A 71,448-nucleotide genomic window follows, 5' to 3' on the forward strand; every position below is an offset into this window, starting at 1 on the left:
TCCCCCTCCGCGGCAGCATCGTACAATCGTCTGCTTACCTCTTGCCAGGCAGGAATTTGCAAAGTGCCATCAGGTGGAAAGTCTGGCACCTTGTCACGGATCCATTCTAACAGAGTCACTAGCTGCAGACCTGTCACAGCTCGTTGTTGAGCTGCAAGCAGCCATCACAATACGTCCAGGCTGCGCTGTTGATCTCGGGATAACTTCCCTCCCATCGTGCCCGACTGCTCACCTTTTTTGTAGGTGATGAGTGCACAAAGTTTCCACGGATCCTGGTTCAGTTGGGCTACGCCACCGGTTCGGGGCTCTGTGAGCCTCACGTTGTCAAAGAAGAGGTTGCTGTAGAATCTCCCTTTGCTGCTGCATCAAATAGCGTCTTTCCTGCTTCTTCCCAAAGCTGAGTGCGAAATGCTGTTGTGGCATCCGCAGCATGTCCCTGCTTGCGCAGCCAGGCAAGGAAAAGTTTCACAGCTGCTTCCTCATACTTTACCCCTCTCCTTTCTAGTATTTCCATTATTATACTGGATATCAATATGGAACCCATATCGTCCCCAGCTGCTCACCTGTAGAGGTGATGAGGTCCGGACCAAACAGCTCTCTGTACCGTTGCTTTCTTGAGTTCAGCTGGGCGTCGTCACTAACCGCTCTATCGTCCGCGGCTTATTGACCATCACGTCAGGGTCACCGCTTGTGGCAACTGAGGCATGGGCTTTGCAAGGATGGTGAAGCAAAGATCTTTATTGTTAGTCAGTTACAGCTTTATACTCTGTACACATGCTGCTAAAAGCTTTATTATTGGTCAAACTCTACTACCCACGCACCCAGTTGCTGTTCACTATAGGCTACTCTCTGCTGTTCACCCTGTTTCCTTATCTTCCAGAGGTGAGATCACATTCCTCCTTTGTCTCTGTTTCATCCGGGTTTCATCTCATACTCCCTCAAAGTTATTTACTTCTTTGCTGTAGGATCACAGCTGCACATTGTCAGGGTCAAACCCACTGTCTCTGTCCTCTATAGGCACTGTGTATATTTGACACTTCAAATAACTCATAGGTCTATGCAAAGTGTAATGACAGCTTAAACAAGCATCTAGCTCTTCTAAACCAAATTACTACTAAATGTCAGTTCTACATTTCAATAACAGAGGTGATCAACTTGCATCCAAATTGAACTTTTGAGTCTGTGAAAGCTTCAGTTTAAGATTTTAGTTTGGATTAATTAAAAAATGGAGGATTCAAGCTACTTCATATCTAGACACGTTGGTTGCTTTTGTATTTAATAAAAATAGCTTCCCCAGTTAGAAAATAGGTGCAGGGAGGGGGCAGGTGGCTTTCCTCAATACTATAGGAATAATTTTCTAGAGAAGCCCCTCAATAGGAATAGTGATGACAAGAAGTTTAACTGATTTCAAGAGGCGGCTACTCCTTACATTTTATTAAACTGGGGACGCCCATAGTGGAGGGCTGGCTTCTATAATCTATAAAGTCATTTTTCCTAGGTTAAAAATATTTCACCCTCTACAAAGGTAAATATAAAAACCTACAGAAACCACTGATTTCAGCAGGATTTGGATGAGTCACCAGAAGATACCTGACTGAATGCTACTATGTCACTTACTTTTTTCTCTCATCTAACTCCCTCCGTATATTCAAGATCACCTTCCTTGATGCTTGAGTCATTTATCCACTGCACCGTGAACATGTATTTAATTAGAAACAAAAGCCCACCATTTCTTTTATTCTTATTAAATGAAGTATAGAGGCTATTCTTCAACACAGATAATGAATTATCCCATTTTGGATACACATCAGCTCTATCTGAGCTTTTCACTTGCTTTCTTCTATTATACTATGACAGACACCATAGCACTTATGTTACAGAAAGTTTTTTGTTTGCAAACTTCCATAACTTCAACTTGCTTTGTTCTATTCACTCAGGAGCAATGGAAGAGTAACTGAAGGTTTTCATCCTCTCTTTCCCACAAGGGAAAGTCTGGCCTCACCCTTGATGTCTGGACAACAACAGTTTAGGAGATTTTAGACTGACTACTGATGAGCAACTTGCCATGGGTGCCACCCAGAACATGAGAGTCCATTCTCAAGTGGGAAAGCAGGAAGAAAATCTGAAATTACTCTCTTTTTTTATTTCTAGCCGAATGCCCAGAGATGAGCGCAGAAGGAAACAAGCCAAGTGAAATCCTGGACTTCCTGAAGGAAGTGAGGATTTTGGCAGGTACAACACTTTGGAAAGGATTTCATACACCATCATTTGGAAATTCATATTTGAACACCCAGGCAAGCTACTGCTGCAAGGTCTTAACCATCTTTGCTCTTACCAAAAATAAAATTGCACCTTTTTAAAATAATAAAAAATGCTAAATACTACCCCCTTTTTAATGTTGTTTCATTATTGCTTTTTTTTGCTCGCAGACAACATTTTTCTTTTAATCTATTTTGGAAATGTATTTTTCTTACTGTGACTCTGCTTTCACTGAATGGCATCTTTCTGTGTACATACTCAGCATATATATACACACTGGCTTGGACAAGACTGTTTCCTTTAGTGCTTTCTAAAAACTCATAGATCTTGTGCAGAATATGCTTTCAGTCCAAAATACTGTTATAGAATGGAATTCCCTTGCTTTTTTCCCCCCATTTCTTTCATTTCCCTTTTCTAACTGTCCTTCTATATCTTTGGACATTTTTATGAGCACAGAATTCTCAGTGACTTTAACAGGAGTCTGGCATGAATAGGGGTAAAAAGATAAGAGCCAAAACAGCTTTCTAACCTTTTTCTACCTTTTATTGTAGCTTGTAGGTATTGGATATTCATTGGATGTTGTTATGTGAGCTTTTAAGATTACTAGCCATTAGCTGTCACTTCAGATATTTCATAGTGTTTCTTTTCCTCTCAGAAATCTAATTTTTCCTGTCTGTTGAGCTTCCTGTCCTGCTATTTGTATAGGTTTGCTTAACTATTTATCTTTTTCTTGCAATTAGTGGGTTTAGGAAAAAAATAATCTGTTTTCCAATAATAATAATTCCAATAATATTCATTGTCAAATGAGATCTGCAGTAATTCTCTCTCTTTCACTTTATACAAACACATATGCGCGCGCACACACACACACATATATATGTAAAAACAGCTTCTTTGGCAAAGCAGCAGCAGGACCTATGGCAATCAGTAAGAGTAGTTCCACCCAGTGTCTAATGAAAAGGTAGAAAAAAACCCACAACCCAGACCTAAACAGATGTTTGTCTTAATGTCTTAGCAATTCTGAGCTGTCCGTGCTAATTTCTTTGTGATATGGAGGAATATAACAATTCAATTCACATCAATAATTTATTTTATTTCTGAAATTTAATACACTCATTTTTAAAAGTAAATTTAAAAAGATTTTAAAAAGAGAGATGTTAAATCGCATCTTTCTATTTCAGTTCATTTATCACTGTCATAGAGAGGAAGGTTTACCTCTCTCACTATGAAGAAGCAAATTGTTACCAATTCCTATTTTAGACCTTGAAACTGTGATAAGATATCCCAATTGTACAACGGAACCTAAATAAACTCTCTGATTACTTTCAGAACATGCTGTATGACTAGTCTGACTTCTTGTGGTAAACATGGGAATATTCATTTGTTTATTGGCATAATGAAACTATCAAGCAAGTAGATGAAATATCCAAAAGACAGCAACAGCAGCGTCCTTGCCGAGTTCTACAAATAAATAGGCTATCAGCAGTAGATATATTAAAATTGGGATTGGTGACTGATATATGTATGAAACAAATGCAATCATTTCCCCATACAGAACACAACAATCACATATTTTAGGTTACCAAGATTTTTAAAAGATCGATAATCTTGCATGATCAGAGTAGATGAAATGTTGACTTCTAAATAAAACATGCAGATTTACACATTTCTTAAGAATCTTTCAGGGTAAACTAGATCCTGAGATCTTTATCTTCTGTTAAAGAGGACACTTAAAATTATTTTAAAGCAAATATTAAAGACATGGCATGAACAGAGAAGGAAGGATGAAAGCTAAGCATATCTAAATCTTTAACCATTTCACAAAACATATATTCTGACAGTACATTTGTGCAGGACTCTACACAGTGAAAAGAACATAGGTTCCCTTAGATTTTCATTTTATAAGATCCATGCCATTCAGATGTGTTTGAAAACACAGGCAAAATAGGACCACTGAGAAACAATTATGACACCATGTTTTTCCAAACAAACATTGGAAGAACTGAAGCTCTGTTAAACAGCATGTTCATTCTTAAAACTAAAAGCTTCCCTTTTTGGTCTCAGGTGCTCAAGAGAACTGATTGCAACAGAGAGCGTTAGAGAAAATATATCATGCTGGACACAACAGCTTGAGAGGTGAGGCTGCTGCCACTCCATGTCCCTAGGTCCAAACAGTAGCAAGGCTGAAAATGCATTCCCAGCAGGGACACGCACAGAGCACACATATGCACCACATATATACATACATACACAGCTGGCCACACAGATCACTGACAGACGCTCAGAGCACTCGCATGAACAGAGACAGCACCAACAGCCTCATTCTACTCATAGCTGGCCCCTGGATCCCAGTCTCCCCAGCTGCCGGCATCTGGATATATGAGCCCCCGAGGCCACAGCCTTGCTCCAATTGCTGGTACAGACCATTGTGTGTGCACGCATGTGCACACACACACACATACACAAAGCTGGCCAGGACTTCCCAGGTCCCAATAGCCGACCCTTCCCAATGCTCTTACCCTTAGAGATACACAGGCTCTCTCACACCCAGACCTGGACCTTAGAGACTCACTCACCCACTTGCTCCCAGTCCACCTACTCCCCAACTAATCCGGCTTGATCTTCACTAGTGATCACACTCACTCACACAGCTGCACTTGCTCCAGTTGCTGGCACCACAGATACACGGGCCTTCCGACTCATGGTCTGACTCCAGTTGCTGCACCCACACCCCCATACACCACCCACACCCCACCCAGAATAGCGAGCCCTCAGCCAGAAAAGAGTTAGAAAGGCATTTAATAAGAAGATAGGACAGACTGTGCTGATCAGGCACAGGGCATAGCCAGACAAGTGTACTGACCAGCAAACTATTTACACACAACTGGCCCTTTTTATCCCCTTACCCCTCTATTTGTCCACACTTGTTCCTCCCCAAAATCACCTAAACCACTCCCTTGTCCTGCCTTTGGTTCCTCCCCTAAACATCCCATAGTAAGTCCTGTGCAATCCCATCCCAAACTGCTTTTCCCCTGCATCTCATAAAAAGTCCCACCCCTAGGCAGCAACCTCCCTGAGTCTTGAAAAGGTGATCTGGGGAGCTGCTCCCGATGACTCATCTCGTCATGATGGGTTTCATGCCTGGACAATGGGTCTGATGGCTCTGCTGGGACAGCCCTGGGATGGCCCGGAGAAGGTGTTCATTGCTCAGGAGTCCTTGATTTGGGTTCCTGTTCAGTATTTTGTGCCCCTGTGCTCCTCTGGACTTGTGCAGATGGGCCTTTGATTGACTGATGGCCCCTGTGATGGGACTGGGAGTAGCCCGGCAGGGTATTATTTGGGCTCCCCCTCTTGCCATTGCCTCTCTGAGCTCCTTTGTGAGTGTGCAGATGAGCTTTGATCGCATAACTTAACAGAGAGCATCCAAATACAATTGAATATAATTTTTAAATCATGATGCTGTATGTCATATATACTCATATTTCTGGGTGCTTTTTCTAAAATAATCTATGCTGTATAAACATACTCAAGAGATTTAAATATTTTGGTCACTCAGAATAATCTACCTATATTTTAGAACCATGATGGTTACTACATTAGTGAGGGTTGTTTGACTGCATATGCGCAATATGCACTTGCTTTAAAAGGTACACTTTGGTTAAAAATTAAGTAAATTAAATTTTATAGCAGAGCATATTAAAAAACCCCTTAGCTATTCACATTACCTCATCTAAATTACTTGAAATGCAAACCATTCACGTATGCAGAGTTTCAAAGGAAACTGAACTAAATGCTGTGCAAGTTCTAGAAATTATACAGATGTAGGCTTTTATCCTAGAAAGGCTTAATGGTTTTTTGTTTCTTTAATATCTGGGAGAAGTTAAAGTTGTAAAGACACCTTCCATGCTATTAAAGTGCAATACTACAGCTGAATTTTCAATCTGCATAGACAGTGCCTCCTGACTGAAAAAAAGAAACTTCTCTTATAAACTCAGATAGTTAACAAGAATGACATATCTATAAAGTAAATAACTTTTTTCACAACTCTTTCCTTAAAGAATCTTTCCTTAAATAAATGCAGAAAAAAGACTATCTGGTTCAGACATTGCTCTGTCTAAGGGAGTTGCCATAATGAAATATTCAGTGAGAATTTGGGAGAGAAAGGAAGGTGAAGAGGCAAAATGGTAGCAGGTAACAAACTTAAAGATTGCTGTGGAAGAGTTTCAGGAAAATGGATCCAGACAAAAACTCAATTACTTAATGAAAACAATCCTGTTTCACTGTTAAAGCTGATATAATGCTGTAATTGCTGCATGAACCTTTGTCCTAGCGTATAAAGAAACTAGCTTTTAGTTGCAGGGTCGGCTGTATCCTTGGGGCCAGCTATTGTTTAGGCTTTGTAGTTCTTGTATGTAGATACTAACCATCTAAGGAAGTGTTTACCTTAGTCAAGGAATGTGTGAAGTGATAAGAGAGGGTCTGCAGCAGAAAAACCAGGCCGAGCTGGTTCTGCGGTTTGTGAAGAAGTGCCAAGTAAGGGATATGTGCAAGAACTTAGAGGATCCTGGGGCAAACAACGGGATGAAGAGGGGTGAAGAGGAAGTAACGACCACCAGACCGTCAAGCCGACCACCTAGAGGCATAACTGCGCAGGTGTAAAAGGACATTATAATATTAATGAAGGTCCCAGGAAGACTCATACATATGCAGATAATTCCTGGAAATGTAATGAATACGTATAGCTATGTGACATAAAATGGGACCTGCAAAATAGTTCGGGATGCACGTTAGGCGGAGCGATCCCCCGTGCATCCGGTGCCGCAATAAATAATGCCTGCTTCTTAATACTACATTGGTGTTAAGGAGTTTTATTCCCGATTTTCGGTGACAAAGCTTCTGGTGACCCATTGGAATAAGTCCCTAACCTATAAATCACCTTGTATTGCATCCTCAGGTGGTAATCTAAAACCCTACGAAACTTCCAGTGAATGTTTCTTCCTTTTTTAGTTCAGAAAAAGAGTGGCCAAAAGAAACTCTCCCCTTTATTATAGGTCTGAAAATATCAGAAATAGCTATATGTAATGAAATGACAAAGGATGGCCTTCGAGCGGTTAGCTCTTGCTAACCTGCGGGCCCTGGAAGGCAGTGGGCCCTGGGCCCTGGGCTCTCCCGAGTTTTGACCTCTCTGATGGCTTGTGGGCACGGCCTGAGGCCGCAGCCCAGCCCAGTTCCGATCTGTGCTGGGCGTCGGCCGCGGCAGGCCCCGGGAGCCGCCTCCTCCCCGGGGCCGCGGCGAAGGACTCGGAGCGGGGGCGCTGCTGTTTTGCACGTCTGCGGGAAGCGGCGGGGCGTCGCTGGACAGCCCCGGAGCGCAGCGCAGCGTCCATGTTCTGGAGACGGCGCAGATGTGTGCCCAGCGTCGGGGCCGGGAAGACCCGTCGTAGCGGCCCCTTCCTCGCAGAGGGCGATCCCGGAAGCGAGTTCAGCGAGCGTTCTCCCCGCCCACCTTGGACCCACCCGGGTCTCTGAGGCGTGGGTCACCCCGGCGGCGGGGCGGGGGGCGAGGGTAACCCTTACCTGCGGGAGCGGTGAGAGACGGGATCCCCGCGCGGGAGGGGGCAGGGCGGATGGGGGATCTCTCCGCCGCCTCACGCCGCAGCCGGTCTCCCCCGACGAGATGCTCCTTGTTTTGGTCCGCCCGACCAATCGGACTCAGCGGCTGGATTCTACGGAAGCCGGGATGGGCCCTTCGTGGCGGCAGCAGGACTCTTCCCTGCCGACCGTAACGCATTGCGCAGGGTGCACCACCACCACCACCACCTGGTCCTCCTGCGGCTTTAACGTCTCTGACATGCAAACACCATTGCAGTTTCAGACGGGCTTCTGCTCCGAGCAGCAGCAGCAACACGGCCAAGACAAGCAGAGTCTTCTCCAGCAGCAGCAGCAGCAGCAGAACCAGCAGAACCCATGCCTCCAGTGCAACAACTGCTCCTACTATGGAGCCGCTGCGGTAGCAGCGGGGGATAACCTGCCCTCGCTGCTCCGCACTTCTTCGCCCCTCTCGGGCGCCTTCAGGACTCGGTTCTCGCCGCTCTCCATCTCCGCCTCCTCCCGGCAGAGTAGCCAGTTGAATATCAGCGAGCTCACCCCCTCTAGCCATGCCGGCTCGTCCAGAGAGCCCCACCAGTACCCCCAGTACCATCAGTGTCATAGCCTGCAGCAGCAACAAGCAGCCAATCCCAGCAGCAGTGTCAGCAGCGGCAGCACCCACCATCACCGCTACCAGCAGCGTCGGGAGAGCAATCCCTTCGCCGAAATAGCCATGAGCAGCTGCAGGTACAACGGCGGCATCATGCGGCCGCTCAGCAACCTGAGCTCGTCCCGCAGGAACCTGCACGAGCCTGACTCCGAGTCTCAGCCGCTCCAGCCGCCGCTCGCCAGCCCCATAGCCGCTGCCCCGGAGATCGTGGTCTCCAAACCCAAACACAACTCCAATAACCTGGCGCTCTACGGCTCCGGCGGCACGAACAACGGCGGGGGCAAGTCCAGCAAGAAGAACCAGAACATCGGCTACAAGCTGGGGCACCGCCGGGCGCTCTTCGAGAAGCGCAAGCGCCTCAGCGACTACGCGCTCATCTTCGGCATGTTCGGCATCGTAGTCATGGTGATCGAGACAGAGCTGTCCTGGGGCGCCTACACGAAGGTACCTGCTACGCCGTCGGACCGCCTTCGTCTCGCTCTCGGCGTCGTAGACGCAGCCCGACCCACGCCCCCAGCCCCCCCCCCCCCTCCCCCGTGCCCCTGCCGCGGGCTCCGTGCCCGCCTCGGCCCGCGGGCGAGGCCGACTCGCGGGAAGGCGGCTCTGCAGCCAGCTGTACTCTCCTGTCAGCCGAGCCGTTCAAATCCGTGCGGTCTAGCCGCCCCACGCCGCCGTCCTCGAGGAAAGGCGGCTGCCGCCCGGCCCCGACGTCTCTTCATTTCTCTTAGAGCCCAGAGCGGTGGGACTGTTCGGCCCTCGCCCGGCCCTGCCGTGAGGCGTCCCTCGCCCTGAACCCCCGGCACCGCCGTGTGGGGCCCACTGGTCCTCCGCCGTGACACGAGATGCTCCCCCCGCGGTTACGCAACCGTAAGGCGAGGCGACCCTCCCCTCCCCTACCAGTGCGGGCTCTGCTGCTCGCAGTGGGGCTGGGGAGCCCCGGCGGGGCGGGAGCGGTCCCGTGCGTGTGGGTCTCTGACGGACAGTGGTGTCTTTCTGTTGCAGGAGTCTCTGTATTCCCTCGCTCTAAAATGCCTTATTAGCCTCTCCACGATTATCCTGCTTGGGCTCATTATTGTATACCATGCAAGGGAAATTCAGGTAATGTTTCGCTTTATGAATTGCTGAGTGTTTACATATCTGTGGTCACAGAGTCAGTTTTTCTAAAGGCTTTATTGTGGTAAGTACTTTGCACTTCCCGCTGATTCAGAAAACAAAAAAAATCACTTAGTGCTTCCTGAAGTTCAGTGAATGTATTTCATCCTTAGAGAGAAATAAGATAGGCTGCTACATGGACACATTCGTGCTAGGAAGCATTGCCTGTTAGGGACTGTTACCTGCGATTATGCTAGTAGGAGCACTTAGTTCTGAGGTTATAGCACACTTTCTCTATGACATACCTGCTGTTTTCTGTAGCAGATGTAGGGCAACAGTCTTTTGTTTCCCAGTGACTAAATGTCATGCTGTGCATTTTCTCTGGATAGAAGGACTAATTATTAGGAAAGAGACATCAGTAGCTTCTAGGAATGTAATCTTCACTGTGCTGTTTCAGATATTAGCATACGCTAGAAGAATATTTAAAAAGAGGGGGAAACCTTATGTTGGATTTGTTTTATTTAATGGCAAAGAAATGACATCCACTAGGAAATGTGACAGAGGAAAGCTGTCAAGACAGGTAGGGGTAAAGGTAGGGGGAATTTAACGATCAAAGCTATAGAGTAAGTCTAAAAATACTGTCACATGTCCTGGCCCGGGTACTTAGTTCCCATTTCAGTTGTCGTTTTTTTCTTTTTTTTAAATCAAGAAATTACAATTTTACATTTCAGTTAAATTGAGACATAAGAGAGAGTTTTCAGAGTTCTGGAGTGAAAAATACCTTATTTCTAGATACATTACTGGTTTTGCTATGTCTGATTAGAGATACCTTGGGCTACAGGCAGAAATGACAGTTTTCAAGGGCAAGAATGTCTTTTTCAGCAGTACCAATTAACAAAAAAGAGAAATTAAGAACTGTATAGTACCCTTCTTTTATGCTGTAGTTCTAATATGAAAGAGCAACATAGTCTCCTACTTAGGCTACTGTTAAAGAAGTATTGTGTTGCTGAAGACTCTTTGACAAATGGGATCCTGTCCTGCAGTCCTTACATATGAAAAACACTATTTCTGGCTCAGAATCTGGTTTCTTTGCATTAATATCAAAGATGGGCAGCTGTTTAACATTATTGTACTCAATAAACAAGTGTCTGGTGTCAGAGTATCACTATAAACTATTGGAATACTGATGAAGAGGTTTCTTTACCTGTGTAAAAATAAATAAATAAATAAATGTAGTTGCTGCAATGTAGGAGCCTTGTTCTCCAGTGTACCTTGCTATAAGTGGTGCTTGAGGCACTAAGAACAAAGCTGAAAAAACCAAGCTCTGTATTTCAATTGTTCTATGTATTTTCAAGAAACTTTAAATAGAAAACAATACACAAGATAACCAAATAGTCATAGGTTTCTGTATGCATAACCTTACAGTAGGTAGTTACTCCAACATCTGCATATATATTTTTTAGCTAATTAGATACACATTTTCATTCTTTCAGAGATTTGTTATGGATCAGAAAAATCAATCTTTAAAAAAATTCAGTTGTATTTCTGATATTTTTTTTAATTGATCATTTAAAGAACTCCTTCATGTATGAGACTACATGGAAGGAGTTGTGCAATCATGTGACTTAATCAAGGTTGATGTAGTTTTCAACACTGCCTGACAGTATAGAATACAAGCATACCTGTTTGTAAAACAGTAATAGTCTATGGTTCTGTCTGAGAGACACTGTAGGCTGCAGTACTCACGTCAGAGCCTGGAGTAAGCTGCAGCTCCAAGGGGCTCTGCCATTAATCTTGAACATTAAAGGGAAGTTTTATTTTCAAGGACACTATTGGAAGGAAAGGCCATTGTACCACCCTTAGCTGTTAGATATCTGATAGATTTTTAATTTAGGCACGGTATGTTTATATATGCACACTTGACTTTTTAAAAAAATAAGATTAAAAACACACAGAGAAATATTTACATACCTCTACGGTGCTAAATTTACGTTACACCTTAAATCTGAAAGCAAGAAGTATCTTTAAAATACTTTAGCTTAGAAATGTACAGAACCTACTCCAAGTGAAAGAATATACTGCATAAGCCAAATAATGTAACAATTTTAAAATAATTTTTAAAACTTTAATTCAGGCAAATATCTTGCTATGTGCAGTGGAATATTTCTTGAATCAGGTCTGTAGAATCATGTCCATAGATGGTTGATTGTGTCCTGGAGCACCAGCTGTTTGCTGATCTTGTTCAAATTTGATCATTCCTTTCTTATTCTTCTCTGAAAGGTACTTCGACTTTATCAGTAAGTATAGTGTAAATTTTCAGGAATTCATCAAGACAATACATTTTGTTGTACAGAACAGAATGGCAATGTATTTTGCTTGCAGCGTGGCACGTTTCATAGTCTGATAGAAGTGAACTTACCTGAAAGAAAAGCAGATTTTCCTGCAAAACATGAACTAAAATACATTGGGAAATAAGATGAAAGTTTATCAATTAGTAGTGCTTGCATGTTTAATATTTAGAAGTATCTGGTGACATAAAATGTCTTCTAACCAAAATCAGCTGCTGGGTGTTTTTGGTTTTTGGTTTTTTTTCTTTTCTTTTCCAGTAGTCTGTGCCCTTGATTTCTTGGTAGGAAGTCTGAACAGCCATGCTGCAAGCAACTCTATGGTAGTGCCTCACAGTATAGCAGGTGACTAGGTGACTGTAGTCTCTCCATTTAAATGACCTTGCCTATGTGTTCTGTTTCAAAAACAGTCAGCTTGTCAGTTAAACCAAGCTGTGACTTTGCTTGTCTCAGACCTGCTGAACATCTTATTTTAAGGGAGATTTAAAAAGACTTATAGGGATTCTTCACAATAATATTATATGGATGTGAGATGAATGGGCTTTGTTTTGGGGTTTTTTTCCCCTTTTTTTTTCTTTTGTTTATAAGCAGTAGAGGAATAGGAGCACCTTCAGTGTATAAGGGGTGTGTGGGGTGTGTGTGTGTGTGTGTGTGTGTGTCCTCTGCCTTCTTTTCAGAACCGAAGAGAGCTCCACATATTGCGTGTTATGCGGGGAGCCTTTGGCTGGGCTGGGCCTGGCTCAGAGCAACCTGTGCTGAGAGGGGAGGGCAGCGGCCAGCCTCCCCAGCTTCCCTCCCGCAGCACAGTCAGGTGAGTTCTCCTGCTGCCTGACGGCACATGCATAATTTCAGACATGGTTTTAGCCTCGCATTCTAAACCTATTAGCAAAACAGATTCTTTTTATATTCTATGAAACAGCTCTGCATTTGACAAACCAAAACCTCCAGAATGGCATAGCTGCAGTATTTAGACAAGAAAACCTGTTTGGCTGCTGTGCAGTTTTATGAAATATTGGAAGTGTTAAAATGCTTTCTTCAAATAGGTTTTCGGTGATTGCAGCATATTATTTATTCTGTATTGTTAGCTATTAATGTTATTAGTATAACAAGTACAGTTAGTGCTTTTATTATTCTGTATTATTTATTGTTATTATGTAGTATTATTATTTAGTGTATTAGTTATTCGGGAGCTATTATATTTATTAAATGCAACTTAATGTTAAGACTGTAATAGCAATCAAATTAAGCCAGGTAGTTTCAAATGATAATTCTTAGCCTACATTATCATTTCAATAAAAAGAGGATAAACCCACAAACAATACCTCCTTCACCTCCCTCCCTCCCTCTCCCAGGAAAAAAGCCAGGTGAACAACAATAATGATGTTGGAGCAGAGTATGGTGACAACCTCAAATCTGTGTATTCTCCTTTTGGTTCACTGTTGTCATGCTTGTAATGTTGTTAAAAACACTACACTTGGTAGATTATGAAATATTAATTTCTCTCTAAGCTTGTGTGGTTGTCAATTCAATTTGGAAGACTGGTAGGAAAAATGTGACACATTGCTATCCCAGCCTAGAACAGGTATTTCTCCGACTACAGTTTCAGTTTAGAAATACTCTTTGGAAGAGGCAGAGGAGGGAAGAGCTAAGATAGCATCATCCAATTATCATAATAATTTACAATGTATGAATTGCCCATTTCATACATAAACAGTTTGTTACTTGATGATATTTTACATAATTAATAGCAGCATACAACGCAATTAAAATTGTTGTTTCTAGGCGACTTATTGATTCATTCCACATGTCCCTAATGCAATTTGCTGTTAGATTAATAATCAGGTGGAAGTTAAGAAACTTTTTGATAACAGTTCACATGGTAAAGCTACTTTATTTTTCTTTCTACTTTTACTGAGAAAGTAGACCTCTCTGTCTCACTCTTGTACTGCTGGAGATAGAAATGCTTTCATAATGTACAGTTCCTGAACTTTTACTGGCCCTTCCTTATATTACTCAAAACAAATTATTAAAACCAAAATTCTCTAAAGTTGCTAATAAGATGTCTTTAATCCCCTTTCTTGGGTATTCTGTCACAGCCTGGTATTTCTTGAAAGATGGCTATCACAGGGTAGGAGGACCGTGTCCACTGGGATACTCTTGCTTTGGTGCTGGACTACTTAGGGTATCCCTTCTGTAAATAAACATTGCCCTTCTGTTGCAGCACACTCAAAACTAGCCAGCTGCAACAAGGCTTTTACCATCCCATCCCAGGTTAACTTCAATAAGTAGTTCCCGCACCTTGCCCCAACACAGCCACCAATCCCCCACGAGGTTTCTAAAGTTCATCTACTGTCCATGCTGTTTCCTCTTCAGGCCAGTCCACCCTGCTTCTTGCCTCTGTTGCATCCAGATTCTTCTTTCTCCAGGCTCCTCATCCAGGCCCCCTTCTTCTCCCAGGGTCTCTCCTCATCTCTCCTTGATGCAGATGCTCTCACTCATACAGAAAAATGAAAATTGTTGATTTTTGGCAGAAATTAATAGAAATCTTCATTTTTTTGGTATGTGAATTGAGATTTCTAAACACTTATAAATTGGACTGTCATTTTGTGCTCAAGTAGAACTCCTATGGAAAGTCATGCAAACTTCAAAGTTAAGGTTAAGCCATTGTTGTCACAGCAGAGTTCATTTTGAGAATTCAGTCCATCACTTTCCAGGTCTCCAGGGAGAAAGCACCCTCAGTCCCTAGACTGTTCTGATGTGGTGGGAAAATCATGTGATACCAATAGATTCGTAATGAAACATTTTCAGTCTTCATTAACATTATGGAAAATTATCACACATGTGAGCCCAAATATCTTGCTGAAGACTCAAGAGTCTTTTCTCCTTTTCCCTGTCTCCTGAAAACTTGAAGAAATGGAACAGGCAGTACTAGGAAACTGGTACTAGGAAAGTGGGTGTTAATAAATACATTTCTTGACTTATTGTGCAAATAAATTCCATAATGCATGATTCTAATAAACACTGCTTACGGGGCTTTAATTATCTTATTGGAAAGCTCTTCAGAAAAAATCCTGCGTCCTCTAAGAAATATGAAGTTAAACTCCCTTACAGTTTCCTATCACAAGCACTAATGGGTATTCTGCAGGCAAAATTGTTTATATGTATGTAATCCTTTTGCCTTCACTGTGGTGGTACGTGTTTATCTCATTGTCTTTCTTCTGTTGACTCCATGCCAAAAGAAACAAAAGTCTAACTTGCCTTTGCTTAAGTGTGCTGAATCATCAGCTAGGACTGCTGCTGCAAAAACAAATGAAGATTAAGAGCACAGAAAGGAAGTCTGTTGAATAAACAGGTGAAAATCAATAAATAAACTTTGAGTGATAATTTTATTCTGACCTAAAACCTGTTGAAAATTACTGAAATTTTTCTGTTTATTTTAATAGGCCTTGGATTAGGCGACAACAAATCTCATCATGTGCCAGTTTTGGTCCAGGATACAGTAGCTTCATGTATAGGCTTGAAAATTGCCTTGTACCAGTGAAGCTTAATACACATTCCATACAACAGAAAAGCATGCTGATCATAAGAAATCTAGAGACACCATATCTGTTAAATTATAACTTTAGTAGTGTTTATTTGATAAATATTAGTTTTAGTTCCATCCAGTACATTTTTTAATAGATTATATCTGCAGAACATGTTGACCCAGGAAAAGTTACAGGTGTCCACTGTCTCTGAAAAGAAGCACTGTAATGCATAAGACACAGAAGGCAGGATAGAAAATCCTTTAACATTGGTCAAGCATCTAATGAACTGAAAGGATCTGAGGCCTTTTGCATTGAAACTAAATGTAGAAGATGCTTGTTTCCAACAGACTCCCTTAGGACATAGGAAGGGGTTGTATCTAATGGTCAGGACACTGAATGGTTGGCCTGACAGTAACTAGCATTGTCCATTCAAATGCACCCTTGTTCTGAGTAATTTTTAGTGAGGCTGTTAGAAGTTTATCAGGACATCAGGTTTATCTTTCCTTAAAAATACGTTCTTAAGTCTAGAGTCACAGGTGTACTCCTTTGGCAGAATGAATAAATTAGCTCATTTTATCTAGCTTCAGATTCGGTATTTCTTCCTTTAACTTCTGTTTCCCTTATTCCCTTGCAAAAATATTGCCAACTTCTTCAGTGAATATATCCTTTTTTTAATTGGTTCTAGTTTTCCCAGTAGTAATGAAGCTGATCTTTCCTGAAGGGAGTAAGACTTCTCTCATATTGGGAACAGTGGCTGATAGCAGCCGTGTTGGGAGATGGCAGTTCTTCATGTAGTGACCTGTAGAACAAATTAAGTTTTGTGATGAATGAAGAAAAAGAAATCTTAAATCAAGAACTGTAAAATGATCATTTAAAATTAACAACATAAAAATACTGAAATGTAGATAGCTCTCCTCAGTGAATTTTGCTTCCACAAGAATATTGTAGAATTAGAGTCACTTTATTTCTGAGTTGCTTGAAATGGGGAAAAATATGACAGAGAGCACTAGGTTTCTTATAACATGCATTCTAAAATTACCTCCATATAAAAGTACTGATATTTTGTGGGAAGATGTGCTATATTCTTCATACACAGTCTTGGAATTGCTGCTTCAGTGCAAAACTAAATTCATTCCAAACTCTGGAATGTGACTAATGTTTCTATCCCACTACTGCTAAGATTAGTGCACTAGTTATAGCAGACCACCTACAAGACCAGAAAAGGTTTTTAAAGAGATGTTTTTGTTTTGGAAATATTTCATTAGTATAGTAATTTTTTTCAGTGTGGTCATTTGTTGTTCGTATTTGTGAAGGTGCAAAGGGAACCTAAGCAATCCATTCAATATTTCTTTGCCACTTTCCCTTTCAGGTGTAATAAAGCTGGTATAGCTAATGTCCAACTACAGTCTCAGCAGTGAGTGAGCCAGAACAGGCCAGTAGAAGTAGGGGGTAGTGTGGAGTGTCAGCAGATGGAAGTCAGGTTCTAAACAAGTTGTATTTAAGTTAGCTTAGCTGGTGGAATGTTTTGTAAAGATTTGCTACAGGCAAATAACCTGCTCTGTCCTTAGATTTCTGGGAACAATGGTATGGTTTTAAAACTATGTATGTTTTTCATTCCATCTCTATCAATTGTATGGAGCAGCTACTCTGGATTGCTCTGGGTCACCCTGTTTATTTACTAGTTAACATATCTGTTATGTAATAACATACATTTCTTTTTCTTTTTTTATTCTTTATTTTTTAAATAACACATCAATGCATAGTATAAATCAATAAAAATACTTCTTTAGTACACTGGTCCCATTTTCCTGTTTTGCATGTTTGTGCAAAGGAAAGGAACAGGACTCCTACCTAAACTGTTCTTTCTGTATTAATCTTCTTCCACTTATGCTATATTCAGAGCTTTACTAAGTCATGTTCCTTCTGCATCTGCTTGGAGAACATTTTTGACTGTCAACCCTAGTCTCAGGAGCTTTTGGGATCCATTGGTGCTGGATGGAAGTTTTCTAAATGTTGTAACTTAAGGAGCTTATTCTCATTGTGTTTTACCCTGCTGGAGAGAGTGGAGTCTGAATAAATTATATAATAGAATAAGTGTTAAATGAAGAATATTATTTAAATGAAGAAATACCTTTAGTAGACACTGAGTTTGAAAGAACTCCTTATTCAGTAACTTTAATTCAGTCACTTACTGATGGGTCTACTGAGTATCTCAAATGAATATGGTAACCCCTAGTGGTGGGCTTCTATTTCTGGACTTCTGATTTGGTTCAAAGGCTCATGAAAATTCATATAAGTAAATATCTCACCATTGTTTAAAAATCTGAGGAAGCTCAAGTGTGATTGTTCCATCAAGAGTCCAAACTAAATTAAAGTAGGAGACTGCCTCATGAAAGATCTTTTAAATAATGTTTTTCTCAAAGGAGTTTCTTTTACTCTATAGCACTGGGGAAGAAATCTGGATATCTCAGAACATCCTTTTTTTTTTTTCCTTGGAGTCCTTGGATTTCCCTTCTTGACAGTATCACCTGCATAGAAGGTTATTGGGGTCCCTGATGCACATACATACAGGGAGAACGTCATGAAAAGAAATTCCATATGTCCCAGCAATTGCTGAGTGTCATAATGGTTCCTTGGCACCACAGGCTGTCAGGGATTAAGCCATTTCACAGTTGTTTGAGGCAAATGATGGAACTGAAAGTCTGTCCTGTAGCATTTAAAAATATTGAGCAATGCCTCAGAATATCTTTGGAGAGAGAAAGCAAAAAAGAATACTGTTGGTATCTGATTTAGAGCAGAAGGAAAATATGGGGAGGCAGAATTTAACCTTATGTTAGTTTATGTGATCGTGTCCTTTCTTTGTTATCTCATAGAGTATTTGGGCTAGTGTTTTTATAATGATCTGAGGTAGAGAGGTTAAAAAAGACATGGGCAAACCTGAGAAGTGTGTTGAGTAAACACATATATGTTTATTGAAATGGTTGTGGCTATGTTCCTCTCTGAGTGTGCCCTGTCATAGTTACTATGATGTATATTATTCAGGTGTATTTTAATGTGCAGTTTTTGATGCTGCACTTTGGAAAATATGGTACACAAAGACCATAAGTAGTCTGAGCCTCAGTTATGCATCTCTCCCTGAGATGGTCAGATTTAATGCTGTCTTTGAGGGAAGCATTTCGAACCTACTTAGCTACCAGCACACATTAACATGAAATTTTCTTTACATGCACTGACATACACAGCGTGTATAGCAAGATATCAATAACCATGAAAAACTCATTTTGCATAGATACCAAATTTAAATAAATATACAATGCAAAAAAAAAAAAATGGTGAAACTGAGTACCAGACTTTTACAATCATTCTTTTAAATTGTCATTTTTATAATTGGGGGGGGTGGGGGGGAATGCATGTGCATATGCATATATGAAAAATAGTCTAACTTCCCAATTTGAACAAACTAAGAATGTTTCATTTGTGTAGATAGCTATATCCACAAAATCTTGTGGGTCAATTTCTAATGACCTACTAGAAAATTTGTTTTTAAGTCTGGGTGTGGGAAACATTCTAGAAAATATAAGATAACAAGGCTTTCAAGTAGTTTTGTGAAAAGCATTATTTCTGTGCTTTGCATGCAGAAGGTGTTTGATGCCTCATGGCTTTATATAAGACTTAAACTTGCTAACTTCTCTGCTCTGTGGCACTGTATTCAGGACAAAGAGTCTTCAGGAATTCCTACAGGCTCTCCAAGATCGGAGACAGGCCTTTGGATAATTTATAGACCATTTGATTATATGCCTTCTGATGATGGACAAAGGTGTTTTTCATCCCCTAGTTAGGGAAAGGCTTGAGATGTCTATCTCAGACCACCATATGATTTTCAACCATTTGTACTTAATGTCATCTTCCTCTCTGAGGACTATAATGCTGTTTTTAGTTGCATAAGTGATACTTTGGGGACTAGAAGCTATAGAAAAATGTTTGGTCATAAATTTGGTAGAACAGCAGTCACAGAGGCTATTTTTTGCTAGTCTGTGTCATAGTTCCATCAGTTCTTTTATAAAGGTAAAGTGATTCCAGTATTTAACCATTTAAAATTTGGGGGTTTAAATTAAACAATTGCCACCATGCCTTTGTGAGTACAGTTGATTCTCCTTCTGCAAGGGATGCCTCAAGGAGTACAGCTGATGCTACTTTATCATTGTTTGTCTCTTCCTTTTTATTCCTTACAGCAGAGCAGTGATACTGTTTTCACATTTGTCCTTCTACCAGGATTGTAAAGAAACTGGACAATTTCCTTGTACTTTGCATTCACCAACGTCCTCAGATAGTGATATGAAGAAATAGTGCGAAATAGGGACAATAAACATCGAGTGTGATTGTATATGTCTGCTCAAGGAGTGTAGGTGTGATTGTATATGATTGCTCAAGGAGTGTAGGTGTGGTGATTGGTCCCGTAACCATATAGTTTTAAGGAAATAACTAATGAAAGAAAGAGTCTGTTCTTCTTCCTCTAACAAAAGGGGCTATTTATAAAAAGGATGAGAAACATTCCAATGTTATCTAGAGGGAGCACTAAATCTCCTTGCTAAAGAAAACTAGATGGCCGACAAGGACATGAATTAGCTGTAAACTTGCAAGACCACCACATTCCAGGCAAAGGACTGATAAGCTAATTAACATACGAAGCAAGAGTAGGCAGGTTTAGGTAACGTATAATGTATAGGCGTTAATTGAATATTCATTTGTTTTATTGTATAAATATGAGATGGTTTGTCACTTCGGGCATGCACGCTTGTGGTGGAGTGATCCCCCGTGCATCTGCACGCTATAAACATACATACTTTATAACTTTTGAGTTATAGAGTTTAATTCCGTACGTCAATAGCCTGCCAGGAATTTGTTTTGATATACTAATGATTTGCAAAATTAATTTCTCTTCTTTTAAGTAGCTTCAGGGAGTCTCTGATCTAAGTTGTCATTGTGTGCAATCTGTCTACTCTGAATTTGTTTCTCTTTTCCTAGTCTGGTGTTATATGAATTTAACACAAATTGTTATGTAAATACACAAACACCCATTAATATCTATGATAAACTATCTATTTTTATATTTATACTGTATGGTGTTAGAAACATCAAGTTTATTTATAGTTTAAGGTTCATGTCTTATTTTTACATACCACATGTTGGAAATGCATTATGTAATTTCAGATGAAAATAACTTTTTTTAATTTGTCTTACAGAGTGCAGGCTTAGTAAAAGTAGATGGTAGTTCTGTATTTGAAGAAGCTTTACAGAACATTGATGAAGAACTTAAATTTGATTTCAGTGTTAGACTAGTAATTAACAAGAAATTTGAAAGCTGTGAGCAGGCATAATATCTTTGACCTTGACTGGAGTTTGGCCTTCTGCATAGGCTGCAGGACTCAATTTTATAGGAAGAGCTTGTTCTCTTTTTATTACTAGCATCATTCCCCATTTGAATGGGGAGTAGTATCTTAAAATGAATGCATGGTTACGATAACAGAATTGACTGAAAGCAGCTGTGAGGGGGTGTGTGTGTATATATATATATGTATATAAATAAACATATCAAAAATACACAACACCACCTCCACCCCCCACCCCCCCCTTTTAATTGTGCTGTTCAGCTGTTCTGTCTCTCCAGTCATTTTCCCTCCTTGCTTTCCGAATAGTAAACGTACACAACCAAGCAAGCAGGAACACGCAAATACCACTGCATTTTCCAAATTAAAAATCAACAATTGCATTTAGGAGGTTGCATAATTGCAAGCATATAAAATGTACATAAAATCCTGTACTAATTTCTATCTATTTACAGTACAACCCAATTGACTTCTTATCCACAGCCTATTTTGTTCCAGCATGTTTGATATTCCTATATTTCACGGACTGAATTTAGAGACACAGATTTGTATGGAAATTTACCTCATAAATATGATTTTGAAATGTTGCTATTTTTTTAATTGGAATATTTGTGCTGGATCTGTGGTCCTCTGTGGCTTCTGGTGCTTTCTACCTTTTGTGTTTTCACCTCTTAAATCTCATTATGTGACAGCTGAAGACATTATCACTTTCAAATATTATTTTTCTTAGAAGCAATTGGCTTAGCCAAAGTCAAGGGAAGCCGATAAGGATTTTTCTGTGCCTGCAAGCATAACCCATTCCACTTAGCACTACTGAGAAGCGTCTTTCTTTGTGGCATATTAGGATTTCTTCTGCTGACAACTGAATATGTTCTTAATTATATGTTTCATAACGACATCCTACAGATTTTTAAAAAGTGATTAAATATTTTCTTTTATGAGAAATGTAAGATCAAATTTTGATGTCTAAGTTTAACTCAACATTCTTCTATTCTCATCTTTTGAATTGAATCAATACTTAAGGTATCATTTTTCTTGAATTGCCTTTCTGCACATAGTAGTCATATTGAAATCTGTGAAGACGGTAGGTAAAAAGGAAGAACAAAAATACATTGTTTTTCCGGAATATTCTGCAACTTTAAAAGAAATTTTAAAATACTGCTGATTTAACATGTATTTGATATATATCTGAGAACTGGAATGGTCAGCTGTGTCATTCATTTATTCTTTTCTTCAGAAAACCACACAACATTTGAGGGATTTGATATTATCTATCTCATATTCAGTTAAACTGGTTACTATTAATCTGTATTCTGGGTGCTCTAAATACCTGGACCTCTTTATAGCTATTTTACTATTTGTGTGATCTGACTGACAGCATTGGCGGGCTAATTACAAGAATCAAATGCACTTGAGCCTCTTATTTTGAAACTTTGGCCCTTTATATCAAATAGTACATTTGCTAAGTGCAATACAACTGTCTTTTGGTAATAAATAAATAGATTTGCTTTCCTACTAGTATGAATTTCATTTTTATATGTAGCATATGAAGTCTTCAGAAAGACCACAGGCAAAAGAAAATGTATGTGCTCATATTGCATATGTTGAATTCACTGAGTGTGTTTCTTTAGCTTAATTCAACACTGTGTTTCTTTGGCTTTAATAGTATTGCAGTGGAGGTAAGAACTATACCTAAGATAAAGAGAAGGAACATGAAGGAGCAAAAAACCAGGTCCAAAAATAAAATAATTTGGGTTGGGGTTTTTTTGCTTTGTTTATTTCTTACTGTGGTTAACTTCTTTCTTTCTTTTAGCGTCACTCTGATTACAATAAAGTTAACTTACCACTTTCTTAAAGAACTCGAGGGATTTTCTGGAAGACAAACTGAATGTGTTGGGAGGAAGATGTAGAATGTGGGTTTGGATCTCTAAAGGGCATATACAGAGAGTTCAGACTTGCATTTCTAAACTTTTGAAGGATGTAAAGGGGCAAAAATCAATGCTGATGAGAAATTGTTTGTTTGGCCCTGTATATGGCGTATAGCATGCTGGAAGTACTTTTCTTACGTTCAGAAGGACATTCTTTGTGTATTTCACCTTTTCACCCCTTAAATTACTTCTAAGTTTTTGAATAATATAATTTTAAATGTCCTGCAAAAGTTTGGTTGGTTTTTTTTTTAATTATTATTTCTGATTACATATTTACTGAACAGCCTTGAGTCTAGATTCAGACTAGAAGTGGTGTGAAGGTCTTCTCCTGTTGCTTTTTTGAAAAGTTACCTTGCATATCCCTACTCTCTACTACTGACAAATATTGTTCAATTAAGTATTTACTTAGTAAATCTTCAGGAACAACATTTACTAAACAGTGTGAAGTGTTTTATTACTTTTGATCCTGGGTGGTAAACTGAAGGCTTTGATTCTGCAAGGACCTACTATACATGTGCATTTAATTTTCAGCTACTGATAAACCTCACCTGGCTGCCTAGGCTACTCTGGTGTTTGCAGGCCTCTGCTTTTAATTTTTGGTTTTTTGAAGGTGTGACTACAGTTCATTTAGACATGGTCAACCTAGCTTTAAGACAGCTACTTCAGGTATTGCTAGTAGTTGAGGTACAGTTGAGCTGATTCTTCACTATGAGTTATCTTTTAGAGTCTTTATGTAGTTTTTTTGGATGGTTTTGCAGCCTGCGTCGGTCTATGTTAGTACCTAAAGTTTGAAGAAAGCTTGAATAGTTCTACTGAAGCTATAATCTCTCCGGTCTGTGCTGCGGGCATTTCGGGCGAGCGGGAGTCAGATTCAAATACTCACAGAATTCAAGATCTGATCCGTTTATTGTACAAACCAGGTAGACTTTTATAAGGCATTCTATAAGCGTGCAATAATGTGGTTGGCTATTTTACAAGCGTATAATAATATGATTGGTTAACAATTGTTTACTGGGAAGATTTCTGTTTCTGCTTTCTCTGGCACGTAGGCTCCTTTCTGCGGTTTCCCAGCTCCTCTTATCACGTCCCGTTGGCCTTGCTTTTGAGCAAACATCTGCAATTTGCTCCTTTTTCTTCATCCCACTGTTCTGGCCGTAACCTCGTCTTATTTCTTCAGTATTTTTCCACTTGCTTCAGAGTTCAGTATAATCATTCAATACAGCAAGAGCCCCAACAGGTCTGAAGCACTGATGTGCTCTAAAGAAGTCTTAATGTTGTACTGCAGAAAGTATTATCAATTTGTAATCTAGATTTTCATCCTGAAAAGCCTTTATTAAATTCTTCTTAATCCTATGAACTTTGAATAAGCAATTGATTTTGAAGGAATGAGGTTTAAATTGGCACAGAGTTTTGTTTTATCAAAAATGGCAATTAAACAAAAATATGAAAACCATCTTAGTAAATAATATGTGGAAATTCAGTTTCACATACAGTCTTAAAAGCAGTGCACAAAAACATTCTTTATGGCTTAACCGAATTTACATTCATGTAGTAGTGTAATGTAATTTGCTGAAATGGCATATTTATTTTGGTTTTAGTGGTCATTAGCAGCTCTGAAAATGATGGTATCTTAAAATGGAATTATAACAAGGTTTGTTAATGGCATACTAAAGTTAACCTTATATTTTATCGTTTCAGTTATTCATGGTGGACAATGGAGCAGATGACTGGAGAATAGCCATGACTTATGAGCGTATTTTCTTTATCTGCTTGGAAATACTTGTATGTGCTATACATCCCATACCTGGGAACTATACATTCACATGGACAGCCCGGCTTGCCTTTTCTTACGCTCCATCCACAACAACAGCTGATGTGGATATCATTTTATCTATACCAATGTTCTTAAGGCTGTATCTTATCGCCAGAGTTATGCTTTTGCATAGCAAGCTTTTCACTGATGCATCATCTAGAAGCATTGGAGCGTTAAATAAGATAAACTTCAATACTCGTTTTGTTATGAAGACTTTAATGACAATATGTCCAGGAACTGTACTGTTGGTTTTTAGTATCTCATTATGGATAATTGCTGCGTGGACTGTCCGAGCTTGTGAAAGGTAAGGTTCTTCTGTTTGGTTGGTTAGTTGTGTCTGCCTGTCTTGTTTTGCTTCTTTGGTTTTGTATTCGAAGGACCTAAATATTTAATGGAATGGAGATTCCTGGTCTTTGATATGTTGAGTGCTGGTTGGATTTCACTCTGTCACAGATTGTCAGGAATGCTTTGCCTTTTAATCTGATGGATCTATGTAGAGAAGTTTGTGCCACAACACTTATTGTAGTACTGCAAGTTAATTTCATCGTTTTCATTTAACTTTTCTAAAACACAGTGGAATACCATAAAATGTCTCTTAACAACAGTTACAGTTGTTGATACTCTGTGTTGATAACAGCTTTCATTTATTGTGTTTGTGAGTTAAATTTATTGAGAGTAATGTAGATAAAATAGCTATGGAAAATTCCAATGGAAAATGTATTTTTTCAGTTAGACTTCTATTGTCCTGTTTCTTAAAAAAAAATGTTGTTGGGGAGTTGGCAAGATCAGGAAAGGGTGATGTACTGGTTTTGACTGGGACAGTTAATTTTCTTCATAGTAACTCCTATGGTGCTATGTTTTGGATTTGTGACTAAAATAGTGTTGATAGCACACCAATGTTTTAGCTATTGCTGAACAGTGCTTACACAGTGTCAAAACCTTCTCTGTTTCTCACTCTGCCCACCCCCAGCAAGTAGGCTGGGGGTGCACAAGAGATTGGGAAGGGACACAGCTGGGACAGCTGACCCCAACTGACCAAAGGGATATTCCCTACCATATACCATCATGCTCATCAATGAAAGCTAGGGGAAAGAAGGAGGAAAGGGGGAAGTTTGGAGAGATGGCATTTGTCTTCCCAAGTAACCGTTACACATGATGAAGCCCTGCTTTCCTGGAAAAGTAAGATGGGCAGTAGTGAATTAATTTCTTATTTTGCTTGTGCATACAGCTTTTGCTTTCCCTATTAAACTGTCTTTATCTCAACCCATGTGTTTTCTCACTTTTACCCTTCCGATCCTCTCCCCCCCTCCCGCTGGGGGGCACTGAGTGAGCGGCTGTGTGGGGCTTAGCTGCCTACCAGGGTAAACCCACAACAGAGGCAAAGAGGAATGGGGGGAGGGAGGGAGATATATATATATAAAAAAAAACAACAGGGGGAAGGAGAGAAACAGAGGGTGATAAAGAGATGGAGATAAAAGAGAGAGAAAGTGAGTGAGCGAGCAAGCAACAGACAGACAAGGGAGGAGAAAGGAAAATGTTGCAGAAAGGCTGTGTGATCATGGCCATGACTCCCTTAAAGATCTTTGTGAAACAAAGTTAGCGTAAGTTAGCTGAAGCAGGCCTTGCAGCTATGCTGAGGCATGCTGATAAGGAAGCTGAGAAAAACACTGACCTTGTGCCTAATGTTGTAAATAACTTTGAGGAATTCGCGTAGACTAGAGAGGAAAAGAAAATATGTAGCTAGCTATCCGCAGAAACCGCAAGTAGGAGGACGTATGAAAATGTAACCCTTTAGAGCTTAGCCAATCAGCAGATGACTTGTAGGCATAATTAACTGGAACTGTATATAAGACATAATCGCGCCGTAATAAATCGAAGCTTGCTCTATCACTCATATTGAGTCGGCCGCTTGCTTCCCCTCGCTCGTCGCAGGAAAAGTTAGAAAGAGGCAGAGAAAGAAAGAGAAGGGGGAAGAAAGAGAAAAAAGAGGGAAAGGAAAAGATAAACGGGGAGAGAGGGAGGTAGAGTGTAAGAGAGAGAAAAAGAGGAACAGGAAAGAATGCTACTAAAAGAAAGATAAAGAGAGTTAAAGAGGGAGAAGGAAAGAGGAACAGGAAAGAATGCTACTAAAAGAAAGATAAAGAGAGTTAAAGAGGGAGAAGGAAAGAGGGAGAGTAAGATAGGGAGAAGGAGAGAGAAAAAGGGATGGAGAAATAGTGAGATAAAGAGAGGGGAGGGAAGAGGGAGAGCAGACAGACAAACCAAGAGAGACAGCAAAAGCAAGTGAGAGAAAGAGAAAGCATGAGAAAGCACACGAGACAAAGCAAGTTGAAGAGAGAAAAAGTGGGGGGGAGATAAATACTGAGCAAGTGAGGGGCGAAAGCAAGAGCGGAAAAGAGAACGTGATGGAGAGGAAGAGAGCAAGAAAGAAAGCAAGAAATGAAGAGGCAGTGAAATAGAGGGAGGGAGAAAGCAAAAGTGAGAATGTGAGTGAATGAAAAGGCGGGATAGAGGGAAAAGCTAGAGAGAGAAAGGCTAGTGAAAGATATAGAAAGTGAGAAACAGGCATGTTTTTCTTCCTTTCCCTGTTTGCCTACTTTGGAAACCGTTTATGGGAGTTATTTGTGATGGCTAGCTGATATAAATCATCAGTTAAAATGCAAGCTGTTATGGTCTGGTTACTTTTGGAAGTTATTCATTGCATTACTTCTCAATCTGTTATGGAGAAAACCAGTTTATCTTATAAACTGAATGTAGATATTATCTTGACATTGCTGCTTTTATTTTTAATATTGCCAGAATTTTGGAATGCAGTTTGTTACAGTAGCATCGATGTTGTTCAATTATGTTATGGCAAGACTAATCATGTTCTGAAAACATTAACAGTGACATATTATAGTTTCAAAATATTTCCCATATCTGGGACAGAAGGAGCATTCTAGGGGTGGGTTGACCTTGGCTGGCTGCCAGGTGCCCACTCAGCCACTCTCTCCCTACTCCTCCTCAGCAGGACAGAGGGGAGAAAATACAATGAAAACCCTTGTGAGTCAAGACAAGGACAGGGAGATCACTCAGCAATTGCTGTCATGGGCAAAACAGACTTGACCTGGGGAAGATTAAATTAATTTATTGCCAATTAAAAATACAGTAGGGCAGTGAGAAACAAAGACAAAACTAAAACCACCTTCCCCACCCAACCCCCTTCTTCCCAGGCTCAACTTCATTTCTGACTCTTCTACCTCCTCCCCCACTGAGCAGCACAGGGAGGTTGGGGAACAGGGGATGCAGTCAATTTATAATGTTTTGCCTCTGCCACTCCTTCCTCCTCGTGCCGTTGTTCAGCTCCAGTGTGGGGTCCCTCCCACAAGATACAGTCCTTCATGAACTGCTCCACTGTGGGTCCTTCCCACGGATTGCATTTCTTCAAGAGCTGCTCCAACATGGGTCCTTTCTATGGGGCGCAGTCCTTCAGAAACAGACTGCTCCAGCGTGGGTTCCCCACAGGGTCACAGGTCCTGCCAGAAAACCTGCTCTGGTGTGGGCTCCTCTGCTCCGGTGTGGGGCCCTCCATGGGCTGCAGGGGGGACAGCCTGCTTCACCATGGTCATCTTTGCAGTCTACAGGGGAATCTCTGCTCTGGCACCTGGAGCACCTCCTTCCCCTCCTTCTTCACTAACCTTGGTGTCTGCATAGTTGTTTCTCTCATATTTTCTCTCTCCTCTCTCAAGCTGCTGCGCAGTGTTTTTTACCCTTTCTTAAATATGTTATCACAGAGGCACCAACAGCATCACGGATGGGCTCAGCTTTGGCCAGCGGTGGGTCCGTCTTGGAGCCGGCTGGCATTGGCCCTATCAGATGCAGGGAAAGCTTCTGGCATCTTCTCACAGAAGCCACCCCTGTGGTTTCTTCTGCCCCACTACCAAAAGCCTTGCCACATAAATGCAATGCAAGAAGTAACAGAGTGTTAGAAGGAAAGATGCTTTTTCTTCTAAATTCATTGCAAGTGACAAGGCACTCTCTCATTTTGGCCCGAAATACAGGAATTCCAATATTCTGACACTAGTGTTTCCGGAAAGGTTCAATTTTATTTCTGCACTGAAACCCAGACAGCTTTTTGAACTTTGTTTATACTAGTATAACAGTGATGTTATACCAGTACAGACCTTGTAGGCTGATCAATCAAAACCATTCCTGAATTAGAAAATAGGATATGAATTTACTTGTAGTTATTTTTCTATAAAACAGTGGGTTTATCTCGGTGATATCCAATATTTGTTTATAAGCCTTGTTCTGTATTAAATAAAATCCATCGGTAAAATTCCTATGGATTTCCATGAGTGGTCCACTGAATCCAAGTATGTTAATTGAAAACTGAATCTATTGCTGCAACATAAATTGGGCAACTATTTCAGATTACTTAAGTTGCGAGCTTTTGGGTTAGGGGCTATCTTTGTTGTATATTGCGTGCCGCTTAGCACGGTGGTATCAGAGAATAAAACTTCCATATAATATATTGCAGTACTAATACATTTAATATTTTTTTTTTGTGGGGGGTGGGGGTGGTGAGGGGAGGAAGGACTTCTGAAAGCTCCTGATGTTCAGATGAGGATTAATGTTTGCATGTGTTGATATAGCAGTTTAACTATTCAGTTTCAATTGATACTGAGTGTGCTAAGAGCTTGTGCTGAGAACACTACCCAGGCAGGAGTAATGCCTGAACTCAGCATTGTTTTCTCCTTGGAAACGTGCTGCCTGAAGTGGAGAAGGCTGAGGTGAGAGTCTGTAGTCTTAATTCACTCGCAGAGGGGAATGCATCTGCCAGGTGGTGGGACCTTAAAATCCACCATTTAGTAGTGTCAAACAATTTTACTCCTTTTAGATCTGTACTAGCACTAAGCATGATGCTATGCCGTGAACATATATCAGACTGAGTTGGAACGGGCTGGCACTAAGCAGGTGTCTCTGTGCTATGCTCTCATTTATGATGTGTGTGTGGCCAATGCGGGACACAGTGCATAAGCATATCTTTTGGTGCCGAGCTGAGACAGCAAAAGAGACCAGTCTCTGACCACTGGGAAGAATGATAAAAAAATATTTCTTAGGCCCCAGAGTGCCAGCTACCTGATTAGGATGACAGCAGGAACAGGAATAGATGACATTAGTGTCACAGGGCTATAGCCTGGTTTGGAAGCTGATGCAAAACCTGTGGGAGCTAATGGGCTTTCATTGGCTTCAAGGCCTTTCACGATGGATGCAAAAATGGTTGTGTCTGCTGTGTAGTCATGCAAATCATGCCAAGTGGTTGGGATGAACCTTGGATACAAACTTAAGTGTCAGTTTTAAGGAGTGGTGTATGTGTCTGAAAATATGCTTTGTAATGCTAGGAAATGATTAAAGGGACTGGAGCATCTCTCCTATGAGGAAAGGCTGAGAGCTGGGACTGTTTAGCTTAGCGAAGAGAAGGCTCAGGGGGGAATCTCATCAATGTATATAAACACCTGAAGGGAGGGTGCAAAGAGGATGGAGCCAGGCTGTTTTCAGTGGTGCCCAGTGACAGGACGAGGGGCAATGGGCACAAACAGAAACACAAGAGGTTCTGTCTGAGCATCAGGAAACACTTTTTTTTTTTTTTTTTTTTTTCTTACTGTGAAGGTGACTGAGCACTGGAACAGGTTGCCCAGGGAGGTTGTAGAGTCTCCCTCCTTGGAGATATTCAAAAGCCATCTGTACATGGTCCTGGGCAACCGGCTCTAGGTGGCCCTGCTTTGTTGGGAGAAGGGTTCGCCGGAGTCGAGAAGACGCTCAATATGAGTTATGCATCTTGCTCAACTTTATTAGTTTCTAACACTACTTATATAGAATCGATACACATGCATATTTGTAAAGCAGAAATATGATTGGTTATTAGTCTCTAAGCGTGCGCGGTTCTCACACCCCTAATTATCATGACTAAAATAAGCATCCTATCCATGTAGATAATTGTGTTGCTATGATTCAGCCTTGTAGTTTGTTACTCCCTATATTCCCATACCGCTCCCTATCTTGGCCCTGCACCTGCTTTCCCAGCAGCTGTAACTTGTTACAGCCACTGCCTGTTGGCACAACATAATTACTTGGTCTCAGGATTCAAGAATAGCTCAAGGCTACCTTTCTTGTTAACTTCAGCACAGCAACTTCAGTACAATTCTGATTACAGGCCTATTCTAATACCAGGCCTGGATTGTGCAGATCTTCAGAGATTCTAAGGCCATGCTTCTGCAGCCATTCTTCTACACTGCTTGAGCAGGGAGGTTGGACCAGATGACCACCAGAGGTCCCTTCTAACCTCAACCATTCTGTGATTCTGTGGCATGGCAGAGAAACATCTGCAGCCACTGTTACTGATGCGTATTGGGTTTATGTGGCAAGGGTGGGGGGGCTGCAGGGGTGGCTTCTGTGAGAAGATGCCAGAAGCTGCCCCCATGTTGGACAGAGCCAGTTCCAGCCAGCTCTAAGATGGACCTGCTGCTGGCCAAGGCTGAGCCAATTGGCAATGTTGGTAGCGCCTCTGTGATAACATATTTAAGAAAGGGTAAAAAACCACTGCACAACAGCAGCTGAGAGAGAGGAGTGAGAATACGTGAGAGAAACAACCCTGCAGACACCAAGGTCAGTGTCAGGAGGAGGAGGTAGAAGAGTTAGGAGTGAAGTTGAGCCTGGGAAGAAGGGAGGGGAGGGGTGGGGGGAAGGTGTTTTTAGATTTGTTCTTATTTCTCATTATCCTACTCTGTGATTAATTGGCAATAGATTAATTTAATCTTCCCCAAGTCGAGTCTGTTTTGCCCATGACGGTAATTGCTGGGTGATCTCTCTGTCCTCATCTCGACCTACAAGCTTTTTGTCATATTTTCCCCCCCATGTCCTGCTGAGTAGGGTGAGTGATAGAGCAGCTTGGTGGGCACCTGGTGACCAGCCAAGGTCAACCCACCACAGGTGTGCATGAAGAGCAATTCATAATCATCTTGGTGTGTTTATCAGAGAGAGAGGGAGAGATGTCTTACAGTTACTATGATATAAAACAGCTGATTGATTTTTCTTCTATTTGTTTTTTAAAGACTTCCCCCCCCCATTAATACACTAAATATTTACAAGTAACTTTGACTTGCAGAAGATTACAGAAGGTAGTCTGTGAGCTGCAGAAGGTGAAAATACCTGTAAAATACATAGTGTATGCTGTCTTTGAAACAATATGACATATTGTAATACATAAACAAGAAATGACAGAATGATTAAAGATAAAGCATTAGGGCAGAAGGTTTGCTGGTATAAGTGTTTAATAGAAGGATTTGATGTGAAAGAGAGAAGAAAAATATTGGTCCCATTGCAGCTTGATGCTGTTGGAAGGGAGAGGAGGATGTTGGCTGAACACTAGTTTTCCTTGTTTGGGCTTGTTTTCTACTGCTGACACCTCTCTAGTAGGACTGGCATAGGATATGAGATTTAAAGAGGAGAAGCTGCTCTCTCTTTCCAACTCTGGAGAAGAGCATGGAAGAACATGGAAAGTATCTTGGTTAATAATCAGTCGTGTCAGAAAGTTCAGTGGCTTCTTCTCAAATTTAATATTTGGCTATGGTAACATCTCAGGGGGAAGCTTAAAAGGGATTATAAAACATTGCATGCCAACTGCTGGGTTGGGTTTGCAGTGGGGTTGTGGTAGGAGAATGTGGGGTTTATGCTATCGCAGGTGCTGTTTGGCAAGCACACCATCCATTTGCTGCTTCAGGCTTGCTTCTGGTAGTTAACAAAGGATGATGTTCATTGTCCCTTTTCTTTCAGTCAGGCACACTCTCTGTTGTTACTGAATAACCGAAATTTATCAGTTGTGTAGTCACTTAGCTTAATTGACTTGACCTGAGAATTATCCAAAATGTTTTCCTTGGTGACCTAAGTGCCAACCAGGAGCTAGGCTGTGTATTCCTGAGTCTCCAGTAGCATATGTGGGAAATGACATTGCAGATGATTTACATGAAGTAATGGTCTTCTAATAAAAAACAAGTTCTCTCTTACCTGTGTTTCAGAAGTTACCTGCTGTTCTAATCCCTTGAGTTAAAGGTGATCTCTTTATGTTATCCTGTATTTTGAAGAATGCATTAGATAATAGCCTGAAAATCTTCCCACAATCCATAACTGTAGGGGTACCACGTGTTCTGAAATTGAACAGTGAGATTTCAGATCAAATATTTGTGCCCAAATGTCTTTTTACCTTATTTTTAATCACTCATCTTTTCAGAAAATCATCATACACCTTCAGACTAATGAGCTTCTAAAATTGTATCCTTGCCTGTTTAAACTTTGATGTGAAAGTGGAATCTTTTGCAGTTGATTCTTTCCGAGGCATTCAAAACATGATGTTACACTTAGTTTAACACCAAAGAGGCATTTCAGCTCACTAATACTTGCAGCATTAATTTTCTTCCTTTTCCAAGCATACCAGCGTTTGACAAAAGTTTTGCTTGATAATTCTTGATAGTACTGCATTTAGTGGTATTTGTTCTAATGGTTATACCTCCTTGCAAGCAGATGGCATTGATTGCCTTCCCTGTTCTTTGTGTGTTGGGAGGCAGAAGACCTGCTGATGCAATAGTGTACCTTCAGTGATCGTATTTCTGAAGGCAAGGTGTGTGATTGTTCTTGATTTTTAGAAAATGAGATCTTGCACAGACAGTCAAGAAGCAGATGCTGCGGCATGATGTTCCAGCGTCCATTGGAGACACAACAATCTGCACCAGGAACTGCATAGTAGAGAAGCTCATTTTCATTTTCTTCATAAGGAAAATAAAAAAAAAAATAGACTCGGAGAATGTTAGTATGGTTTTAATAGGATCAACCCTAATACTTTGCTATCATTCAGGTAACAGGCTATAGTTTTATGGACAGTATAGAACACTGAAGTTAAGGTTTTAGTATACCAACCAGAGTATGCTAGATGTATACAAATAATTTATAAATCCATAAAAATATAGAATATTAAAGGTGATAGAGGATGCATCCTATAGATGTGTTGTGACCTTGAACAAAGTCACTTAATCTCTGCTTGTCTGTTCCATGCATATAATATTATTTATCTTTATAGTTTGGTGTGGTATCCTTATACTGAATAATAAAATGGCTTGAATTTACCTAACTGTCACCTGACACTGAGGGGACAGACAGGTTCTTTTAGGGATCCTTGGCAGAATGATGATGACACTAAGTTGCATTTACAGTTAAAGCTTTATTTGTTTTTAATAGGATTTTATGATTAGCATAGCATAGAATTTATGATCAGAATAGCACAGGATTTCTACAAGCAGAATCAGCGTAGCACAATTTTATAAGTAGCATAGCACAGCTTAGCTTATGGTTTCTAATCACCTGGACCCTCTGCAGATCGGGTCAAGTCTTAATACTTGGTTTGCCGTACCAGTATAACAATCATAATCTAGCCTTGAAAAGCATATAAAAGAATATGAGTCACTTAGTCCTCGGAGGAAACAGACAACGGTGGAAGCGTCCCTGGCCACTGGGAGGTCACGGATCTTGCTGGTCAGCAGCAGTTCCAGTCCAAGTTCCCACTTAAGACCTGTAACTGCTTGATTTTTATAGACAGCGCTCTGTGTGCTGCTACGCTTCCCTGTTCTGTGATGGGGTCATTACCACCACCTGTTTGGCTGGGTGCCTGGGACCTTCAAGGCTGGTAAGGAGGGGAGTAGTTGGCCTGGTGCCCAGGAATCTTGAGGGTGGGGTGGGGGGAATAAAAATCTGTTTCATTTGTCTACTTGGTTTGCAGGACCTTCAGGTCCTGATAATGAGGGGAAAGGGGACTAGTACGTGACCTGCTAGGTCACAGAGAATGGCCGTTTGCCTTATACAATGGCACCAGTTATGTGCTAACTATATTACCAGGGGTCAGGAGCAGAGGGTAGAAGTCACAGTAATGTGAGAAAGAGAGCAAGAAAGTAGTAAAGTGAGAAAGTGTGTGCCAGGTAGTGAGCAGGAGGGAGGGAGAGCAGAATAAAGTGATTAGGAGCAAGAGTATGAGAGACAAGAGGGAGAGAGAAAATTTGAGAGGGAGAGATCTCAAAGGCAAGAAAAGTGAGAGCATGAGAGATAGCATGAGTGGGAGGTAAGATGGGATCAAGTGGGCATAAGTGACTGCAAGTGAGAGAAAGCACAAGCAAACACTTCTGCAAGAATGTGTGAGTGAGAAAGCAAAAGAAAGTGCAAGACGTTGAGAAAGCAAAAGATGGAGAGAAAAAAAAGATAAATTGATGGAAAGTAAGAGTGTGTGAGAAAGCTCGAGAATGAGAAAGTGAGCGTAAGCAAGAGAGTGGAAGTGAGAGTGAAAGAGAATGAACAAGTGAGTGCAAGGAAGTAAGACCCAGAGAAAGCAAGCTCAAGGTGAGCAAGAGCAATAGCAAGAGAGGAAATCAAGAGCAAGTGAGAGACAGAGAGAGCATGTGAGCAAAAGCAAGCATGAGAGCAAGTGTGAGAGAGCAAGAAAATGCAAGTGAGCAAGCGGGAGTGTGAAACCACTAGAACAAGAGAGAGTGTGAGAAAGTGTGAGAGCAAGTTAGAGCAAGAGTGAGAAAGTGAGAATGAGCAATAATGAGAGCAAGAGTGGGAAATCGAGTGCAAGCACATGAGCAAGAAAGAGTACGAGAGAAAGAGTGACTGACAGCAAGAGAAAGGATAAGAGAGAAAGTGAGAGTGAGAGAAAAGTGAGAGCAAAAGAAAGAGAAAGTGAGAGAGCACCAGAGAAAAGGCATGAGAGAGAGAAAGCAAGCAAGAGATAAAGGAACAGGGAAAATGAGTGAGCAAGAAAGCAAGACAGCAAGAAAACTAGCATGAGAGTGAGAGCAGCTGAGAGCAGCTGAGAGGGGGGGAGAGAGACAGCATGCAAGAGAGAGACAGCAAGAGCAGCACAGAGTTAAGGACAAGGTTTGTGATATAACATTGTCTCTTCCATCTAATTCTCATGTCATAATGGTTTCCAGGCTCATGTTGTCCTTACTTTGGGGCGACAGCTTTATTTTGAAAAATATTTTTTGTGTGAAATATTGTTTCATAGTTTATTTTGTGCTAATTTATATTTGGACTGAAACTATACACTCTCTCACTCTTCCTACTCTTGCAGAACTGCCCTTCTCCCTCTAAGGTTTTTCTCTTTTTTTCTTCATCCTTTCTCCCTGCATATTCTGGTGGATTCTCCTTTCTGCTCTCCCACTCTCCACAGAAAAGGAAAGCACTATGCAAATCTCTCCACATTTGTCCTCTCCCTCTTTCCACTCCAGATGAATTCTTTGATAAGTAACATCAAGCACATGTAAATTCAGACAGCTATCTCCTAAAAAAGGATGAAATGCAATCAGTTAATTTACTTATTGTTTTGTTTTCAAGTCAGCTGATTCTGGTTATTTCTTCCACAGACTGAGAGTTGTCTTTCCTCAGGTCTTCTAATGTGGCCTAGATATTTTCTCTGTATGTTTTCCTTGATGCCATTCTCTACTGCCAAACTATTAAAGCTAAGAATAAGAAGGATGCAAAACAGACTGGATTTTGAAACATCAGGTGAATGTTCCCTCCCTCAAGCCATCCCACAAAACCACAAAAGATAAGCAGGTTTAGCACTTCCACTACTGGAGTAGCAGCACTAAATCCTAACCACTGCTTTGAAACCAGACATTCAGAAGCAGCCAAATGCAACAACCAAAGGTAACTTCTGAAGAAGGAGAGTCATTGATAATGATCCATGTGTTCTAGATGGGGAAACTAAAGTGATTGTTCATTTATTTGTCATCACTCTGATGCAAAGAAAAATGGTCAGAGAATTGCTTGATAACTTTTCAAACACAAGATAATTTTTATGAATCTGTGATGCTTTATAGCTCAGTTACCTGCATGTCATAACTTATCCTACATCTCCCAAGCTACTCCCATGGTTAGAGGCAGATGAAAATGCCTGCAGTAGCTCACAAATATTTCTATACTTAAGTATCATATATTTAAAAATGATTTTTTTACAAGATTAGAAGCAATACTTCAGACAACTAAGAACTCCCCCTGCTCCTTAAAAAAAAAAAAAAGTGTTTTCAATATTCTAGTCCTGAAGATACAGACAACTAGATTTTGCCTGAGAGCCCTTATTCTGGAATAAAGAAGGAAAAACAGGAAAACTTCACTGGCAGAATAACTGGGGGAAAAAACATAAACTGTTGGAGGGTTCTCAGGAATTCGGAAAGTTGGAATTAACCTCTGGCTAAAAACTGTGATGCGATACAGACAAAGATCAATTATGCAAGCTTTATCAAATGTGTTCTGAGGATCTCTCAGATATGTTTTTGCCACACTATTACAGTGTTCAGTGTAATCACCCATCACGACCCAATTAACAGACCAAAGCACTGCAAACCACTCATGCAAACTGTCAATCCCCAAAAAGGGTAATCGATAAAAATCATATTTGCTAACTGCTCAGACTACATGCAAAGAAATATGCACTTTTGTCTGCTGAGCTTTAACTTTCTTTAATGGTATTAGCATTGTAATAACTCTACTTATCTTTCAATTTTAGATCTGATTTTTCCTACAATAGCTAAACTTACTACTCAGTTATATTTATGTAACATAGCTCCACTTTAAGATTAGTCTTCCTCTCAAAGATTTTTTCTAGGTTTTTTTCTGCTGTTCTCATTGAAGCTCATTTTTGCTATTGTTTTAGTATATATTCCTCTTTAAAACTAAGTTTAACATTAAAAATTCTCTTTACTCAGACCAACCTCCCAAGCATCCACAATTTCAGAATTTGATCATTTTGTACATTTTCTGTTTCAGATTCTTTGGTAGCATTGAAAGAGCTGGAAACAATAGTGATGTTATCCATTAACAACTCTGTTTAAGAAGTATTACCTGCAGTATTGACCTTCATACTACAAAGACCCATTTGATCCATGAAACATAACATTACTTTGTCATTGACCTTAAGGTTGGTGTGTTTGGGGTTTTTTTTTAACTGTGACTTACCAAATGAAAATACACTTTGAAACTCACTTTGATTTTTTTTTTTTTCCCCCAGAACATAGTTTTGTGCTCTGGATAGCTTTTTCATCTTTTCAAAAGTAAATTATAGAACCTGACATGACCTAACTTTATCTGAAATTAATCTGTTTTTAGTAGCTCACACTTCTCCAGGTACTGTGGATTTTGGAAATCTTTTTTATGCAGCTTATGGCCCTTCTGCTCTATTCTTGTAATTCTTCTTAAAGATTATATTTGCCCACAAAACCCCACAATTATTTATGCTGCTTTCACTGAACCACTCAGAACCTTCCTCCATCTCCAGACAGTAACATCTGCATTTTGAACAGTTTAAGAACTGTTATCCATTCACTCCTCTCTTTTTCCCAGAAGAAACAATATGCCTAGTAGAGTACTTTCAGAAAGAGGTTTAAGAGTTTAGCTGTTACTTGTTTTGCAATACTTTCTAGTAGCCCAAATCAGCAATTAAGTCCTGCTGCAATAAACATGCCTAGCAAGAGAGAGCATCACCCAAGAAAATTGACCAACTGTGAGTCAGAGTATTATATTTTGGTATACTTCAAAATAGGCCATTAGTGTCCCAAAATTTCAGATTTGGCTCAGTATCCCAGTTTATGCACTTGTACTTGATTCCAAATCTGTTTTGGTATTAAAGGTCTGTCAAACAGAAGATTAGTCAAGCAGCTCCAGTGCCAGCACGATCCACAGTGGAGCACTCTAGTGCGGTGTAGAGATGGGTTTCCTGAACCAGGGAAACCTTAGGGGAGTGGAAAGACCTGCCAGGAGCCCACAGCTCATGCGAGAGCAGCTGATGAGACCCGGGCAGGGCCAAGAGCTACCACCACCAAGCACCCACACCTATAAAAGAAACTCCTAGGGATTTTTTTTCAGACAGGGTGTGGTGCATCAGCAAGGGCGTGGCATGGCAGTTTAACAAGGTGGGCAAACAGGATGTGGTGGGTTAGCAAGGTGTGGTGCAGCAGTTTGTGTGGAAGGGTGTGCAGGAAGGGTGCTGTAATTTTGCCAGTTTGACCAGGGAGCAATGGCATATACCTGGCAGAAGGCCATGTCCTCTCTAAACTCTCCACCTGCCATGACTGACACAGCTTCCCAGACAGAGCTCCAATGGGAACACACTGTTACTCGGGTGTCAGGCTGCAGGGTGTGCACTACTCTTATACCAGTACCGGAGGGCAGTAGTGAGCACACCTGTGGGAGGTGCACCCAGGTAGAGGAACTCCTCAGCTTAGTGGCAGAGCTTTGGAAGGAGGTGAGTAGGTTGAGGAGTATCAGGGAGGCTGAGAGGGAGAGCAGCTACTGGAATCGCACCATACCTTCCCTGGGACAGGCCTGTCAGGCAGACAGGACATGTGATACAGAGGATTCCCTGTCCTCTCTCCACCTGGCAGAACGCAGTGACTTAAGGGATAGGGGGCAACGGTGACAAGTTCCTGCCTGGTGCAGAAGGTACAGTCGCCTCTGTGACTACCTCACCTTTCCAGGTGCCTTTGTACAATTGGTATGAGGCTCTGCAAGTGAAACTGAACAGTGATGAGGATGATGGTCCATCTAGGTTTGGGGTGTTGCCAAGGTTAAGTTAGCTATGCCCTGCATCAAACCCACTTCCATTAAGAAAAAAAGATGAGTTGTTGTCTCTTTTGAGGGGAACAGAAGGTCCAGTTTTTTAGGGAAAATGTGCTGCCTCCCTGGGTTAAAGATGTGATGAGAAAGCTTCCTACCCTGGTACAGCTCTCAGATTATTACCTGTCATTACTTTTTCACATAGGCAGTGCTGAAGCTGCAATAAGAAGTCCAAGGTCAATCAAAAGAGATTCAGGGCTTTGGGGTAACTGCTTAAGGGATCAGGAGCACAAGTATTTTTTTTCTCTTCCATTTGCAGGGAATAATGCTGGAAGAAACAAGAAGACCAAGCTGATCAATAACTGTTTCTGTGACTGGTGTCACCGGCAGAATTTTTGGGGTTTTGATCACAGGTCAGTCTACATGACACCAAGCCTGCTGGCAACAGATGAGGTACACCTTTCTCAAAGGGAGGAAAAGATCTTTGTGCAAGAGTTAGCAGGGCTTATTGAAAGAGCCTTAAACTAGATTTGAAGGGGGAAAGGGATAAAACCAGGCTTGCTAGAAATAAGCCTGGGGGTGGCATGCCAATGTCTGAGGGACAATGTGGTAGTGAGGTCCTTCAGCCTGCTCCCCAATGTGCTGAGTACACTGGAGCACATTTGAAATGTCCCCATACTAATGCATGCAGCACCTTAGCTATCTCAATGGGGGTAGGGGATGGAGGTCCATGTGGCAGCAAAGACGCAAGGGTTGTTGATGTGCTAGAAACCACGGAAGCACCTGACAACAGTCACATAGGAATTAGGTCTTCTTCCCCCAAAAAGGTGGCAGGATCAATAGCCCAACTGAAGTGCATCTACACCAATGCATGCAGCATAGGCAACAAAAACAGGAGTTGGAAGCCATTGTGAAGCTAGAAAACTATGATAAAGTTGCAATCACAGAAACATGGTGGGATGACTTGCATGACTGGAGTGCTGCAATGGATAGCTATAAGCTCTTCAGAAGGGACAGGCAAGGAAGGAGAGGTAGTGGGGTAGCTTTGTGTGTCAGGGAGTTTCAACTGCCTAGAGATTAATGATGGTTACAATAGGGTTGAGTGTTTATGGGTAAGAATCAGGGGGAGGGCCAACAAAGCGGATATCCTGGTGGGAGTCTGTTATAGGCCATCCAACCAGGATGAAGAGGCAGATGAAACATTCTAGAAGCAGCTGGGAGAAGTCTCATGATCGCTAGCCCTTGTTCTTGTGGGGGACTTCAACTTAACAGGTGTCTGCTGGAAATACAGCACAGCGGAAGGGAAACAGTCTAGGAGGTTCCTGGAGTGCATGGAAGATAACTTCCTGACACAGCTGGTGAGCAAGCCAACTAGGGAAGGAGCATTGCTGGAACTGTTGTTTATGAACAGAGACTGGTGGGTGATGTGTTGGTTGGAGGCCATATTTGGCACAGGGATCATGAAATCACTGCTTTCAATACTCAGAGAAGTAAGGAGAGGGGTTAGCAGAACTGCTACCTTGGACTTCTGGAGGGAAGACTTTGGCCTGTTTAGGGGCCTGGTTGACTAAGTCCCTTGGGAGGCAGTCCTGAAGGGCAGAGGAGTTGTAGGAAGGCTGGACATTGTTCAAGAAGGATATCTTAAAGGTGCAGGAGCAGGCCATCCCCATCTGCCAAAAAGACGAGCTGGCAGGGAAGACTGGCCTGACTGAACAGAAAACTTTGGCTGGAACTCAGGAAAGAAAAAGAGTTTATGATGTTTGGAAGAAGAGGCAGGCAACTCAGGAAAACTACAAACATGTCATGAGGTTATGCAGGGAAAAAAATTAGAAGGGCCAAAGCCCAACTAGCCCAACTTAATCTGGCTACTGCCATAAAAGACAATAAAAAATGTTGCCTAAAAGACAATAAAATATGTCAGCAACAAAAGGAGGGCTAAGGAGAATCTCCATCCTTTATTGGATGCGTGTGTGTGGGATATAGTGACAAAGGATGAGGAAAAGGCTGAGGTACTTAATGCCTTCTTTGCCTCAGTCTTTAATAGTAACACCAGTTCTTCTCGGGGCACCCAGCCCTCTGAGCTGGAAAACAGGGATGGGAAGCAGAATGAAGCCCCCATACTCCAAAGGGAAATGCTTAGCGACCTGCTACACCACTTAGATGCACACAGGTCTATGGGGACGGATGGGATCCACCCAAGGGTACTAAGGGACCTGGCAGAAGTGCTCACCAAGCCACTCTCCATCATTTATCAGCAGTCCTGGGAGGTCCATAAGCAGACCAGGGAGGTCCCAGCTGACTTGAGATTAACCAAAGTGATGCCCATTTACAAGAAGGGCCAATAGGAGGATCTGGGGAACTACAGGCCTGTCAGTCTGACCTCAGTGCCAGGGAAGGTTATGGAACAGATCATCCTGAGTGCCATCACACAGCACATACAGGACAACCGGGGAATCAGGCTCAGCCAGCATGGGTTTATGAAAGGCACATCGTGCTTGACTAACTTGATCTCCTTCTATGACAAGATGACCCACTTAGGAGATGAGGGAAAGGCTGTGGATGTTGTTTACCTGGATTTTAGTAAAGCCTTTGACACGGTCTCCCGCAGCATTCTCCTGGAGAAACTGGCTGCTCATGGCTTGGATGGGTATACTCTTCACTGGGTTAAAAACTGGCTGGATGGCCGAGCCCAAAGAGTGGTGGTGAAGGGAGTTACATCCAATTGGTGGCCAGTCACAAGTGGTGTTCCTCAGGGCTCAGTATTGGGCCCAGTCCTGTTTAACATCTTTATGGACGATCTGGAGGAGGGGATCGAGTGCACCTTCAGTAGGTTTGCAGATGACACCAAGGTGGGTGGGAGTGTTGATCTGCTTGAGGGCAGGAAGGCTCTGCAGAGGAGTCTGGACAACTTGGACCGATGGACTGAGGCCAATTGTATGAGGTTCAACAAAGAGAAGTGCCGGGTCCTGCACTTAGCTCATAACAATTCCATGCAATGTTACAGGCTTGGGGAAGAGTGGCTGGGAAGCTGCCTGGCAGAAAAGGACCTGGGGCTGCTGGTTGACAGCTGGCTGAGCATGAGCCAGCAGTGTGCCCAGGTGGCCAAGGCGGCCAATAGCATCCTGGTTTGTATCTGAAACAGTGTGGCCAGCAGGACAAGGGAAGTGATTGTCCCCCTATACTCAGCAGTGCCTGAGGCTGCACCTCGAATACTGCGTTCCATTTTGAGCCCCTCACTTCAAGACGGACGTAGAGGTGCTGGAGCGTGTCCAGAGAAGGGCAATGAAGCTGGTGAAGTGTCTGGAGCACAAATCCTATGAGGAGCGGCTGAGGGAAGTGGGGTTGTTTAGTCTGGAGAAAATGAGACTCAGGGGAGACCTTATTGCTCTCTGAAACTACCTGAAAGGAGGTTGTAGCAAGATGAGTGTCAGTCTTTTTCCCAGGTAACAAGTGATAAGACAAGAGGAAACGGCCTCAAGTTACGCTGAGGGAGGTTTAGATTGGATATTAGGAAAAAATTCTTCACTGAAAGGATTGTGAAGCATTGGAACAGGCTGCCCAGGTAAGTGGTTAGGTCACTATCCCTGGAAGTATTTAAAAGATGTGTAGACATGGTGCTTAGGGACATGGTTTAGTGGTGGACTTGGCAGTGTTTATGGTTGGACTCGATGATCTAAAAGGTCTTTTCCAACCTAAACAATTCTATGATTAGTGTTACTACCTTTTACTGCTTCTACCACCTTCACTCTTCTAATCATCTGGAAGATATCTACAGGCCACAGGGAAACATTCTTTTTTAAATACAGGTTTTTATTTTAATTTATTAGAAGAATAGTGAGAACTCTGTATTCATAGAATCATTGAATGGGTTGGGTTGGAAGGGACCTTTAAAGATTATTGAATTCCCACTTCCCTGCAGGGGGCAGAGACATCTTCCACTAGATTAGGTTGCTCAAAGCACCATCCATCCTGAAATTGAATACTTCCAGGGATGGGTCATTGTCCTGGTTTCAGCTGTGATAGAGTTTATTTTCTTCCTAGTAGCTGGTATAGTGCTGCAATTTGGATTTAGGATGAGAATAATGTTGGTAACACACTCTTGTTTTTAGTTGGTTTACACTAAGTCAAGGACTTTTCAGTTTCTCACACCACCCTGCCAGCAAGTAGGCTGGGGGGCACAAGAAGCTGGGAGGAGACACAGCCAGGACAGCTGACCCCAACTGACCAAAGGGATATTCCATACCATATGACATCATGCTCAGTATATAAACTAGGGGGAAAGTTGGCCAGGGGCTATTGCTTGGGAACTGGCTGGGCATTGGTCAGCTGGTGGTGAGCAATTGCATTGTTTATCACTTATATATTCTAATTCTTTTATCATTATTGTTATTATTTTCCTTTCCATTTCTGTCCTATTAAACTGTCTTTATATTAACCCACTAATTTTACTATTTTTTTTTCTGCAGTTCTCTCCCCCATCCCAGTTGGGAGGGGAGAGAATGAACAGCTGTGTGGTATTTAGCTACCTGCCAGGTTAAACCATGACAGGCATCCTCAACTTCTTTGGGCAACCTGTTCCACTGTCTCATCACCCTCAGCATAAAGAATTTCTTCCTTATATCTAATGTAAATCTACCCTCTTTTAGTTTAAAGCCATTACCCGTTGTCCTGTCACTACAGGCCCTGTTAAAGTCTCTCTCCATCTTTCCCCTTTATGTATTGAAAGGGTGCAACAAGGCCCAGAGCCTGATATTTAGTAAAGATATTGCTTTGAGAAGTTAATATTGTTCACATTTGGTTTCATTTTATTAGTCTAAAGAACCCACTTTCCTTTAATAGATTAATGTAAGACATTATAATTATCAAAAATAAGGCAAGATTAAAATCTTTCTTATGTCTGAGATTTTGCTTCTTTTAGAAGTAAAAACAGGAATCACTATATGAATTTAAGAGTTGTAATTAAGAACATTACAAATCCAACTTAAAAAAAATAAATGGCACGAATAATTATGTATTATGCAAGTAGAACTGGAAGTGTAAAACATTTAAGCAACATTATTAGGTGCAATCACTTTTACAAGCAAGCCACCAGACAGAAAAAGTACTAACAAATTATTCATGTCTGAACTTGGCAAGACAGCCACCAGCCTCTCTATAGATGCAGTGATACAATTACTGCACAGGACCAAAGTAACAACATGCACAAAATGTACTAACAATTGTATGTCTGATTTCCTGAAACAACAGAAGAATCCTGCCTAAATATTTCACAGAAGTATAAGATTTCTGCTTTCAAGTTTTAATGATTCATGGTCTAAAGTTGTATTTTTAAGTGTCCTCATTCTTCTACACAGCAAAAGACTCCACAAAAATAGGTATTTATATCACTTTTTAGTTTTCAACCAGAAATACATTTTCATAGGGAATTTCAATAAACAGCGGTGTTTATTTCTTAGACAAAACCTCCATCTCTTTGGCATCTGACTGTATTCTGGTTTTCAAACTAAAGACTACATAGGAAAAGTTTACTTTAGAGATCATTGTTCAATACATTAAATTTGCAGAGGTGCAGTTAACTCTTTAAAATACACATCGGTTGTAAATATTCTAAGCCAGAAAACATTAACCAAACCAGTAAAACGTAGTCTACTGGGCTCCTCTGCCTTCAGTTACAATTGTGGAGTAAGTGGCAGAATGGAAAGAACTCTTCATTTTCCACAACACATGCACTGACCAGTGCTTGCTATTCATTCTGAAGGAGAAACAAAAACCCCCTGAATTGTACCAGAAACAACTGATCAAATAAGTTGTGCTTCAAAACAATGTGATCTTAATTTTAACTTCTAAATAAGTAAACCAAAACAAAGTTGCACACTGCTTCTGTAAGAGATTACACCTAAAAATGTCTAAACCCTTTTTTTTAATTTTTTAAACATAAGTTACTAACATGTTCTAAATGTATCTAAGAATACAGCTGTCAAAACTGCATTTGATAGCATATTTGGACAAAAAATTCTTAAGCAACAAATTAAGCCAGTATATTCAATCTACTCTGTTGAATAATCCAGAATCAGCTCTTCAGGGCTGATATAGAAACGCTTCACTTGCACTCCATCTAAAAATCTGCCTTCATGTGCGGTGAATGAAGAGACGGGATGCAGCTTGATGCAAGCAAATGTCAATTTATTGTACAGAAGCACGCGTTTTTATACACTTTCAGAAGCTGCGCGTTTTAAACAGATTGGTTCTTGAAGCTAAGCATTGCATACTAGGCAATCCCTGATTGGTGGTTAACTACCATCAATTAACAACAAGGTGTTACCTTTCCTTGGCGCCATCCTTGGCGCCATCCGTCTCCCACTCCCCTGTGCTCTGCAAACATGCCTCACCATGTTAATTGTTGTCTAGACAAGCTCGAGTACATTCCCCTCAGCTAACTGATTGCCACGCCTGGTCCTAGATTCCAGACCGCTCCTGCATCTCCCCCTTCCTGTTGCACAAAAGAACCCCTGAAACCGAGCAAAAACAAGGCACAAGTAATAGAACAAATAAAAAACCAACTAAGACATATTATCAATGTAAAAATAACCCACTGTCTTTGTTCCGTACAGTTTTACAATTTCCCCTTTATGTTTTTGAACAGCTAGTACCAGGTTTGCCATGTTCTGCAGGGCCCTTGCAAACATGACAGCAACCAAGGTAATAGCAAACAAACAATACTGCCAATCGAGTGAATGGATGCCAAAAAAAGGCTGAAATTTTCTCAGATTTTGATAACATGTTGCTGCAATGGGGCGCCTAAAATCCATGCAGCACATACCATCAAAATCCTCACAGCCATGTCCTTGAACCAACACCAAAAAGCAGTGGCAATTTTGACTCACATTCTGAACTGCCTAACAAACAAGGTGATTTAACTCTTTAATGCTTTCTCTGCTGTTACTCTGGATAAGAGAAGAACCGCTGCGACACGTTCCCATCATAGCCTCCTACTACATTAGCATCTACAGAAAGACAATTATCGACAAAGTGTAAACAATATCAGCTTCTTTTGGATTAACATTATACATAGGTGGAAGGGCACACCAAACAAGAACTGGTTCAGTCAAAAAGTTCGAAACATCGCATGCCTTCTCTGAACATACCTCTGGGGTCATTCCCTTCATTCCCTCTCTTTTTTATGCAGAGAAACACTTTTACTATAACAGAGAAGCCCCTATTTACATCTCTGAGCCCGGACACAAACCGCAGCTGTATGCTCCACCAGGCTCAGGGCAGAAATCGTTCATGTAGTTACATAGCTATATATCACTACAAGTATGCAGATACCTATTAAACACTAGATAACCATGTTTATCTTTCCTAGTCTCCTTCACAATACCCAGCTGTTCTCTCATCTCTTGTTAGGTCAAATATTCTCCAGCTTCCTCTCCTACATCTCTCTTCAGACATTCTCTATCCTCCTCTTTTTTGCTTGTTAATTGTGACAGGGCAAAGGTTTTGTGTAGCTGGGTGACCATGACCTGATTTATGTTACAATCAACTAAACACTGAATACAGGAAAAAAAGGTATGGGAGACATAAGGCAAACATCAATAAGGTGGTTAAAGATAATTATAATAAAACCTGTAATACTTTTGAGTCATGGCCCAAAGTTTCCCAGCTGTGAGAAGAGACCAAAGGCATCCCGCCCCTGGCTCTGTTGCAGATCTTTGTTTTAAGGCTTTTGAGTTTTGTATACTTTTGTAAATTAATTCACAGTGGTCACTCAGATTCATGTAACACATCCTATCAAAGTCTTCACACTTGTGTCCCTGTGCTAATAATAAAAATCAATAGCAACTCGGTTCTGTAGCAACATATGATGGACAGAATCAACATCTGTTAATAAGCCAGAAAAAAAATTAGTATTTGTAGTATTACTTTGTTTAGCAAGCGAGCAGCCTAATTTACTAATCAAGTTAAAAGCGTGTACTATTCTTACAGAAGAGACTAGAGAAGCAAAAATGTGTTATGCTGCATTCCAGAACTCAGCCTGAGAATTACAGTCTGCTGTGAGTTCTGCGTTACAATCATTTGACACGTTGGGGTTGCGATTGTGAAAGTTGTCCATTTACAATTTTCATTGGCATTATCACAGCTAGTTGTTTTAAAAGCAACCCTTGAGCTTCCTGATGTTCGACTTGTTGCAAAATATTCTGAAGCCAATCAATAAAGTTAATATTACAGTTAGTGACTCTCTAGGGCCCCGCAACACTGTGGCAAGACTCCCGCATCCTGACTGCTTTAATAGCCATCTCATTCATTTGCAAACAGTTGTCCCTGGGATACCTTGCCTGAGTCACAGAATCGGCACACTTATTTTCTCCAGCCAACTGCTCCTAGTTAACAGCAATTCGCCGATTAAGGTTTTCAGTCAAGGCCACTACACATAGCTCACAAAAATCAGATAACCACATCATATACTGTATCAGTTAGTACCATACAAAGCAGTAACTTCCAATCATGCAGTGTGAGTGTATAAGGCTCTGCCATCACTTCAAGAAGGGACATAGCAAATGTATTATGAATCCTCTCTTCCCGCACTGCTTTGCTTAACTCTTTAACAGACTCGTATTGCACAGGCTGCCACCCTGCAGGTTGATTTGTCTGACAAAATACTGAACATGCCATAGCAACTCCCAAAACCCATCACTTAAGTGTTTCCCACTTGCATTCCTGCCACCAATCCCTCAGACTCCCTTTCACCCTCCCCAAAAATACAATCAATGCATCAGGAGAGATGAGGGGGTGGGGAAAAGGTCTAGCTCCTTTTCCAGATCTATAGGACCTGGATTAAAAGGTTTATCGGTGTCAATAAAATCATTGTCCGAGTTGTCCTGTTCCCGTGCTTGGTCCTGTGTTGTGAGGGTCGCTGCAATCAGTGACAGAAGCTTTGGGGGCAGAGGAAGTGTGGACAGAATCGCCATCGCTGACGGTGTCTTGAGAAGAGTCGCGCTGTCGGTGGAATTTACAGCTTCCTCTGGTTTAGCACCGTTAGTAGAATTAGTCCACACTTGGCAAAGAGTAGTCAGAATTTGCCACCAAGATGTTAAATGCATTCCCGACACGGAGTTCCCCTCCGCGGCAGCATCATACAATTGGCTGCTGTATGTACACACTTTCATTCTTTCAAAGTCTCTAAAGTTTCTTGGCTGCTCACCTGTCTCAATGAATACAGGTGTTATCCTCGGGGTTTAGGTTGTCCGCCTGGTCCAGACAACAAGACGATCGTTCAGCCAAGCCATCTCCTCCGGAACGCAGCCCTCTTCCACGAGCTGTCTTTTTTCCGTCCTTATTCTTCCAAGGCTTCGGAACACCACCATAGGGGTCACCATTTGAGGAGACTGAGGCACGGACTCCCTGATCTGACTAGAAGACCCTTTATGAGTCCATGTACGTCTCTTTCTGGGGATGAAGCCTGATTCCCCATTACGGATTTCCCACAGCTCACTTCTCAACTCCGGAGGGATTTAAGGCCAGCTCCTGCTTCCTTTCAGCAGGTCATTCAAAGTTCTGTGGGATTCGCTGCATGTCGCTCAGATAGGCGATTCGAGAGCCCTTCACGTTAGATCCTTAAACGCATCACGTCGGGGTCACCAATTTGCGGCGAATGAAGAGACGGGACGCAGCTTGATGCAAGCAAATGTCAATTTATTGTACAGAAGCACGCGTTTTTATACACTTTCAGAAGCTGCGCGTTTTAAACAGATTGGTTCTTGAAGCTAAGCATTGCATACTAGGCAATCCCTGATTGGTGGTTAACTACCATCAATTAACAACAAGGTGTTACCTTTCCTTGGCGCCATCCTTGGCGCCATCCGTCTCCCACTCCCCTGTGCTCTGTAAACATGCCTCACCATGTTAATTGTTGTCTAGACAAGCTCGAGTACATTCCCCTCAGCTAACTGATTGCCACGCCTGGTCCTAGTTTCCAGACCGCTCCTGCTTTCATGGATCTTAATAAAACTGTTCAGTGCTTCAAATAAACTAAACTTCTGGTGCAATGCTAGAGTTATTTGACATCTTCCATTACTATACTATATGGGAATCATGAATTAAAACGAAAAACTTTATTGACATACTGATGCAGACATTCTAGTGCATTTACTGGAATCTGAAGCAAATATTTGTTTACGTGTCAAGACAACATAAAAAATTCCAAACTAGTTTTATAAAACAGAGGAGGCAAAAAACTTAATTCCATGGAGAAACTAAAAAAATAATTTAATAAAGTAGCAAATAGAGAAAGGTTTATTTTATGAGTGAATTTCCTCATCACCACCAGTGCAAACGCAGTTTCAAAATGTTTGAATAGGATGGTTTAAAATAACAAAGCAATCCAATTTAGCCAAGCTCACATTCCTTCCCATGATGTAAAAAACCATACATACATTTTATTGTAGAATACAGTAAGAAACAAAAAGATAACTTGAGCACTTAGCCAAAAGCAATTGCTAACATCAAGCCAAAATTAGCAATAACTGAGCAGACCATCAATTTTTCGGTATTAAGTTACCATAAATACTAGATAACTGTACAAAAAAACCCAAACCCAAATCCAAAAACCAGAAGCCTTTTCTTTGTTAAAAGGTGTCCAAATAAATATCTACCAACTGCAGTGAAATTTGCATTAGAAGCTACTTGCTCTGGAAAGATTTTTTTTCCCTCCAAGTATTTGTAACACAATGCACTGTCAAAATTCTATTCAGATACATTACTTTTTGATAACATTTAGCTGATACCGCCTACAAGGTGGACAGTCATGTACACAGTATGACAGTGGATTTTTGCAGCAACTAAGAAATAACCAGAAACTGTTTCTAAGTTCTAGATTATAGTTCATAGTTCATGTGTTATTTCTTACAAACATATGGTCCCCTCTAAGAGTAAGGTGTTGGAGCTGGTATCGTGGCATGTCTGTATCAGCAGTTTCCTTGATGCTCATTTTGTCTAAATTGAGGTAGTCCAGGGATTTAGAGTGAGCCCTTTTACCTTTTAAAAGGCAAAGAGGCAGGGGACCATGAAGTGCCTTGTAAGGTTCATATGGTAAAGCCTTAGTACATTTATCACCTGAGCTGGGCATCCGTCTCCTCCTCCTCCCCCCATTTACTGTTGGGATCTCATGGCTGATGGTACCTATGTCTAGTTTTGTACAAACGGGAGGAACATGCAAGTCCTGAATCAAGCTGCTTAGAGTGTAAGTTAGGCCTGGATTCCCCTTTATTATCTTCATTTCCGGTATACTTTTGGGCTAATTTTAGCAGCTTCTCTCCAGTCGTAAAGCCAACCAGGTAGTTAGGATCCATACAAAGGATCTGATAGCCTGAAACTGTCCGTTGCATTGGTGAGCATGGGGTACTGGAACATTGTGGTTTTGCTGCTTCTGTTTTGCCTGCAGAACTGACCTCTGCAAGAGGTACAGGGAGGGTAGATATGGTAGTTCTGGACTCTCCGTTTATGTCCATTTTAAGCAATATGCTATTCTCCTAAAAATAAAACAGAGATTGATGACAAATAGAGCCTTTAGCCAATAATGGAACTGAGAAAGGATCTCAGAAATCAGATTTATCACCCAGAAATCATAACCAGTACTCCTCTATTTGTTTTTGTCTTACACTCTACAGAGTGTCTCATAAGCAAAACTATCACTGACATCTGCCTTTTAAAATTTTGGTCCCATTTTTAATAAAAAATACTATAAATATAATCTTGATATTCTTAAATATGTTAAAAACATATCCTTGAGTAGTACTGTACAAAAACCTGAAGTATCATTCAACTCTATTTTTTAATTCTTTAAGTCTATTTGATCCCTTATAACCCTTTCCTTTGAGGCCATCTACATCCATTAGCACATCCACAGTAATTTCTCCTGTACTCAGCTCCATATTTTTTCCATTCACAATAGTATTAGTAAACATATTTTTTTTAAAAAAAAAAGGTATCTAACAGTTACTACCTCAGGCATAACCATGGACTATATGTGTATATGTGATCTACTGGGTACTGCAGTTTCCCTGTGGTGGGTTGACCTTGCCTGGCCACCAGGTGCCCACCAAGCTGTTCTATCACTCCCCCTCCTCAGCAAGGGTGAAGGAGAAAAATAAAATGAAAAAGCTCATGGGTCAAGATAAGGACAGGGAGATCACTCAGCAATTACCATCACGGGCAAAACAGATTTGACTTAGGTAAATTAATTTAATTTTTGACAATCAAATCAGAGTAGGATAAGAAATAAGAACAAATCTAATAACTCCTTCCCCTCACACACACCCCCCTTCTTCTCAGGCTTGACTTCACTCCCAAATTATCTACTTCCTCCCCCCCCCAAGCAGTGCAGGGGAATGTGGAATGGAGGTTGAAGTCAGTTCATAATGCATTGCCTCTGCTGCTCCTTCCTCCTCATACTCTTCCCTTGCTCCGGCATGTGGTCCCACCCACAAGATACAATCCTTCGTGATATTTCAAGACACAAATGATTTAGTAACATTTCACAAATGAGACTGCCTTTACAACATGTTTTATCATTTTGCAAACTTTTAAAGCTGCTAGTTGCTCCCATCCTGAGACTTGAGAGCTCACAGACAGAGAAGTAAAGATGCAACAAGCAAGGGGAGGAAAGTAACACCTCCTTTTTAGAAATTTATTCAATCATTTGAAATTAGATGCTCACAGAATCACAGAATGGTGAGGGTTGGAATGGACCTCTGGAGATCATCTAGTCCAACCCCCCCTGCAGGTTCACCTAGAGCAGGCTGCACAGAATTGTTTCCAAGCAGGTTTTGAATGCCTCCAGAGAAGGAGACACCACAACCTCTCTGGGCAGCCTGTTCCAGTGTGCTCTGTCACCCTCAAAGTAAAGAAGTCCTTCCTCATATTCAGAAGGAACTTCCCGTGTTGCATTTTGTGCCCATTGCCCCTTGCCCTGTCACTGGGCACCACTGAAAAGAGCCTGGCCCCATCCTCTTGACATTTACCCTTAAGATATTTGTAGACATTGATAAGATTCCCTCTCAGTCTTCCCTTCTCCAGGCTAAACAAGGCCCAGCTCTCTCAGCCTTTCCTCATAGGGGAGATATTCCAGTCCCATAATCATCTTCATAGCCCTCCCCTGGACCCTCTCCAGTAGTTCCCTGTCTCTTTTAAACTGGGGAGCCCAGAACTGGACACAGTACTCCAGGTGAGGCCCCACCAGGGCAGAGTAGAGAGGGGGAGGATCACCTCCCTCGACTTGCTGGCCATGTTCCTCCTAATGCACCCCAGGATCCCATTGGCCTTCCTGGACGCAAGGGCACACTGCTGGCTCGTGGTCAACTTGCTGTCCACCAGGACTCCCAGATCCTTTTCTGCAGAGCTGCATCCAAGCAGGTCAGCCCCAGCCTGTGCTGGTGCGTGGGGTCATTCCTCCCTAGGTGCTAGGATCTTATGCTTGCCTTTTTTGAACTTCATTAGGTTCCACTCTGCCCAACTCTCCAGCCTGTCCAGATCTTGCTGAATGGTAGCGCAGCTATCTGGTGAATCAGACACACCTCCCAGTTCTGTATCATCAGCAAACTTGCTGAGGGCACACTCTGTCCCTTTGTCCAGGTGATTGATGAATAAGTTGAATGGGACTGAACCCAGTACTGACCCCTGGGGAACACTGCTAGCTACAGGCCTCCAACTAGAGTCTGTGCTGCTGACCACAACCCTCTGAGGTCTGCCATTCAGCCAGATCTCAGTCCTCCTCACTGTCCACTCATCTAACCCACGCTTCCTGAGCTTACCTATGAGGATGTTGTAGGAGACAGTGTCAAAAGCCTTGCTGAGGTCAAGGTTGACAATATTCACCACTCTTCCCTCGTCTACCCAGCCAGTCACTCCATCATAGAAGGCTATCAGGTTGTTCAGCCATGATTTCCCCCTTGGTGAATCCATGTTGACTCCTCCCGATAACCTTCTTTTCCTCCACATGCTTCGAGATGACCTCCAGGATGAGCTGTTCCATTACCTTTCCAGGGATGGAGGTGAGGCTGACCGGCCTGTAGTTTCCTGGGTCCTCCTTCTTGCCCTTTTTGAAGGCTGGAATGACATTGGCTTTCCTCCAGTCCTCAGGCACCTCTCCTGTCCTCCATGACCTTTCAAAGATGATGGAGAGTGGCTTAGCACAATAACATCTGCCAGTTCACTCAGCACTCGGGGGTACATCCCATTGGGGCCCATGGATTTGTGGGTGTCAGGTTTGCCTAAATGATCTCTAACATGATCCTCCTTGACCAAGGGAGAGTCTTCCTTTCTCCAGACTTCCTCTCTTGCCTCCAGGGTCTGGGATTCCTGAGGGCTGGCCTTGGCAGTGAAGACTGAAGCAAAGAAGGCATTCAGTAACTTCACTTTCTCTGTGTCCTTTGTCACCAGGGCACCCACGTCATTCAGCAGCAGGCCCGCATTTTCCCTAGTCATCCTTTTCCTATTGATGTACTTGATGAAGCCCTTCTTTTTGTCCTTGACCTCTCTCACCAGATTTAATTCCAAATGGATCTTAGCCTTCCTCATTGCAACCCTGCATGTTCTGACAGTGTTCCTATATTCCTCCCAAGTGGCCTGTCCCTTTTTCCACATTCCATAAACTTCCTTCTTCTGTTTGAGTTTTGCCAGAAGCTACTTGCTCATCCATGCAGGCCTCCTGCCCGCTTTGCTTGTTTTCTTACTCATAGGGATGCACCTGTCTTGAGCTTGGAGGAAGTGATGCTTGAATATTGACCAGCTCTCTTGGATGCCCCTACCTTCCAGAGCCCTAACCCATGGGATTCCTCCAAGTAGGAGCCTGAAGAGGCCAAAGTTAGCTCTCCTGAAGTCCAGGGTTTCAATCCTACTTATTGCCCTGCTTCCTCCATACAGGATCCTGAACTCTGCCATCTCGTGGTCACTGCAGTCAAGGCTGCCCCCAACCTTCATTTCCCCAACCAATCCTTCATTGTTAGTACAAGTAGAAGTTCCAATCCTTCTTTGTTAGTACAAGTAGAAGTTATACTAGTTTTGGCAGGAATAAAGTTAATTTTCTTCATAGTAGCTTGTACGGTGCTATGGTTTGGATTCATAACATGTTAATGTCTGAGTTATTGCTGAACACTGCTTATACATTGTCAAGGCCTTTTCTGCTTCTTACACTCTCCCACCAGCAAGTCTGGTGGGGGTGAGCAAGAAATGGGGAGGGGATACAGCTGGGACAGCTGACCCCAACTGACCAAAGAGATTTTCCATACCATATGATGTCATGCTTAGCAATAAAAGATAGGTGAAGAAGGAGGAAGGGTGGAGGGGCATTTGGAAGTTAAGGCATTTGTTTCCAAGTAACCATTAAGCAGGATGAAGCCCTGCTTTCCTGGAGATGGCTAAATATCTGCCTGCTGATGGGAAGTAGTGAATGAATTCCCTATTTTGCTTTGCTTGCACACACAGCTTTTGCTTTACCTATTAAACTGTCTTTATCTCAACCTATGAGTTTTCTCACTTTTACCCTTCCAGACCTCTTCCCCATTCCACTGTGGGGAGAGTGAGCGAGCAGCTGCGTGGGGCTTAGCTGCTGATCCGGGTTAAACCACAAGAGTATACCCTCAGCGAGTTTGCTGATTACACAAAACTGTGAGGAGTAGCTGGTATGCCAGAGGGTTGTGCTGCCATCCAGAGGGACCTGGACAGGCTGGAGAAATGAGCTGACAGGAACCTCATACAGTTCAACAAGGAGAAGTGCAAAGTCCTGTCCCTGGGGAAGAACAACCCCATGCACCAATATATGCTGGGGGCTACTCAGCTGGAAAGGAGATTAGCAGAAAAGGACCTGGGGTCCTTGTGGACAGCAAGTTGAACATGAGCCAGCAATGTGCCCTTGCAGCAAAGGTGGCTAATGGTACCCTGGGCTGCATTAGACAAAGCACTGCCAGCAGGTTGAGGGAAGTGATACTTCCCCTCAGCACTGGTGAGGCCATACCTGGAGTCCTGTGGCCAGTTCTGGGCACCCCAGTACAAGAGACACGGACATACTGGAGAGAGTCCAATGAAGGCCTATGAAGATGATTAAGGGACTGGAGCATCTCTCCTATGAGGAAAGGCTGAGAGAGCTGGGACTGTTTAGCCTGGAGAAGGCTCAGGGGGCATCTCATCAATGTATATAAATACCTGAAGGGAGGGTGTAAAGAAGATGGAGCCAGGCTCTTTTCAGTGGTGCCCAGTGACAGGGCGAGGGGCAATGGGCACAAACTAAAACACAGGAAGTTCTGTTTGAACATAAGGAAATACTTTTTCACTGTAAGGGTGACAGAGCACTGGAGCAGGTTGCCAAGAGAGGTTGTGAAGTCTCCATCCCTGGAGATATTCAAAAGTCATCAGAACATGCTCCTGGACAATGGGCTCTAGGTGGCCCTGCTTGAGCATGGGGAATTGACCAGATGACCTCCAGAGGCCCTTTCTCCTGGTTGGTACAAAGGAATTAAAACAAGCCAGATAATCTGCTGCAAACTCTTCCCTCCTTTCTGAAGTAAGGTGTTGCCCTTAGGCTGGAAAGGCTGGACATGCATGTGATGTGCAGTGGTGAGCAGTACAAAATACTGCTGTTGGTGATCCTAGCTGAATGATAACAAGCCTGCATGTCACTGCGTGCAATTGCAGACACTGCCAGGTGCATGCAGTTTTAGAACATCAAAAGCACTGAACTATAAAGTTTTTAAAAAAGGTGTTTTAGAAATATAGATATAAATGCTTCAGCAAATGGGAACCAGGACATTCCATGCTGTATGTGTGAAGGTGTTGTGGTTTAACCCCAGCTGGTAACCAAGCACCATGCAGCCGCTTGATCACTCCCCCCCACACCCGGAGGAGGGGGGAGGAGAATCAGAAAGAAATTTAAAACTCGAGGGTTGAGATAAGAACAATTTAATAATTTAAACAGAATAAAAATGGTAAGAAGAACAATAATAATAGCAACAGTTATAATGAAAAGGTGGGGAAAAGGATAAAATACAAAGGAAAAGGGAGAAAGGAAAACAAGTGATGCACAGTACAACTGCTCACCACCTGCTGACTGATGACCAGCCAGTCCCTGAGCAACAATCCCCAGGCCCCAGCTAACCATCCAAGTTTATATACCAAGCATGATGTCCCATGGTATGGAATACCTCTTTGGCTGGTTCAGGTCAGCTGACCTGGCTGTGTCCCTTCCCAGTCTCTTGTGCCCCTCCAAGCCCTCTGGCTGGCAGGGCCCAAGAAACTGAAAAATCCTTGATTTAGTATAAACGTTACCTAGCAACAACTAAAAACATCAGTGCAGTTATCAACATTGTTCTCACATCAGAGCCAAAACACAGCACTGTACCAGCTACTAAGAAGAAAGTTAACTCCATCCCAGCTGAAACCAGGACAGAAGGACACAGGAAAAGAGAAAGAGAAAAACAAATTTTAAAAAATCAGCAATGAATTGTGGTGGATTAACCTTGGCCACCTGCCAGACACCCACCCATCTGCTCTCTCCCCCTTCTCAACAGAACAAACTAAAACACGTTTCCCCCACCCTGTTTTCCCAGGTTCAACTTCACTGCTTCATTCCCAATTCTTCTACCTCCTCTCCCCACTCTGAGTGGTGCAAGGGGTATGGGGAATGGTTGTGGGAGGAGGGTCACAATCAGTACATAACAGTTCCCTCTGCTTCTCCTTCTTCCTCACACTTTTACCTTGATCTAATGTGGATCCTCTCCACAGGCTGCAGTCCTTCAGGAAAAGCGTGCTCCAGCATGGGGTCCTCCACAGGCTGCTGTGTGGATGTCTGCTCTGGCATGGTCCTTTTCCATGGGCTGCATGAAAATACCTGCTCTGCTGTGGTCTTCATGAATTGCAGGGCAATCTCTGCTCTTGTTCTTGGAGTACCTCCTCCCCCTTCTTTTTCTTTGGCCTTGGTGTTGGCACTGTTCACAAGAACAACAAAAAATTCCCCCCACCAAAAATGATAATTTAAGGAAGGGTTTTATATTGTTACTGAGCTATGTTAGACTGGATTATAGATGACTGAATTGTAAAATCACTCAAAGATAAAACAGGCCCCAAACACCTGCATATCATTTCTGATCAACCTGGCTCAAGAATTCCTTATGCAAATTTTTCCCAATTCATCCCCAGTGCTAGCTTCAATATGGTATTTCGGTGCCACTGCATTACAGGATCAGTGTTCACACAGAACATTCAGTTCCTTTAAAAAAGGGCAGAGAGGAGGGGATGGTTATTTACTAATTTCATCCCAATAGTAAAATCCACCAGGCAACCATCCCCTTTACTCCTCTCAACACATATAGCTGACAGGGTAACATTATTCAAACCCTTTAGTCTTTCCACAGTAGTAATACATAGTCTGGAGCATTACTAACATTGCAAGAGTACTCAGCACAACATATACATACTATTCTTTATATTCCCTCTGATGCTAGAAGAAGGTCTTTTAGTTATCTATAATACATACAGGGAAAGTCTTCCAACTCCCAAGGGTGCACATAATCATTTCATGGACAACTTTTAAGTGCCCAACTTTGTTTAAAATCCCCAAAGCATACTTCATTGTGCACCACTCTCACACATTGCTTGGCATATCCTTGCTAATACTTACTATAAGATTAATGTGAATGTAAATATTAGTTGTCAAAAATATGAAAACACGTTCTTAGTTCTTAAATTTCTGCTTTTGGATGGAAGTCAGCTGACAATTTTACTTACAGAAATCCCTGAATAAAAACTTCTGATACTGACAGTTTTCTTTTTTTATTGGCCTGCCTGCAATTTTTTTATGCCTTCATTTTTAGTTATCAATTTCTGATGCTCAGTTACTGAGAACTTTTGAACTCCAGTAAAACAAATGGATGACTATAATGGATTAATGTCTCCACAAATCAAATTTAGATATAAACATCTACACTAGAATCTTGGCCTATGTTTCTTTACCATGGGTCATTACAAGAAAAATCCTCACTGCACATACTAGAGGGTAGAGACATGAAAAGTCCTTCCCTCAAGTACATGGGAGAATGTGAACTAACATTCCTTTTAAAGGACTGCATGTACATGTGATCTGATGACTGGTAAAATGCTGATAGCAACGTCATCTTAGTTGTACTTCTCAAGGCCTGCTAAGCCCTTGTCTTCACCTTGTAAAATAAAATGGAGAGTATGAACCTTTTATTAGGCCATAATTTTGTAGTTTTTAAAAAAAGTAACTGAGATGATAACTCGTGCCTTTATATGACATTGCAAAGAGAAAACAAACATGAATACAGAGAGAAAGGAAAAACCTGAGAAACCTAAGATTTTGAGCTGGTGCTCACAATTCACTGGCACAACACTGCAACACCACAGCTATTGCTTTGATCTACCTCCCTAGTTATTCCTCTTCCCGTTATAGAACCACTGAAATGTCATTGCTATTCAGATGCGATTAAAATATAACCTAATAGCTGTAAATAGAAAAGTTGGTTCAAGTATTAAAAATAACTAAAGTGTTTGGAAACTCACAGCAACAGTCCTTTCCAAGGGGAATAGACCTTCAGGAATGAACTGCTCCAGCCTTTTTCCTTCACAGGGTCACAGGTCCTGCCAGAAAACCTGCTCCTGCATCGGCTCCTCTCCATGGGCTGCAGCTGCCTTCAAGGCACATCCACCTGCTCCAGCATGGAGTCTTTCACTGGATGCAAGGGAATCTCTGCTGTGGCACCTCTCCTCCTCCTTCACTTGACCTTGGTGTCTACAGGGTGGTTTCTTGCACATTTCCTCACTCCTCTCTCACAGCTGCTGTGCAGCATTATTTACCCATTTTTACATATGTTATCACAGAGGCACCACCAGCTCTGCTGATTGGCTCAGCTTTGGCCAATGGCAGGTCTGTCTTGGAGCCATCTGGAATTGGCTGTGTTCGACATGGGGGCAGCTTCTGCTGTCTTCTCACAGAAGCCACCCCTGCAGTCCCCCTCACTAACAAAACTTTGTCATGTAAATCCAATACAATTCTTCCCCAAGATCACTAGGTTTCTTGCCCTTCTCTGAGCAATACTCATGTGAGGATGTGCTAGCTGGTCACACCTGTTTAGCCTAAAGAAGAGAAGCCCCTGGGGGGGATCTTATAGAATCATAGAATGGTTTTTGGTACACTGCTGACTCATTGAACCTGCTGTCAACCAGCACCCCCAGATTCCTTTCTGCAGGGCTGCTCTCCAGCATTCTCTGAGCCCTGGAGGAGGCAAATTCTTCCACTTTTGCATTTACTACAATGTGTCTTCCCACCAGTTGCTGACTAAGAATTGTTGGGCTTCTGTACAAATCCTTTAATCTGTAGTGTGATTTCATATGTGAAATCTGGATTCTTTCCACTTTTCTGTTGCTGTGGTCAGTTCATCTGAAGCTAGGAGGAGCACATGCTATAAAGCATGGTGCATGTTAGTAAGTGGCAGAGACAATAAGTAGTATAGAATAGACAATGTGTAGCCTATTATGCTTAAAAGGGAATTATTATGCTCAAGGGTACAGTTATGGTGAAACATCTCTTTGAGGAAAACTAGGGTGGAGGGAAAGCACTGTATAACCTGACCGAACCTGTAGTGGAAGCTACCTGGTTTTCATTTTGCTGGTTCAGCACAATGTTAGAACATAAGGCTTTAATCAATTTTGACACTTCAGTGCATTTATATTAGATTGCAGATGCTCAATTTCTTCATAAGCGGATCTTCTCACCATTAAGTAAATGATGGGAAAATATTTTATGCTAAAGTTTAAGAAAAAAAATAATCAGTTCATGCACGGGTAGCAATTGCTGGCCTTCTAAAAACATTACTGGTATATATGTAGCCAGAATATCAGATACAGAACACTAAACACTTTAAAACATTTATGCTGCTGTTTCCACAGTTTCCCTGTCTTCTTTTGCTTTTAAGTTATTATAGAAATATTTTTTAGTATTTGGAAAATCAAATGGTTTGGTGGGGGTAATACAGTGAAAACTGTATTGTGAATTGTATAGTGTCAAAATTGTGTTTTAAATGCAATGGAAATAAAGACCTTATGAATAGGATGAAAATTAAGTGCATAAGTAGTCCCAAGAGCCTTCTTGAACTGGTTGTTCATAACATTTAAGGAAGTACAGTATTGGTTATTGAAACACTGCTAGATAAAGCAGTGCTAATTTGGAACAGATTTTGAGAAGGGCATATCAAATAAGTAGCCACATTTTGGGAAGTGCTTGTCCATTTCTCTTAAAATCTATACTTTAAGGGTTTCATAGAAACAGAATGGTTTGTGCTGGAAGGGACCTTTAAAGATCATCAAGTCCAGCTCCCCTGCCATGGACAGAGACATCATTCACTAGATCAGGTTGCTTCAAGTCTGGTCCAACCTGACCTAGAACACTTCCAGGGATGGGGCATCCACAATTTCTCTGGGCAACTTGTCACAGTGTCTCACCACCCTCAGCTAAAAGATTTCTTCCTTATGTCAAATTTAAATCTACCCTCTTTCAGTTTAAAACCGTTGCTCCTTGTCCTGTCCCTACAGGCCCTGGTAAAAAGTGTCTCTCTATGTCTTTCTTAGAAGCCCCCTTTAAATACTGAAAGGCCACAATAAGGTCTCCCCAGAACCTTCTCTTCTCCAGGCTGAACAATGCCAACTCTCTCAGCCTTTCTTCATAAGAGAGGTGTTCCATCCCTCTGATCAATTTCGTAGCATTCCTCTGGACCCACTTTAACAGGTCCATGTCTTTCTTGTGCTGGGGACACCAGAACTGGATGCAGTACTCTAGGTAGGGTCTCAAGAGAGTAGAGGGGGAAGACCTGCTGGCCACACATCTTTTTATGCAGACTAGGATATGGTTGGCTTTCAGGGCTGCAAGCGCACAATGTCGGCACATATCTAATTTTTCATCCACCAATATCTCCAAGTCCTTCTCTGCAGGGCTTCTCTCAATCCATTTGTCCCCCAGTCTGTGTTAATACTGGTGATTGCCCTGACCCAGATGCAGGACCTTGCACTTGGCCTTGTTGAACTTCATGAGGTTCACATGTGCCAACTCCTCAAGCCTGTCAAGGTCCCTCTGGATGGCATCCCTTCCCTCAAGCATATCAATTACACCACTCAGCTTGGTGTCATCTGCAAACTTGCTGAGGGTGCACTCAATCCCACTATGTCATTAATAAAGATATTGAACAACACTGGTCCTAATATAGACCCCTGAGGGACACTGCTTGTTACTGATCTCCATCTGAACATTGACTGTAAGTCTTTGAATGCAGACGTTCAGTTAATTCTTTATCCATCAAATAGTCCATATGTCCAATTCTTACCTCCAGTTTAGAGGTAAGAATATTGTGGGGGACTATGTCAAAGGCCTTACAGAAGTTAAAGTAGAGAACATCCATAGCTCTTCCCTTGTCCACTGATACAGTCACTCCATTGTAGAAGGCCACTAGATTAGTCAGGCACAATTTACACTTGGTGAAGCCACGTTGGCTTTCTCTAGTCACCTCCATGTCATCCATATGTCTTTGCATAGCTTCCAGGAGCATTTGTTCCATGATCTTACCAGGCACAGGGGTGAGGCTGACAGGTTAGTAGTTCCCAGGGTCCTCCTTTTTACCCTTTTTAAAATTCTGAAGAGAGTCTTTATTATAAATTGATTTTGATGCTGCATCCAAACAACTCACTTATTTCTCATTTCTGTATAAAGGCTGCATGCAGATGCCAGTTCTGACTGGATGGGACCACAGAGTTGGAAAAAATCTAGCATGCCATAAGCATATGAGTTCTAAGTAGTGCAAGAATTAGGACAGTTCAAAATTTCTAACCATAGCTGGTTCTGATGTCATTACCTTAGCTGCAAAGTTCTGGTGACATTGCTGAGTCACTGGCTTACTAAAGTGTGGATAAAATTCTTCTGTCCTCTTTTCAACTCTGCCATTTAAACACATTTGGGGTTGCAGTGTTGTCATGGTTTAACCCTGGCTGGTAATTAAGTACCACACAGCTGCTCAGTCACTCCCCCCTCACTCAGAAGGATGGGGAGGAGAATTGGAAAGGAATGTAAAACTTGAGGGTTGAGATCAGAACAATTTAATAATTGAAATAGAATAAAAATGAAAGAACAGTAATAACAATGATGACAATAACAGTTATAATGAAAAGGGGAAGGGAAAGAATAACATCCAGAGGGAAAGGAAGAAAGAAACACATGGTGCACAACGCAACTGCTCACCACCCACTGACCAATGCTCAGCCAGTCCCCAAGCAATGACCTGCCCGCCCTGGCCAACCCCCCAGGTATATATACCAGGCATGATGTCCCATGGTATGGAATAGCTCTTTGGCTAGTTCGGGTCAGCTGACCTGACTGTGTCCTCTCCCAATTCCTTGTGCCTCTCCAGCCTTTTTGCTAGCAAGGCCTGAGGAACTGAAAAGTCTCACATCAAAGCCAAAACACAGCACCACACTAGCTCCTAAGAAGATAATTAACTCCATCCCAGCTGAAACCAGGACAAGTGTCCTCGAGAGGAATCTTACCGTGTTTCACATAGAGTAAATATCCTAGAGTAGCAAGGATAGTTGTAATCTTGGGGGCAGGGAATAAAAAAAGATGACTCGAAGAAACCCTGAAACATGGAATAAAATGTAGGTGTTCTTATTACAGGAATGATTATGTGTTTCCTCTGGGTTTATAAAATGAAGATATTATCTTAAGAATTTGAGGGTGAGGGCAGGGAAAAGAGGCTAATAACCAATTATATTTTTGCTTTGGGAATATGCATGTGTATCTATTCTATATAAGTAGTGTTAGAAACTAATAAAGTTGAGCAAGATGCATAACTCATATTGAGTAATTTCCTGACTCCGGCAAACCCTTCTCCCAACAAAGAACTAGGCAGCCAGATTGTTCATTGCCTGGAATTTGTGTCTCATTTTCATATTCAGTTCCTAATTCCATCTATTTCAGTAATATTTCATGGAAATGAGAAATGTTTGGACCACAGTCACTGTGGGAGGTTGGAGATAAAAGGAACTTCTTTTTCTCCATTTATGGGAGACAGAAGATTGAAGTAGATGGAATGAGGGGGATATAAGCAAAGGGAAAAGCTTGCTGTTGTGTTGATACTTGCAGCAACCTTTACTTTTGCTGAAAAGGAGTTATAGTTTAAAAAAATGGTAATAGACTGATGTGCTTGACATCAGACTCTGAAAAAATGGATTTCTGCTTCAGATATGGGTATTAACGTGCTTTTTCCCCACTACATCATTTGGTTTTATAAACACATATAAATAGCTTGTGTGTTGAAATATATATACAGACATTGCATGGGTAAAAATTCTAGGCAGACTCTGCCAGGATAGCCAGGAAAAAAAAAAATTGTGATGATACCAGAAGTAGTATTGTAGGTAGGCATTGGATATAGTATCAGAGGGAATTTGGAAGGGGTTGTATATGAAACACAGACAGTTACTATAATATTATTATATATATTTTGGAAAAGGTATCAGTTAGAACATATACCCAAGCCTGTCTTATCTGGCTGAAGATATGGGACTTTTTAGTATTTCTTGGTGAAGGCTTGACGTGCGGAAAGCAGACTCCACAATCTGTAAGATTGTAAAGTAGGTATGTTTATTCAGCGCTGGGCAGCACGGGGGGTAATCCCGCCAAAAACCGTGCGCGCCTGACATGAAAACTTGCTCTATTTTATAAGGCAACTCATTACATATTCATAATATGTTGCAATACGCCTATACATATGCATTACCTATCCCCGCTTCATATTAAAATTAGTTCTGTGAGTCATTTCCATATTTTTCTCTCGACTGAGTCTGCGCAGTGTCTCCTGGTGGTGGTCATCAGGGGTCCTGAGGATGAAGGCAGGCGAGTCTTCCTCGTGACCGCTAGTTGCCCCCACATCTGGCGCAGGCTCAGTAACGTCCTGGTCTTTGTCCAAACCGCAGAACCGGCTTTGGCTTGTTCTTGCAAGGTTGTAATTGTTCTTTGGACTTATATGGTCATAAAGCTCTCTACTCCCGTATACCTTATCACAGCACCCAAGCAAACCACGTAAGATTTGGCAAACAGCTAAGCAGACTATCATAATCATTAAACTTTACCCTATCTCTTAACCCCCCTCTCTCTCAGTTCCCCCCTTTTCAAAGAAATTAGTAAATTCTTTTACTCAGACTCAAAGTATTGATTAGATTCTAATTTTTGTCGCAGTTGATTTCTCTTCCATTCGCTATAGGAATTTCCAGTTCCCTTAAGACACCAAAATCCACAACGGATAGCTATACTAATAATTAAAAATAGAAAGACAATTACAATGATCATTACAAACAATTGTTTTAACCATGTTAGATTGGGCAACCAGAATGTCAATTTCTCCCATAATTCAGAAAAGCCCCAAGAAGTGTTATCTTGTGTCACTTTATGTGGAATATTTACTTGTTTCCTAATTTCTTGAAGGTCCTCGGTGATTCGCCCGCTGTGATCTGCATACATGCAACAATCTACATTGATCACAGTGCATACCCCCCCTTGGGAGGCTAATAGCAAATCTAAAGCCATACGATTCTGTGACACTATTTTCGATAAGTCAGTAACTTCCTCCTGGAGTGCCAGGAGGGCATCAACTGTCCTATTTTCCACTGTTTCTATTACAGCCGAGACGTTTATTATTGCCTTTTCCAACTCACTAACCCCTAAAAACGGAATGAACCATCGCGCAAAATTGTGGAAACTCGTTGGTCTGTCTATGAGGGGGTTATTTACAATATTCCGTTTTTTTCTTATGGGGGGTCGTGTTAACCCGTCAATGATAGTAATATTGGGGACCAAACCTCCCAGAGTGCATGCTCCCCGCCAGCCTATGGGCAAGACTTTATGAGCCATTGTGCCACACAGCCAATACCACCCTGTCCCTTGTGGGGTCGGGAGACCGGTATAGTTCAATTTCAAAAATCCCAAATCTCTACCTGTCATATTTAATGTATGACTTCTGTTACAATTTGGGTGCTCTCCCATAAACAGCCCTTTTCCCGAACTTACCAGGCAGTTATCCCCCAATGTGCTGGTCTCTTCAACAGTTATTTTTAATTCTCGTCCCCACTTAACCTGAGGGTCTGTGCTCCAGACTGTATTTCCCCAAAAGGAGCAGTCTTGGCGGTTCATCAGGGAAACTGGCAGTGGGATGCCTATTAACGGTATCTCATAACCAGAGTGTCTTGTCATTTGGGTATAGATCCAACAATCTGTTTTATTTAAAATTTTGGTGATGTTTTGAATCGCCTGTACATACCAGTTCTCTCGCCAGGCCGCTGTGTCTATCTGCGATGAGCGAGGGGAAGCACGCGGCCGACTCATATTGAGTGATAAAGCAAGCTTTGATTTATTACGGCACGATTATGTCTTATATACAGTTCCAGTTAATTATGCCTACTAGTCATCTGCTGATTGGCTATGCTCTAAAGGGTTACATTTTCATACGTCCTCCTACTTGCGGTTTCTGCGGATAGCTAGCTACATTTTTTTTTTTTTCCTCTCTTGTCTACGCGAATTCCTCAAAGTTATTTACAACATTAGGCACAAGGTCAGTGCTTTTCTCAGCTTCCTTATCAGCATGCCTCAGCATAGCTGCAAGGCCTGCTTCAGCTAACTTGCGCTAACTTTGTTTCACAAAGATCTTTAAGGGAGTCATGGCCATGATCACACAGCCATTCTGCAACATTTCCCCCTTTTTCTCTTTGCGCAAGAAAACCTTGTGCAGCTACACGCTCGAGTAATTTCTGAATACAAGAGAGAGCACAGCTTAAACATACGAGTGCAATGATAACAATTATTACTATAAGCAACACACTTTACAACAGCCCTTTCAAACTACCAGAAGACCGCCCTAATAATAGAGCACCATAGCTTTGCCCATTTATTATCAGAGGTCCTCGGACACGAGTTGCGATGTTTTGGGGTCGGTTGTCAATTAATGTTGTATCTACTGCTGTTGCCAGGTCCAGGCCGAGGCTCCTTTGGGTGGCGGGTTGTAACACGGTGTCTGCCAATAAGAGTTGGTCATGTCTCCTGGAGGGGGTGTCGTGAAGGTGACAGGTGTCACGATTGGGGTTGACGCGCTGCGGCTCCTCGCGCTCGGTTTCCCGTTTCCCATCTGCCGACAGACATTGGTGCTGTGGGTCCCTCGCTGACACTTTTGGCACCACACTTGACGTTGTCGACATTGGTCACGGGTATGTCCTGGCTTCCCGCATCAATAGCAGGGGAAGTCTTGGCGCGTGGTGGTTGCTGGCTTTGGGGGCGCGGTAGCCCCAGGGGGGCGCAGAGGCGCAAGCGCTGCAAAAGCCTGACTTTGGGCTTGCACTAAATCTCTCCCTACTGCTTGGATTGCTTCCACTAGCAAGGCTTGCTGACCTACTGGCACCCAACTCATTCGCTCTAGCATTGTTTCTACAGAAGAATCTAAGGGCAGGGTTACTAAAATGCCTTTGGTGTAACTGTTACTATTCTCCAGAATACACTGGCACAATAACGGCCCTTTCATAAAGTTAGGTATATCTGGTGGGCTCACTGTGGAGGCCCGACTCATTCACCGTACTACGTAACTGACTTAATATTTTCCAATCAAAGCCTCCCAGGTTCCCTGTCTTTGGTTAGCGGCATTCATCTGATACGTTACAGGGAAAGCTTGTGGGGGGTTGACTTGCTCAGCAATATCAAATATTCCCTGAGCAGCTGCTTCTTGTGCTATTTTTTGCCAATTAATGCACGTAGAACGCACCAGTTTGTTTACTGTATTTTTTGTTCCCTTTTTTTTTTTGAATTTTGTATTGACTGCCCACTGCTATTTTCTTCCTCAGCAGCACTTTCGTCCAATGTGTCCCCGCCCTCTGGCCCCCCCGAGGCTACTGCGCCGGAGGGGGGGGCGGAGGAAACGAAGGGTCTATAGGTGGTACAGAGAGCACTGTTTGTGATAAAGGGGGTATTGGGATGTGATTTTCACATGGCATAATTTTTTCTGCATTAGGATCTGCGCTTGCAAGTCGGCTTGTTACTGCTACAGCAAGGCGCTTTTCTGCTTGATATCTTTTTATACAATTAGTTACTTCATGCCATGATTTCATCAATTTTTTTGCTGCCTTACCATCATCTATTACTAAATCCCATAAACAATCCCCATAATTACGCCATTCTTCTACTTCAAACATATGCTCAGGATCTGCAAAATATCCTTTTGCTTTACCTAATGCAATTAACCCGGCCAGATCTTTTAAAGGGCCTACTCCCCGCTTTTCTAAAAAGCATTGTAAAAGTGCTAGCGCTACCTCTTTTTCCATTGTGCACTCGTTAAAGTCCTCTTTGTTGCAGCCTTTTCCCTTGGGTAGCAGCTCATGGACGGAGAACCCCTTCTTGAATTATCCTGGGCTCAAGCACGGATCGGGTACGATGCCAGCATCAGCCGATCTTCTGCTCTCTGGTCGCTGCTACCAGTGCTTCTCCGTCCTCGCTGTCCGGTGAAGAACAAGGTTAGGGGTCCCTTGTTCGGGCGCCACTTGCGACGAGCGAGGGGAAGCACGCAGCCGACTCAATATGAGTGATAAAGCAAGCTTCGATTTATTACGGCGCGATTATGTCTTATATACAGTTCCAGTTAATTATGCCTACTAGTCATCTGCTGATTGGCTAAGCTCTAAAGGGTTACATTTTCATACGTCCTCCTACTTGCGGTTTCTGCGGATAGCTAGCTACATATTTTCTTTTCCTCTCTTGTCTACGCGAATTCCTCAAAGTTATTTACAACATTAGGCACAAGGTCAGTGTTTTTCTCAGCTTCCTTCTCAGCATGCCTCAGCATAGCTGCAAGGCCTGCTTCAGCTAACTTACGCTAACTTTGTTTCACAAAGATCTTTAAGGGAGTCAAGGCCATGATCACACAGCCATTCTGCAACATCTATCACCTGTGAAATTATCAGAATCATGTTAAATTTAACCCACATCCTATCTTTTTAGCTTGAGCTTTAAAGGCCCTTGAATTTCTGATGTCCAAAGCTTTTGTGGCGACTTCTTCACACGGGTATGATGAATCCAGGCATTCTGTTCTTTAATTTTGATTGCTGTGAAGGAGGTGAGGAGTACTTGGTATGGTCCTTCCCACTGTGGTTTCAAGGTTTTCTCTGCAAGAGACTTTACATATACATAATCTCCAGGTTGGGTATCATGTACAGGCCCATCCAGACCCCTTCCTCGGGTCCCAATTACATGTTTTCCAATTTTATTGAGCTGCTTGCTCAATGCCACCATATAGGAAGTCATAATTTCATCCCCAATTTGCATTGATGTCCCCTTTTGTATTCCATAGGGGCGTCCATACAGAATTTCAAAAGGGCTCGGTCCTTCCCTCGCCCTCGGTCTTGTCCGTATACGCAAAAGGGCTAAAGGGAGAGACTGAGGACATGGCAAGTTTGCTTCTTGTCCCAACTTTACAATTTGCTGTTTAAGTGGTTCATTTTCTCCACTTGGCCACTCGACTGAGGGCGATATGGGGTGTGAAGTTGCCAATCTATACCTAAATGGTGGCTGGTTTGTTGCACTATTTTTGAAACAAAGTGTGGTCCTCTGTCAGAGGATATGGTTGCTGGAACCCCAAAACGCGGTATTATTTCTTGTATTAGTATTTTAGTTACCTCCCGAGCCTTTGCAGTTCTGGTTGGGAACGCTTCCGGCCAACCTGAAAAGGTATCAGTTAATACCAGCAAATATCGGTACCCCCCTTTTCTTGGAAGTTCCGTGAAATCAACCTGCCATTGTTGTCCAGGCCCATTACCCTTTCCAATCTGGCCCATTTCTAGTTTGGGAGTATTCTTTGGATTAGTCTGGAGGCAAAGGTCACACTGTTGAGTCACCTGTCTCACTGTGGTATATAAGTTTCTAGCCACAATATCTTTTATCAGATGCTTATACAGAGCCTCCATTCCCCAATGTCTCTTCCTATGTTCTTCCCGTATTAAATGCCACAGTAAATATGAGGGGACAATTAATCTTCCCTGTGGGGTATAAGCCCATCCCTCTTCATTATATGACCCTTCTAAGTCTGAAATAAGTTTCTGATCTTCCCTAGTGTATTTTGGTTTATCTTGTAGGGAAATATGCCTATCGGGGATTAAAGCCCCTGCTACTTTTATTTTCGTTTTGGCCACCTGTTTTGCCTCTCTGTCCGCCAGTTCATTCCTTTTTCCAAATCTGAGCTCACTTTCTGGTGTGCCTTAATATGCATAATTGCCACTTTCTCAGGGAGTTGGACAGCTTCTAGTAGCTTCAGAATTTCTTCTGCATGTTTGATATTTTTCCCTTGGGAGTTCAATAAACCTCCTTCTTTCCAAATTGCTCCATGTGCGTGTACAACTCCAAAGGCATATTTTGAGTCTGTGTAAATGTTTACAGTTTTGCTCTGAGCCAACTCCAGGGCTCGAGTTAGGGCAATTATTTCTGCCTTTTGTGCGGAGGTGTTCATGGGCAAAGGTCCTGACTCTATTACCTCTTGACTGGTGGTGATGGCGTATCCTGTGTGACAATTGCCATTCAGGACATAGCTGCTCCCGTCTGTGAACCAGTTTTCTCCGTTTTCTATGGGGCTATCCTTTAAGTCTGGGCGACTTGCGTATGTCGCTTCAATAGTTTCTAAGCAGTCATGATGCACTGGTTCTCTTGTGTTTCCGCTGAGAAAAGAAGCTGGGTTGACAATGTTAGTAACCACGATTTCCACATCATCCTGTTCCACTATTACAGCTTGATATCGCAGGAACCTTTGTGGAGATAGCCAGTGTCCACCCTTTGCTTCCAATACTGCCGACACTGCATGGGACACAAAAACAGTCATTTTCTGGCCCAGTGTGAATTTTCGGGCTTCCTGTATATTTAGTATCACAGCTGCAACTGCCCTTAGGCATCCAGGCCAGCCCTTTGCAGTCGCGTCTAACTGTTTAGAGAGGTAGCCAACTGCCCGACGGTACAGACCTAGCTCCTGTGCCAATATTCCTAGGGCAATGCCCTGTTTCTCGTGAGAAAAGAGGAGAAACGGCTTACCCACATCCGGGAGTCCTAAGGCCGGGGCTGACATCAGGGCCTTCTTTAGTTGTTCAAAAGCTTGTTCAGCCTCTTTATTCCATTCGAGGTGTTCCTGCTCAGTCGCTGTCAGCGCATATAATGGTTTAACAAGCAGTCCATAATTGTAGATCCACAATCGACACCACCCTGTCATTCCCAGAAAGGTTCACAATTCCTTTACCGTCTGGGGTTTTTTAGTTTGACATATCACCTCTTTGCGGGCCTGCCCCAAAGTTCTCTGTCCCGCACTGATCTCATAGCCCAAATAATTCACTTTACGCTGCATTACCTGGGCCTTCTTCTTGGACACCCTATATCCTTGAAGCCCTAAGAAATTCAACAGACTCACCGTCCACGCCATACAATCTTCCTCTGTGTTGGTAGCGATCAGGATATCATCTACGTACTGTAACAATTTTCCTTTCTCGGACGGGGCTTCCCATGATTCCAGGTCTCTCGCAAGCTGATTGCTGAAAATGGTAGGACTATTCTTAAATCCTTGCGGCAACACCGTCCAAGTGAGCTGGGTCCTTCGACCACTTTTAGGATTTTCCCACTCGAATGCAAACAACTTTTGACTGGCTTCGTGGAGAGGGAGGCAAAAGAAAGCATCCTTTAAATCTAGAACAGTAAACCAGATTAATTCAGGTGCCAATGCAGTCAGTAGGGTATACAGGTTTGCCACGGCTGGGTAGAGATCCTCAGTAATCCTGTTCACTGCGCGCAAGTCTTGAACCACCCTATATGACCCATCGGACTTCCGAATAGGTAATATAGGAGTGTTGAATTCAGACTCACATTCCTTTAATAGTCCTAGCTGCAAAAATTTTTCTATCACCGGTTGGATTCCTTCCCTGTCCTCTTTCTTTAGAGGATATTGTTTAATTCTCACCGGTCATTGACCTTCCTTTATCTTAACTTCAACAGGTGGAGCATTTTTCCCTCTTCCAGGCACATCAGTAGCCCAGACTCCTGGATACACTTGGTTCAGAATTTCCTCATCAATTTTCCCTTCTGAGGGGAGACTGGT

At 42.1% G+C, this 71,448-nt stretch overlaps 4 protein-coding genes across 6 annotated transcripts in view; 1 reads left to right on the plus strand and 3 right to left on the minus strand.

Annotated features, from left to right (window-relative positions):
- The first annotated feature begins 1,171 nt into the window (after window positions 1–1,171).
- On the plus strand, window positions 1,172–34,371 carry LOC129734465 (small conductance calcium-activated potassium channel protein 2-like). 3 transcript variants are annotated; one of them, XR_008730058.1, is made up of 4 exons: window positions 1,172–8,962; window positions 9,521–9,616; window positions 24,496–26,146; window positions 26,549–31,298. XR_008730058.1 is itself a non-coding variant. In XM_055698012.1 (4 exons), the coding sequence occupies exons 1-4, from the start codon at window positions 7,448–7,450 to the stop codon at window positions 33,177–33,179; spliced, it is 2,040 nt and encodes a 679-aa protein (XP_055553987.1). In that variant the 5' UTR covers window positions 1,172–7,447; the 3' UTR covers window positions 33,180–34,371. The 3 variants fall into 3 exon arrangements, 1 of the variants encoding a protein (XP_055553987.1); XM_055698012.1 differs by lacking the exon at window positions 26,549–31,298 and adding an exon at window positions 33,170–34,371 and having other exon boundaries at window positions 24,496–24,914; XR_008730059.1 differs by lacking the exon at window positions 26,549–31,298 and having other exon boundaries at window positions 9,521–12,766; window positions 24,496–24,631.
- Window positions 34,372–50,105: 15,734 nt separating this feature from the next.
- On the minus strand, window positions 50,106–53,242 carry LOC129734626 (macrophage immunometabolism regulator-like). The gene is given in 3 exon segments (XM_055698261.1): window positions 50,106–50,412; window positions 50,414–50,775; window positions 53,120–53,242. Coding segments are annotated over 3 exon segments (762 nt in total). The 3' UTR covers window positions 50,106–50,135.
- Window positions 53,243–63,985: 10,743 nt separating this feature from the next.
- Window positions 63,986–67,774, minus strand: LOC129734466 (syncytin-B-like). The gene has a single exon (XM_055698017.1). The coding sequence runs from the start codon at window positions 65,670–65,672 to the stop codon at window positions 64,485–64,487; it is 1,188 nt and encodes a 395-aa protein (XP_055553992.1). The 5' UTR covers window positions 65,673–67,774; the 3' UTR covers window positions 63,986–64,484.
- A 131-nt stretch (window positions 67,775–67,905) lies between these two features.
- The window catches only part of LOC129734480 (uncharacterized), a 4,274-nt gene continuing 731 nt past the window's right edge, over window positions 67,906–71,448 (minus strand). Inside the window, 3 exon segments of the mRNA XM_055698042.1 lie at window positions 67,906–68,815; window positions 68,818–69,526; window positions 69,529–71,448. The exon segment at window positions 69,529–71,448 is cut by the window's right edge and continues 731 nt beyond it. Of these exon segments, the coding sequence (XP_055554017.1) occupies window positions 68,313–68,815; window positions 68,818–69,526; window positions 69,529–71,448 (3,132 nt within the window). The 3' untranslated portion in view covers window positions 67,906–68,312.

The sequence above is a fragment of the Falco cherrug genome, chromosome W, assembly GCF_023634085.1.
Source record: "Falco cherrug isolate bFalChe1 chromosome W, bFalChe1.pri, whole genome shotgun sequence".
Classification (NCBI taxonomy): domain Eukaryota; kingdom Metazoa; phylum Chordata; class Aves; order Falconiformes; family Falconidae; genus Falco; species Falco cherrug.

Coding starts and splice junctions, on each gene's coding strand:
- LOC129734466 (XM_055698017.1), bottom strand. CDS start 65,672: ATGAGTCGGCCGCGTGCTTCCCCTCGCTCATCGCAGATAGACACAGCG.
- LOC129734465 (XM_055698012.1), top strand. CDS start 7,448: ATGGCTTGTGGGCACGGCCTGAGGCCGCAGCCCAGCCCAGTTCCGATC. Junction 8,963..9,520: donor CCTGGGGCGCCTACACGAAG/GTACCTGCTACG, acceptor TTTCTGTTGCAG/GAGTCTCTGTATTCCCTCGC. Junction 9,617..24,495: donor ACCATGCAAGGGAAATTCAG/GTAATGTTTCGC, acceptor TTATCGTTTCAG/TTATTCATGGTGGACAATGG.